Source organism: Abramis brama (assembly GCF_963993115.1).
Source record: "Abramis brama genome assembly, chromosome: 20".
NCBI lineage: Eukaryota > Metazoa > Chordata > Actinopteri > Cypriniformes > Leuciscidae > Abramis > Abramis brama.
Genome location: NC_139982.1, coordinates 1,694,763 through 1,761,613, shown reverse-complemented (window position 1 = coordinate 1,761,613; position 66,851 = coordinate 1,694,763). Strand labels below are relative to the sequence as shown.

At 39.3% G+C, this 66,851-nt stretch overlaps 1 protein-coding gene across 2 annotated transcripts; it reads left to right on the top strand.

Moving 5' to 3' along the window:
* Positions 1–12,276: 12,276 nt before the first annotated feature.
* pamr1b (peptidase domain containing associated with muscle regeneration 1b) lies at positions 12,277–54,578 on the top strand. 2 transcript variants are annotated; one of them, XM_084094767.1, is made up of 14 exons: positions 12,277–12,704; positions 21,013–21,189; positions 22,167–22,292; positions 23,931–24,045; positions 28,754–28,971; positions 41,709–41,816; positions 42,062–42,232; positions 42,421–42,609; positions 43,151–43,972; positions 46,996–47,181; positions 50,009–50,075; positions 50,263–50,495; positions 52,023–52,366; positions 52,619–54,578. In XM_084094767.1, the coding sequence occupies exons 1-14, from the start codon at positions 12,581–12,583 to the stop codon at positions 53,177–53,179; spliced, it is 3,441 nt and encodes a 1,146-aa protein (XP_083950893.1). In that variant the 5' UTR covers positions 12,277–12,580; the 3' UTR covers positions 53,180–54,578. The 2 variants fall into 2 exon arrangements, with proteins under 2 accessions (XP_083950893.1, XP_083950894.1); XM_084094768.1 differs by lacking the exons at positions 12,277–12,704; positions 21,013–21,189; positions 22,167–22,292; positions 23,931–24,045 and adding exons at positions 25,934–26,304; positions 26,409–26,732.
* The last annotated feature ends 12,273 nt before the right edge of the window (positions 54,579–66,851 follow it).

The following is a 66,851-nucleotide window of genomic DNA, read 5'->3' as shown; positions in this document are numbered from 1 at the left end:
TCCCTCCAGTCCCTAGTGGAGCGTCTGGTAGACACTCCTTAAGGAGGGGGTAATGTCACATGCCTGTCCTGTCTCGTGTAGCACATGTGGTGTTTGTGTTCCTGTCTCTGTTTTGACCCCACCCTCCTTGTTATCTCATTATTGGTTTCATTTGTCCCACCTGTTGTTCCCTCATTATCTGCCTGATTTGTCCCTTTTATAAGCTCCTTTGTGTTTGCAGTCTTTGTCGGATCGTTGTATTGTTTACGTCTCCTGTTCTCCTGTGACCCAGTGGTATGTTCATTTCATAGTTGTTGTGTTGTTTATATGGTTTTCCCCCCTCGTGGGTGTTTGTTTTACTTTGTTCTTTTGTTAATAAATCATTCTTTCTGCACTTGAGTCTTCACTTAGTTATCCCGTCACAATAAACTGACCTGTGAGTAGTAATTCTGCGTGTAGTTTGGTAGAATGAAATGTCCTTATTCCTTTTATATCCGCGGGACTCGCGTCACGTGTGGAGCTGATAGCTGTCTTTTAGCAATCCCGAACTGCTTCATATCACAGTCATGATAAAAACATCGATGTATTCAGTCATCCATAAACATTATTAGATCGGTCGGCTTGACGTTGACGACAAGATCCATAATTCTTAGCAAATGTTGCGTCATCAATCTACGCCTTTGTTATTGTAAATAGGTTAGCGACCCCTAGTGGCGAAAAATGCCATACTGTACGTTTAAATATACACAAGACAAATTATATCTCATATAAACCATTATAGAGACATCAGATCCAGCGGCAAATGTCAGAAGGACTAGCCAAGGTAAGGCTGTTCTCAGCAGGAGGGTACAAGAGTGCTGAGTGCTGAAAAACACAGGCAAATACTATGACAAAGAAAACCATGACTACAAACTAAACAGAACAAGATGATGAAACTGAACAAAACCTAGACGTGAGACCATCCTTATAGGTGCAGATTTAGTACTGTATTGTCTATATTAAATTATTCATAATATAGATATTTATAAGTTATTTAAAAAAAATGTTTTAACTCTTTTTCAGACAACTTGTTGATAAGAAAGAACTCAATATTGAATAACATAAAATAGCAAAAACAGGAATTTTCACAATAATAATTCGTTATAATAATTTGTTACATTTATATAGCGCTTTTCTAGGTACTCAAAGTGCTTTACATGGAAGGAGGAATCTCCTCAACCACCATCAATGGGCAGCATCAACCTGGATGATGCGACGGCAGCCATAATGCGCCAGAACGCCCACCACACACCAGCTTACTGGTGGAGAGGAGACAGTGATGAAGCCAATCAGTAAAAATTATCGTAATTTTAACGGTAAAAGACTGTTAAGAAAAGACTGTTGACGGCAGAAAACTGTTAATTGGTTAACAGAAAGTTTCCGTACTATATACGGTAAATAACTGTGATAGATCTCATGGTACATTTAATGTAATTTTACTGTAAAATACCGTTAAATTTACAGTTTTTGAAAGTGAAAAAGAACAACTCATTGTATAATTTACAGTGAAAAACCGTAAATTGACATTCCCACAATTCCCTGTGTGACACTTCACATTTGATGTATTTTTGTTGAAATAACTATGTTTCTTCATAGTTTTCTTCATTTTTTTCTAATCAGTTATGTACATTAGGGTTTTATGTTACATTTAATGTTGTTAAATTAATGTTTATTGCATTTTAAAAATGTCATGTGTGTTACCGTGATGGTGTTTAGTGTATGTGTGAATGACACTGTGCAGCTTCTATATATTAGTATTATCTTTCTTGTGGAAGAGCTACTTGTGATGAGCTTTGATTGATCATGTGACTCTCATCATTGCTGTGATTGGTGGTTATCAGTGTATTTACAATGGTACAAAACAGATATTAATACTTCAATAGGATGGTAAATTCACATTATGTCAGATAATAAAATACGGTTTATTACTGTAAATTTTAAGTTAAGTCTGTAAAACCAATAACATTGCTACCGTATTTGTGACGGTAAAGTACTGGCAACCACAGCTGCCGTTTTTTTACGGTAAAAATCACAGTTTAATTTTTTACAGTGTAGGAGGCCATGATGGACAGAGGACATGGGGCAAATTTGGCCAGGATGCCGGGGTTACACCCCTACTCTTTTTCCAAAGGACATCTGGGATTTTTAATGACCACAGAGAGTCAGGACCTCGGTTTAACGTCTCATCCGAAGGACGGTGCTCTCTGACAGTATAGTGTCCCCATCACTACACTGGGGTGTTAGGACCCACACAGATCACAGGGTGAGCGCCCCCTGCTGGCCTCACTAACACCTCTTCCAGCAGCAACCTGGTTTTCTCAGGAGGTCTCCCATCCAGGTACTAACCAGGCTCAACCCTGCTTAGCTTCAGTGAGCAACCAGTCTTGGGCTACAGGGTGATATGGCTGCTGATAATGATTTGATTATTTGTATACTGTATGTTTCATGATTAGTGTGTTTTACTGTTGTTTTCATGGACTCACATGTTCATATTTGAGTTCATTATTCTTGTGTATTTAAAAGTCCCTCAGTTCATTCAGTTCATTGTCCAGTATTGTTTGTGCCATGAGCACTGTTTCGTTGTGTTTAAACCCTTTTGGAGATCTGCTATTTTACTATGCTGCTATTTTGAACTACTTCGACTATCTTCATCCTCATTTAACTATACAGAAAACTTGACCTAAAATATTTGGATATCGCTTCCTTTAACGTTGCCCCAATGCAGAGCTTTCATGGGCCCAAAGGGGCTGTTATTTTTGTTTCAGGGCGGACGTAACCTGGAGGATTATGTGGAGGAGTTCGTCAGCATTAGCCATCACACCAACTGCGATGACCTGACACTCATGGAGGGGGTCCGGAGCAGACTGGACGATGAGATTCAGATTGTAATGCTAAAAGTGATGTTATTTCAGCCAGCGCACATACCTGTATTTACATCCTGTTTTCGGTCGAAGTCCACAGTAGTCGATTGTCGAGTTCACGCGCATAGGTTTAGTTACCTATGATCACGCGCGTGAACTCGACAATCGACTACTGTGGACTTCGACCGAAAACAGGATGTAAATACAGGTATGTGCGCTGGCTGAAATAACATCACTTTTATTCATATCTTTCACATCTACTGCAGTCAGATTCACCGTGTTCACTCTGAAGGAATCACTCACATTGGCTGTGCACTTGTAATGACACATCAAGGATGTTAAGAGGCTAAAAGCAGGTTTAAAACTTGCCCCATTGAAGTCAACAGGGTGCAAATTTTAAAAAGAGGATAACACGGTTTAGGCAACATCGATTTTTGTCGTTGTTCCCTGTACTGACAGCACTCCAAACCCTGGTGGAATATATCAACTTCGCCCTGTGGGTTGATGGATCCTCTTTTGCAGTGGGCAAAGTTGAAGAGGATTCCGTCCCTAGCGTCCAGCCCCACTTAACCTCAATCAGCACTCCAGATCCAGAGGCTATGGCCACCGCGGATAAGAAACCAGACTGAGAGACCCAGCTTATGCCCACCATGGACATGCAAGAGCCAATGCCTGCAACTGAGCCAGCATTCCTGGCTCTGATTTCCTGGCTCTGCCTCATTCCTCTGTGTCCTCAGCTCCACCTTGGCCCGTCGACCAGTCCGCTCTGCCCTGGATCCTCACCCCCTCGGCTCTACCTAGGACCATCGTCCTTCCGGGTCCAATGGGCTCCCTCGTCCCACTGGCTTCTTCTCGGTCCATCATCACTCTACCGTCGCCACAGATTTCCGGACCTTCGGCTGCGCCTCATTCCTACATGCCTATAGCTCCGTTAGGCTCCTCCTTCCCTCTGGCTCTGCCTCTGTCTTCACACACACCAATGTCGCCTCAGTCCCCCGGCACCACTGGCTCCTCCTCAGCCGCTCGTCACCACGGTTTCACCTTGGTCTCCTGGTTCATTGGTGTCACCTGGTCTCTCGTTCCATCAGATTCCGCCTGGGCCTCCACATCTCCCGGCGTCACCTCTGTCGGTTAGTCCCAAAACTCTACCAGGATTTTTTAGACCGCAAGGCCCAGGTCAGTTGAGAGTTTGTGGTGAGGTAATAAGGCAATATTAAATACATGCAATAGTTTTTACACATATATACACACTACTCCAAAATGAATATAGGACTCACAGATGAAGTCATGTAGCCTTCAGATAATTTGTGTAAGGATTTCCAATTTCAGACCAAAAGGGAAATTCAAAATAGACATCAAGCATGACCCCTCAGTCTCCATGGAGAAGCAAAACAAACTTTAGTGGGTGAAACATCTGTTTATTCCATTTGCCTCTGGCTATGTGTGTTTGAGTGTCTGTTATGAATGGGGAATGTGTGTGTATTTTGTGTACAGCAGGCAGAAAATCTCCTGTTCTCTGGGCTTTTCCTCATCGCAGCGTGTCTGTAGTTTCCATTATTTCACAGACATTTCCAAAACACTTTCTTCTACAGCATGCCATAACACTTAAGAAGGGTAGCAGTCCAACATTTCTTAAAGGCAAAGCACTTGAAGACAAATAAATAAATGGTAACACTTTATAATAAGGTTTCATTAGTTAGTTAACATGAACAAATAATGAACTGCACTTCGACAGCATTTATTACTCTTTGTTAAAGTTAATTTCAACATGTACTAATACATTATTATAATCAAATGTTGTATTTGTTAATATTAGTTAATGCAATGTGAACTAACATGAACAAACAATGAAAAACTGTATTTTTTATTAACTAACGTTAACAAAGATGAACAAATACAATAACAAATGGATTGCTCATGGTTAGTTCATGTTAGTTAAAACATTAACTAATGTTAACAAATTAAACCTTATTGTAAAGTGTTATCAAACAAACAAATAAAAAATATGCAGTGGCTTTTCTATTTTCTGTGACATTTATATTTTATTTTATAAAATAATTATCACTATAAGATATGAAAGATATAACGTTGCTTCAGCTTTCATATTTCTGCAATTATTTTTTCATTTGTTTACTGACATGACATACTTTAGTACATTTAATAAGTACAATACTAAACAATTACTGTGATAATTATGCACTGTGACGTGTATTTCTGGGATCCATGTAAGCTATATGTCTTTTCTATTGTATCAATCATTCTACTGTAATTTTAATCAGGATGCTGCTTCAGTTTTGTTACTTTGTCGGTTCTCGTTGTTGGTAAATGTGATTAGTGTGTCAATATGCTGATTTGAAGTAATGAATACATGTTTGTTAACAAATAATTAGGATATATAGAAAAATGTAGCATTGGTGCATGTTGATTCAGAGTTTGCTTCATCAGAAGTTCTCGCAGGAGTATACGTCGTCCAGGGCCGGAGTGGGGCCACTTTTCAGCCCGGGAGTTTCAGGCCCAAGACCGGCCCACTTTTTCCATGGTGGTATTCCAAATTAGCACTTTTTCCAAATTGGATAAATGAAGCAACAGTTCAGCTCTTACTATTGTGTAGTATGTATTAATACCATGGTTCAACAAATAATGTAAAGGTTAAATAATAATTCACTTAGACTTTATAAGAAGCAATTGCAACTTTATTTCACGCAATTCTGACTTCATAACACGCAATTGCGACTTTATTTCATGCAATTCTGACTTTATATCTCGCAATTCTGACATTATAACACGCAATTGCGACTTTATTTCACGCAATTCTGACATTATATCTCGCAATTCTGAGAAATAAAGTCAGAATTGCGAGATGTAAACTCGCAATTGTGAGATAAAAAGTCGCAATTATCTTTTAAAATGTTTTATTTTGTGGCGGAAAGCAGCTTCCATACCTCCTGTCCTCTTCCTCCTATCCATCCTCCCTGACGCGCACCGTTACGGTAGGGCCGGCCCAGCTATCGGTAGGCGGTGCCGCGGTAGCCTGAGAAAATGTTTTGGAAAAGACGGGCTATGGACCCAACCAACTCTATAGGAGGGGAGGGGAGAACTCCCTCACATTGTACAACCCATGCAGAGGCTGCGCGCTGCGGTGTCAGAATGCGGAACGTGTGTAGCCTAATGTAACTAACGTGACAATTGTAAAAAAAAGAAAAAAAATCCTCGACCGGCCCAAAAGTGAAGCGGCCCACCGGGAATTCTCCCGATTCTCCCGATTACCCACCCCGGGCCTGGCGTCGTCTCTTCATAGGTGTTGGGACATCTCTTCACAGATGTTGGGTTGTCTCTTCACAGATGTTGGGTTGTCTATTCATAGGTGTTGGGCATCTGAAGTCTTCATAAGAGAACTCTTTAGTTACCTCAGGAAGGGCATCCCAAGATAAAATAATCGTGAAAAATAATTAGCGTAGCTTTTGTTCATAACATTAAGCAAAGAAAATCATGTGCTTTGATCTGATATAACTGGAGTATAAGGTTATGAGATGCATTATGTAAATGCTTGGCTAAAGAGAGCCGTATTTAATCTAGATTTAAACTGGGAGAGTGAGTCTAAGCCCCGAACATTATAAGGAAGGCTAATCCAGAGTTTAGCAGCCAAATGTGAAAACGCTCTCCCTCCTTTAGTGGAATTAGATATCCTAGGTACTATCAGAAACCCCAAATTTTGTAATCTTAAAGAACGTAGGGCGATAGAAGATCAGTCAATTACACAGGAGCTAAACCTTATAGGTCAGTAGCAATACTTTGTAATTGATACGGTAACCAGTGTAGAGATAATAAAATTGGTGTTATATTATCAACTCTAGCATCTGCATTTTGGACTAATTGTAGCTTGTTTATTGAGGATGCAGGACAACCAGCTAGTAATGCATTAGAATAATCTAGTCTAGAGGTCATAAATGCATGAACTAACGTTTCTGCTTCAGAAACAGATAGCATGTTCCGGAGCTTAGCAATGTTTCTGAGGTGAATGAAGGTTGTTTTTGTAACATATGAAAAATGATTTTCGAAAGACAAGTTGCTGTCTAATATAACTCCCAGGTCTTTAACTGTAGAGGATGAAGTTACAGTACATCCTTCTAAATTCAAATTATATTCTAAGAGATTCTGTGTACAGGATTTTGGTCCAATAAGTAATACCTCAGTCTTATCTGAATTTAATAGAAGAAAATTACAGGTCATCCAATATTTTATATCTTTAACACACTCTGTCAACTTGGATAACTTAGAGATTTCAACTGGTTGTGATGAAATATATAATTGAGTATCATTGGCATAATATTGGAAACTAATTCCATGTTTTCTTATAATATTACCAAGTGGCAGATTGTATATTGAGAATAACAGAGGGCCTAACACAGATCCTTGCAGCACTCCATAATTTACTGACGTTATCTTAGATTTTTTTTCCTGTTTAAATAGACAAAATGGTAACGGTCTGATAGGTACGATCTGATAGATATCTAAACCACCTTAATGCCTGTCCCTGAATACCAGTGTAATTGTGTAGTCGATCTAAGAGTATTTTATGATTTATAATGTCGAACACAGCTCTAAGATCAAGTAAAACTAGTACTGAAATACAGCCTTGTTCAGAAGCTAGAAGTAAGCCATTTGTAATTTTAACGAGCATGGTTTCTGTGTTATAGTTGTAAAGCACTACAATTGTTCTTGAGGGGCGATAATTAAGGCTGAACCATAAAACGCTGTCAAAGGTTGTACATTTACAATTGTATTTCTGATGCTTTCGATTTTCTTAGTGAAGAAATTCATAAAGTCATCACTACTAAACTGTGATGTAATATTTTGTTCAGGTGATGTCTGTTTATTTTTTAAACTAGCCACTGTACTAAATAAAATTATTTTCTATTAGTTTACAGAGATGCTCGGCCCTGGCTGCTTTTAGAGCCTTTTTTATAATAGGAAGTGCTGTCTTTCCATGTGATTCTAAGACCTCTAAATGAGTTTGTTTCCATTTATGCTCTAGATTATGATTTTATCTCTTGATAGCATGTGTAGCACTGTTGTACCATGGTGCATTACCTTTGTCTCTATCCTTTTTTAATCTGACCCTTGGCTTTTGGGGCCCAAGGCGGTCACCTACCTTTGCCTAATGTTAAGTCCGGGTTTGCTTACTACCACAGTGTTTGTGACAGAACAACTGTCCAAAATTTGTAACACCTCCGGGCAGCTATTTCGAGCATCCAAGACCAAGTCCTATGTATTTCAATAGGGGATCCCTGAAATCTCAAAAGCTGCTTGCCGGACTCACAATTAAATAGCACATTTCAAATCAGCAACAAAATCTGACATGAACTATACCATAAATGTTGTTTCTTATGCTCGAATGGCGTTAAAAGGGCTTATTTTTCAGGCTAAACCAGCCAATGCACATGTGAAGTCCTAAGCATGTGTCTCAGGTTTCTATGGGAACCGAAGCTTCTAACGCAGCTGCAGTGATGCAAGGACTTTACAAATCAGTGATTGGCTCTTTTATTTAGAAGGCGGGACATATTCTACCATATTGCGAGTTAACCCTCTGGGGTCTAAGGTGTTTTTGGGGTCCTTGAGATGTTTTGACATGCCCTGACATTTGTGCTTTTTTCAGTTGCTTATAAACATATTAATGGCAAGGGTGTCATTACACTCTATTTAGCACAAACAGGGCTACCATAATATGTGAACAACATGTATGTACAAACGTACAAATGTACAAATGGTTATTGTAAAAACTAAAAATGAAAGCTTCTGAAATAAGGCCACAAAACACATACTAAATATGTGTCCACAAGACTTTTGACTAATGGATGTTGTCGCCTTGAGTTGTTGCTTCAAAATTATCTGAAAATCATCCTGCCTAATCATTCACATAAAACAATACAATGATTTAGATTTTGTAAGACACTTTTTGTTTGGAAAGGCAATATGCGTGGGGGCGTGAATGATCATGAATAATGCTCTGATTCACACCTGAGAAGACAATGACCCGCATAATGAGCTGCATAATGAGCCTTTCATTCAGGTGTGTCACTGGGTACCACAAGAAAGAATGTGGTAAAATCTATAAAAATGAGGTAAAATCTATAGTGTTTGCCAAAACCGAAACGGAGAAGGACTGTTTTCTCCAAAATGGCTGGATGCTGGAGGAATATATGGAGGGCTTCCTAGAGCTCTACAACGGGGCATGCTGGGATGATGAAACACTCAACCATCTCTTCTGGAGAGGGATATCCTTGGTGCTGTTGTGGGAGGATCACTGTCCTTTCACAGAGTTCACTGACTACACCTTGCAATCCTCCCTCACAATAGTTGTTGAGGACAGTAACAACATCTCCAACTCCACAGCACATGTTCCTTTGATAGAAGTAATCTCTCTGCCTTCTCCAGACAGGACTCCTCATTCCAGCGCGCCAGACCTGACCTCAACGCCTGAGCCCGCCACAGATATTGAGCCCAAGCCAACTCCTGGCATGTACCAAGTGCGAGAGCTGCCTCCCACAATGGAGCCAAAACCTGCCAACGCATCCGTCCAGGAGCTAGAGCTGGAAGGCACCTCTTTGGCCAGAGCAAGTCACCTTCATTCTGCACTCCCTCAGTTCTGTCGTGGTTCGACATTACTCGGGCTCCCCTGGGCTCCCTCGACCCTCCAGCCCCACCTTAGTCACTCTTAATCCTAGTTCCCCAGCGGATATCCCAGCCTCCTGCTGCGCCTCAGCCCTTCACACCTTCAGCTCCACCAGGTTCCTCCTTTCCTTCCAGTCTCACCCCGCTCTGCCAGGCAACTATCTTCGCCTCAGTCGCCCAACCCGGTGGTGTTACCTTCCGGCCTGTGACTTCACGATGGGCAGTCGTCCTCACGCATTTGCAGGGTCTCCACTGTCGTTTGCTCCATCTCCGTTGGTTGGCCCCAGGCTCCAGTCAAGAGACCTATCAGGGCTCCGCCTTGGCCTCCGTCAGTGCTGCTATGGTGTTCCCATTGACTAACTCCTCCTGTTTCGTGTCCCACGCCTGCCCCTCATCCTCCTCCGAAATCCCCTCCCTCCATCATTGTACTGTTAGATTCGATGCCTTATGGGAGGGAGGAGAACTGTTAGGATTCTGTCTTGTTTCATTGTTTTTTGTCCATGTGTCTTGGTTTAATGTAACCCTTTCATTTTAGACTTCATTGTGCCTAAGTTTACTTTCTGATTACATTTACCTGTTTCTCGTTTGGTTCCTTTGTTTACTTGTGTATTCATACCCCCTGTTCTGTTTAGTCCTTTGTCGGTTCTCATTTTTGATAAATGAGGTAAGTGTATGTCTCCTCTGTGTATATTCCTGAGTTCATTAAAGTTTGAGTTTTCCTGCAACATGTATTTGCTCACTGCCACAACTGTACGGACCGTACAGAGAACGCTCTAGAGCTACAATAATATAAAATTATTTGTATATCTACTTTGGCTTTACTTAAACTTCAAAGCAGCACTTTAACTTAGATGCAACACCCTCAAACATGCACTATTTATCTTGCGGAGTGCACTGAATAATATTTTTGCAATCAGGCTTTGTGAGTGTGAGCCTAAATACAATGCCTAGAATACAATAGAGTAGAGTAGACTAGACTAGACTAGAATAGAACAGAATAAAATAAAATGCAATGCAAAATATATATTTCCTTAATCAGTTATTTTTGTTTTATTTTTTATCTTAAATATCTTAACATCCTTAAAACAAGATACATTTACTTAAAGGTGCATTGCGCAACATTTCATGTTAAAAATACCCGTTTTTCTAACCCATACATGCTTAAACAATTGCCTGATGGGCTGAATGAGCCCTTCTCTGATCAATGCGATTGCCTCTATAATCCGGTACAGTAAAATAAATAAGAGGGATTCGGGACGGAATTTGAGACTGGGCGTGACGTCATGCGCGTTCACGCTCACCTGGTAATGTCTGGCAGGTTTGTGTATTCGCCGCCATTCTCCGTATCAGCGAAGACAACTCGAGCGACAAAACTTTAGTCAACTTTCGACAAAAGTAGAAGATGGATTCAAAGAGACCGGCTTGTAGTTCATTCCAAACCCCAACGCAAACTCCACATAAGACAAAGAAAAGAAAACTTTTGTCTAGTACCACAGGCGTCGGAATAAGACGAGAGTCAACATCGGGAAGGCTTTCAACAAATGGAGAGATCTCCGGTCTGCTGCACACACTAGGAAGCGCCCGCGCCCGCGCCCTCAGATCACTTGGACGTGGCTGTGTACAAAAGGTAAAAACGATATAAATACTGTTCGTTGGAATCTCCGGTCTGCTCTAGGGCTCAAACGGGATCCTCAGTTGGCTTTTTTCTTGATAAAACGGTAAGATATAGCCCAGTCTCTAATGTCTGATACGGCAAATCTATGACAACAAATGATGTAATAATCTATGAATATTACCTTGAGACATTTGAGTGTACTTTGTTGACCAACTGTGTATGGTATGATTATTATTTTGAGCTTTTACAAAGTAATAACAAAGTAATAACTTATATTGTTCATGAACGTGTTTCCATAATAATACAATCATAAGTGGATACAGTAAACACATAGAACAGTTCAACATGGAGATAGATGGAAACAAAAACCGAAGTTTTCTACTACCCCCGTTTTCCCCTCACACATAAGTGTGTAATTTACTCAAATGCCTTTCCTTTCACATATTTAAAATGACTTGCAGATTTATAACTTTATTACCTCTGAAGACATTATGACTGTAAACAAAAGATTTGTGCGGCTGATGCTCCTTTGGTTATGAACAGCTCGTGCTCGTGCGAGCGTGCGTGTGCGTGTGGTCCATGAGCGTGCACACCTCTGGTTGCAGTTTCGCTTGTCGCCAGAGGGGGCATAGTTCTGCAAAAACTCAGAGACTTGCGCAATGCACCTTTAATTACAAAATTAGAACTCATTGGCAAATTTATTTTTCTTGTTTTATGCACAAAACAGACTACAAATTGTTCGATTCCTGTTTAAACCAAGAATTGTTTCTTTTTCTTTCTTTTTCTTAAACATTCCTAATTAATTTTTTTTGTAGCATAGAATATAATAGAAATATATGTGTCTGTATGTGTGTGTGTGTGTGTGTGGTTCAGGGGACATGTTACGTTACAAAAATGTTGTTTCCTTATTTTATGAGGAAAACAGTTTATAAATCATACTAACTGATTATGAAAACCCAAAGTCTGTCTGTGTGTGTGGGTGTGTGTACTTTTATTCTGTAACAGTGAGTGTGTTCTAACAGCAGAGCTGATGATTAGTGGAGACTCTTACAAAGCTGGACTCTGAAACCTGAAACCAAGGGAGGGGAGAGAAACAGAGAAGGAAAAATCACAGAAAGAGAGACACAGAGATAGGAACTTTCACTTTTGAGTATAGCAGATTTAAAGAGACAAAGAAGATGTGGTGAATGTGAAAAGAATGCAAGAGGTTTGGGACCGAGAGAAACTGAGGGGAGTATGCAGGGCGAGAGAGAGTGAGAGAGAGAGAGAGAGAGAGAGAGAGAGAGAGAGAGAGAGAGAGAGAGAGAGAGAGAGAGAGAGTGGGAAAATGTGAGTCAAGAGGGAGGGAAGTACAGAGTAGAGGTGATGTCAAAGCAGCTGAGCTCAAAGAGTAAACAGAGCTTCAGACGGCAGCATGTGTTTATCTGTACCGCTGCAGGGCCGCAGCCAGCGGAGCCGTCACAATCTTCTCTCTCTGCCCGGCTTCACCCTACTCATCATCTTCCTCCTGTTGGCCCAGGGGACGGCCTGGCCATATGGTAAGTCTAATTTAATTTTCTTTTTAAAGAGTCACGGAGAGTCACACTCTTTTGTTGTCTGAGAGTCAAGGTCATGAACTGTTCCTCTCTATTTGTGTGAGGTATAGAAACCCTGTTAAATGTTACAGTTATTTGTTGTTTTGCATTACCTTAATGAATTATATTCTCTTTTGTGATGCTTTAAAAAAAATCTCCCATCTGATTTAATGTAATGTGAAATTTGAAAAACTTATTGTCAAATTCCAAAGTGGGCAAAAGGCACATGTTTAAAAGTGATTTGTCTACTCATATTAATGAAACCTTTAGACAGAATAGACAGAATGTAATGGTGTTGCTCTGTATGTGGCTTCAAATCTAGTAATCCAATGAAAATCTGTGTAAGCTGAGGCCATGAACTTCACTATTCCCATTCAAGGGATTTTCCTGGATTGATTTTACAGACCCCAAGATGCTCTTTATGCTGAGACTGTTTCTGGCTCAGATGAAGACACAGATCATTGCCTTTGTATTCCTATGCTCATCACCCTTTGGAACAGATCAGGCAAAATAAATAAATAAATAAATAATTCAATGGAACTCTTCACATTCACATCCTCAACTCACATTTTGAAAACAAGTAGTTCAATTAAAGGTTATGCCTTACTGTACCTCAAGAATACACTGGGAAATTTATAGAGTGCTAGATTTGCACAAAACATTTCCCAGCAGAGGCTAGTTAGGCAACAAAGACATTCAAATTGCACTGTGGTTTCCTCTATGCGTGGGTGAAAGTATATAGAGCTTAGCGGTGGTTATTCGGAGTGAGAGTTTTTTGTTCCATGGCTGCTAATACGTTCAGGCCTGTGGAATATCCAACTGCTAAAATCTGAACACTAACATGTCAAGAAACATTGATAGCAATAGATGCTGCAGTCACACTGTATTAAACTCAATCAGGGATAATTCACTTTGAATTATTACGCTTGCTAAAAGCGCAGTTTGTTTGCGCACATTATCTCTAATTCCTTGAATTATGTAGATCAGGGCATAGATCTTAAGGAAAGGGTTTCTCAGCCCTGTTCCTTGAGCCCCAGCATTGCACAATTTCTATGTTTCCCTAATCAAACACACCTGATTCAGGTCATCAGGTCATTGGTAAAGATCCAATGACAAAAATTAGACATTCAAAATACTTCAAGAACAGGGTTGAGAACCAGTGCTTTAGGAAAACCTTGGGCAACTTCTGGGTCGTATTCAGAAAGTTGCTAGTTCTCTCCAAGTACTACCCCAGAACTGCCAAAAACAATGCAGTTATATATTTTTTTTTTTATCAAGGAAATATGGAGTAATGAAGAAAATGTTTTTTGCAGTGAGGGAACTGAACCTATTATTTTGAAGGTATGCCTAAATGTAGTTTTGTAACTTTATAGCTTTGAATCTTAACTAGAAATTGGACAAGAACCTACTTCGGCTAGACTGTCGGCATTACAATTCAATATATCAATGCTTTGAAATGTATAACTATAATAAGATCATTACATGTAATTCTCTCTATGAGATAAACTGTACATCCTAAGCTCTGAAACTCCTGTGGTCTTCTTGCTAACACACTGAAACAGTTACAGACACCTCCCACACTACTGTTCCCTGTTTTTCTGCAGTATGCAAACACACACAAACATGAGGTCATCGGGCGATTAGATCACAGCGCTGGAATATTTTCTCTCTTCCATGTCTAATGTGTATAAAAGTGTATTTTGCATTTATTCAACCTTGCAGGCTAAACTAATCCTGGACGTTTTGTTGTTGTTTTTCCTCTTGTCTGTGTGGGTGTTACAGTTTGTCATGTAAACCCACAAAAATGTTGTTGTTCAGAACGTTGTTTGGGGGAGTTAGGGGTTGTGAAAGACTATAGTCAGCTGAGGAATGTTTTCATCCAGCTTGAGGGACACAGAACTTGATTTATTGGTAAAGAAATGATTGGAAATCATTTCAACACTCAAGAAACTACATTTAAAGACTAAACAGCAACTGTTAATTTCATTATTTTCTCCAAAAGAATTCCAATTAATTCCTGAGACATTCCCCTGGAAATACCAAAGCAAATCTGGCAAAGTTGTCTCAAAGCAACACTCAGCCTCTTCACTAAAGGCTTCAATTTACTGGTTCTCAAGGGGAGAATGAATCAACCATAACACAACAAACAGCTGTTACCATGGAAAAATACCACAGTGTGTACAAGAGACAAAGCTCACAACTGCACACACAACCTGACATCATACAGTATAACGCAGGAGTGGCCAGCCTGGAGGTTTCTCTCTGTCCCAAATCTTTCTGCAAAAATTCGGTTGCAACCCTGCTCCAACATTACCATCCACATAATCCAGAATGCCTCGATTAACTGATTATAATTGTGTTTTATTAGGCTTGGAGCTGAACTCTGCAGCATGGCGGCCCTCCAGGAGCAGGGTCGATATAAAGAAAGATCCTGATATAAAGCAAAAACTGTAAATACTATAAAGTTATCTAAAATATGGTAAACAACAAGGACATTTAGTCTTCTTGTAAAGTGTTGCCATTTAATTTACCTTACAAACACCTTTTGATGATGCTTCGTGCTTTGCAGAACTAACGTGTGCTTCTGAGTTGTTGGCATCTATATTTTCCACTGACAGAAGTGGCAGCTTTTGCACGTCAGACATTCTGCTACGAATGAAAACCAACTGGGACAGAAAGGGTCGGCACTACTGTAGCAATCGGCAGAGTTGGCAGGGGTTTCAAGCTCAGTTCCTGGAGGGACACAGCCCTGCAGAGTTTACTTCCAACCCTAGTAGGTAGTAGTTTTCGAATAAGCCTGAAGGACTTGATTAGCTGGATCAGGTCAGTTTAATGAGGGGTAGAGCTGAACTCTGCAGGACTGTGGCCCTCCAGTTGGCCTCCACATTAGGGAGGGCCGCCATTAATATTTGGTAACACACCAACTAAGACAGGTGGCAAAAGACTTTGTACATAAGATTGTCACTCACCTGTACAGTATATCAAAGATCAGATTCAATGAGGGTCCCACTCTCTGAATGTATGAAAAAAATATGAACAAGTCCAACTCTACAACTCAGAATGAACAAGTCCAACCCTATCCAAACTATTTACTTTATATGATGTGCAAAGAAAGAGCAGCTGATGATGAATGTGGGCAATGGGCTTAAGGCCCAAAAGAATGTAGTTTAACACACTTTAAATAGTTAAGATTTTTTTAGCATGTTAATGAATATGGCAATTTTAATGTATTTGGTCTTTGCGGACTAGATCTGCTACACTGCTGATGCGGTTGATAATAGATACACAGACACGCTGCAGTCAGCATGCAAGATATGATGATGATGATGCTGCATGATCAACATAGATGAATCCCCGAGCAGATCTAGGCAGGTGGAGCTGGGGAAGTTAGAGGCTTTATTCTGTTCAATCTCACCTGCCCTGAGAAATAAAATATGGAGGACCAAATCTGCAGAAATTAAAAACAAACAATAAACAAATAAATAAATAAATGTAAAAATAGGAAAATAAATAAAGGAATAAATTAAATTAATTAAAATGAATCCTGAATATATTTTTGTATCACATTTTTCTTTCAATTATTATTTTCTGTATTTTTTTTCTGTATTTATTTCTGTATCTTTTTCAGTGTAGCCCACACTTTCCACATGTAACTCGATTTCGACCTGTTTAGTCATCATTTTCGGAGCATTTGCTTGTCAGTGTACGAGGCCAATGGGCAGTGGTATCTTTCCTGACCTCTGGTTGTAGTATGATATTTTCCAAACTGGCATAGGATAATGTTGTCTTCAACAACAATCTATGACGTATGTTCTTCCTCTCTGCCATCACTATCTGCTTCCAGGGCTGTCCCAAGCATGGGGTCTAATGTGGCCCAGTGCGAGGTGGCGGAAGCGTGCAGTAAAAATGACCAAAAACTTTACCATTTGGATGTACAATGATTTTTTTATTATTATTGAATTTATATGTATTTCCTTGTCTAATATGAACTCAAATGGAGCCTTGACAGCATGTAACCTAACATGTGCTAATGTCTCCTTCACTTCTTGTTGCCAAAAATGTCAAGCATGTGATGTAATATGATAATAAAACTTATTTTGGTTGAATATTATTATTCTTTTTTTTTATGCAATTTTCTCTGCGTCATTTATAAATGATGATACACCATAGAGGGTAACATTTATTTATTGCTATGTATATGTATTTATCTCCAGATTGATTTATCTATTCTTTTACTTAATGAGGTTTGCTACAGGATGAGCCAGATCAACTGGATAGTTATTTTTATCGATTCTCATTATTATGTACAATTATTTTGTAGCAACCACAGTTTTCCAGAAAAACAAACACAAAGCTGAATCCAGCATTTTATGTGATCCTTCCTCACAGCATCATCATCAAGCCTGGAACCATCAAGAACGTCGTCAGATTTTAGGTTGATGACACCCAGTGGACGGCTGGTTTCTACTGGAATGCCTGTTTATTTTATAATCACAGAGAAAATCTTGTCTCTGCAATAACTGAAAGTTATTTGGGTTACGTTTACCAACCAACGGCTTCTACAAAGAACAGAACAATCCAGGGTCGCGTTTCCCAAAAGTATCATGAGCCCATGAGACTGTATTGACCTTTGGTGTAATTGGTTTACTATAAACTGAGGCTCACAATACTTATGGGAGTCAAGATTTTCTCAGTGATTAATAAAATAAACAGGCATTAGACTAGAACCTTTGCTACCGTCCACTGGGCGTCTAGGCGTCATCAACCTAGAATCTGACGACGTCGATGGTTCGGGGATTGATGACGATGCTGTGAGGAAGGATCACATAAGTAGCTGGATGCGGACACGTCAAAATAATTTGACAATGTGAATTGGTGAAAATTAGGAACTCTCCAGTTTATCTGACTCAACCCGTAGCAAACTCTGATCTTTATCGCTAAGTAAGATCTGACGATTAACACTTCTATACTTGACCTCTCAATCAATGATGCACTGGAGCTACGCAAGAACCACCTCCCTCATTTTTATCAAATACATTTTTGTCTTTACTTTCCTATTTTTACATTTATTTATTTATCTATCTTTGGGCTCCTTACTAACCTGATTTACCTTTAATTTACATTTATTATGTATATTTGTGAAACTTATTGTAAAGTGTGACATTTCTATATTACTTGATGTGTTAATAATGTTTGTAGTGTAACATAGCTGACGAGGACAATGACGTAGCGAACCCAAGTGCAGTTTATTTACAGTGAAAATCCAAAATCCAAGAACATGACACATAGACTATGTACAAAATCCAATACGTGAAAAAAACCATAAACTGGAACAAAAACTTAACTTGGCAATGGACAAAGACCTGGCACATAGTTACTTCAATAAACGACCAAGTAACAGGGCAAACATGAGGGCTTAATTAAGACAATTACCCAATGACAACATAGGACACATGACAAGGGGAGTACATGGTAAAACCAGGAACATGACAATGGGAAAACTTCTAAGTAAAGGACATGAAACATGAAACAAAACTCAAAACTAGACATGACATGTTGGCTCTATACTAACATTATTTAAAATAAAAGGGCATATTGAGGGGAAACACTGGACTTTTTATTGTAAAGCAAAAACTGCAAAACATTTATTAAAACCATACAAACATGTCAACATTTTCTGAGCCAAATCTTTAATACATAATGGGAAGACTGCCAAGCCATCATTGCAGCCAGTTTTCCACAGACAAACGCCGAAATTGTACATACAAAGTCCTTAATTTGTTCCACGTTGGTCGTCTCTTGAAAAAACGTTCAGTGAGGAAGGAAAAATTCCATTCATTTCTTCCATGATAAATTGATTTTTAGAAATGACATATAAAACATTCAAGGCAAACATTTTCCTAATCTTCAAGGCGGATAGCATACATGTCTGTAGAAGTCATCAGTAAGTGTGATTTTATATTCACAAAAAATTCACAAAAATCAACAGCTGATTTCTGACACAGATTATATTTCCCATGATCCTCCCTGGCAACCGATCACGCACACCTGTCCCTCATCAGCACTCCAATCACCATGCTATAAAAACCCAGCACACACACACCGCCTTGTTGAGAGTAACAGACTCACTTAACTGGATCTGTGCCTTGTGAGATTGATAATGTTTTGTCTTCAGTATCAACTTCAAGTCATCTCCTTGTCTCTTCCTGGTAATCTCCTCTGTGCTTCTCATCTGCTGGGTGTGTGTGTGTGTGTGTGTGTGTGTGTGTGTGTGTGTGTGTGTGTGTGTGTGTGTGTGTGTGTGTGTGTGTGTGTGTGTGTGTGTGTGTGTGTGTGTGTGTGTCACTCTCTGCCTGACAGATAATATTAAAGCTTTCACTCAGTTTGTTCACTCCATGGTCTGTCATCAAAGTCATTACTAACCTGCCATGTGTTAATCCTGCTGTTGGTTTAATAAACTTACTATTGCTGCAGTATTCCTGCTCTCTCTCATTCCTGTGTAAACCCTGACAGAAGGCCATACCCAACCAGAATGAACCCAGCAGGATTGTACATTCACTCCCGCAAAGACATTCTCCTCTCCCTTGCACAATATGGCCATCCATTGAAAGACTACGAGAAGGAGTTCTTTGAGTCAGCCACCTGCTATCCTGGAGCGATAGCACCTTAAAGTGTCATGAACCCTTGCTTGGAAAAATGCAAAAATAACCAATTTCCACTTATTGATAACATATGAGTGCTTTTAGTGTTTTCAGTGATGTGCAAACTGTACAAATCTGTTCACATCTCTAAAAATGTGCTCGATGACCACCTATTCCAAAAGCTGCCAGTGGGAGCTACCACATGCACATTGGAACAATACATGGACTATGTGCTGAGGCTGAGCTATGTGCTCAGCTACAACCTGCCCAGCCCACGTCCACCATCCTGTCATCGTCGATTATCATTCTAGTTACACCAATCGCCTCTGAACTCCTCGCTAGTCCTTCTCCACACCTCCTCACGCCCACTGCGAGTTAAGAGCCAGTCCCTGTGCCTGCCAAGGACCCAAAGCCAGAGCCCACCGCAGACCCAGAGCCAAAGCCTGTTGGCATGTCTCATCAGGTGCGAGAACTGGCACCCATGTTCATCCCTATAGGACTTTCAGTGGAGCCAGATGGCACCGAGAGGTTTCCCATCAATCCTCCTTGATTTCCCCACGGTTGGACTATTGGATTCCCTGGTAACCTCCTGTTCCCAAGCCTTACCTCCTCCATTGGTCAAACTCCTAACTCCTTTGTTGCCGCTGGATTTGCCCAGCCCCAAGTCTCTTTTGTTGCTTCTGGTTCTGCTTAGCCCTAAGTCTCCTTCGTCGCTGCCGGTTCTGCCCAGTCTCCCGCTCCCCCCTCCTCTGACTCCTCTCCTTCAAGCTCCTTGGCCCTGCCTTCGCTGGTCCCATCAAGCACTCCTCATCTGGTTCTGCCCAGCTCTGCCTCCTTGCCTCCAGCTCCACTATTGTCCTCACCCCCACTGACTTCACCCAGATCCCATGAACCAGGGGTTCTGCTTTGGCCCTCCAGTCCAGCGGTGTCATCCTGGGTCTTTGTCTCCTTGGCTCTGCCGGGGTCTCCACCTCTCCCACCTCCACTTCAGTCGGTTGGGCTCCTGACTCCTCTCTCCGTCTGTTCTGCCATGGGTCTTCATCCTAATGACTCTGCTCTGGGTCTCCTCCCTCCCTCCACTCCCTCATGATGAAATCAGGAATCAGAAATCAGAAATCCTTCAAGATGATGAAAAAGGTCCAAACAGGTTTCTACAAACAAAACGTACTTTAATAAAACAAACTCAGGTAATCCAAACGCGAGAAGGTAACGTAACAGTGTGTCTACACACAAAAAATACCAGACACTGAAGTGAGCAAGAAGAGGAACTTAAATACACAGTGATGATGAGACTATGACAAACAGCTGTGATGATTAATGTGTCCATGACAACTAACGATTAGCGGGAATCTAGGAACAATGGAAACATAGGAAACAGGCGACTAACGAATGCAAACTAAAAGTCCATGAAAACAAAACTAAGCACACAGAATGTCACAGAAAGTTAACTTTAACAAAGATTAATTAATGCTGTATACTGATCTTGTTCCTTCTTAGACTTCTTGTTAACTAATGCAACAATTACCATTAACAATTACAACTTTATTGTAAAGTTAAAAGGGTATTTTAATTTTGATTATAATGTGTGTCATCAGTATGTACTGCCTTTGATATTGTGTGTTGCTTGTTAGATTACAGGTTCCTGTACAGCTACTGTCCAGGGCCCGAGTGGAGCGTGATGTGCAGGGGATGCTGTGAATATGACGTCATCCACTGTAAATGCCCTCTTCAGGGGTATCCCGTAGGTTACGCAGTGCCATGCTGCCGTAATGCTGTAAATGAATGTGATCCCTGCATCATACATCCTGGTGAGCAGATAACACACAAACACGTTTGCAGATATTTCTCAATTTTCTCTTCTTGTCATGCATGTCTTGGTTTGTTCATGGTTTTTCACTCTTAATCGCTTCAGTTGATCCTATATTTTTAATAATTCTGCAGCTCAAAAGCAATCAAACACCTGGTAGAAATATAAATGTCATATACTGTATGTCCTTCAGTCCATCCTGGTTTATGATTTGTTGATTTTGCTAACATTTTTCTCTGGAACATTGTAAACAAAGAAAAGAGTCAGTGCATTCCTTCCATTTGGATTTAATGGTTAAAGGATTTTTTTTTTCCTGAGCAATAATGTTTGTCACATTCTTGACTGTGTGATGTCTATAAAGGATTTTACAGCAACAGGAAAATTAAATGGTATGGTCTTAAAAAAATGTCTGTACATGCGAACAGCCAGATGTTTGTAATCTAAAAAAAATTCCTGAATTGCTGTTTACAGTCAGAAATGTGGATTCAGGCTCTGTCTCAGAACGTACCCAGACTGTATCAGTAGGTATCATAGGCACTCCTGTCTCAAAGTGTCAGATTTTGCTGTATTCTGAAATGTCTTTGCCAAAATGTAAGAACGCAGTGCGTGTATCATTCATACAAGAAAATCTCATAATTTAGTATGGCGAGTTCAATAAAAAACTTTGCAATATTGCAGATAATGCTGATTTGAAGAATAATTCCAGTTCATTACAGCCTAATAAGACTAGATATAACGTCAGTACTCTAACCCTGCAATTCCACCATGGAGTGTATTAAAGGTCACACCACATGTAGAACACATTCTGTATGTTCTGGTAATATTACTGGCCATCTCCCAAATGACGAACGGTGGTGGCATCTTTGTGTCATAGAAAACACGCAAGCTCTTTGCATCTTCTTTGCTAGTTCATTAGAACTAAATCCCAATCTTCAATTCCTCTTTCTAAATTTAGGGCTTTTGCTTTTTCCCCTTCAGGCTGCAGCATATTTGAGAACTGCAAGCGCTGTAACAACGGCACATGGGGCCCAAGGGACGATTTCTTTATAAAAGGGCAGTACTGTGCAGAGTGTCGCCCAGGATGGTCCGGTGGGGACTGTTTAAGTAAGTTCCTTACAATCTGCAGTGTTCATGCATTCAGAGTAATGACAGATTTAAAAGTCATCAGGGAATTTCTTTCTCTGGATCATGACTGTGAAATATTCAGTCTTTGCTTGCTTGTTTAAAGATGACTTGTGAAATGCTTGTATTTTAATGCAGTTTTTCCTGTATCAATAATCAACCAGCTTACCCAGATAAGTAAGGGATAATGTACATCCAGCCTGTTGATATCGCAGGGTGATCAGGATCAGGTCTTGCATCAGCCTGAAGGGGGTTTATTCTGAGATAACAACCGCCTAGATGTACATTATCCCGATTATTACACGGATACTTGCCACGTAAGTAAACAATTAGACACGAAATATTGATCTGAGTTGAGATATTTTATTAGGTCTTTAAACTCAAAGCTTCCGCGGAGAGAGCAGTTGCAGTGCTGCAAGATCAAACTAGTGTACAAAACAATAGTCACAAAATGGCCGCCGCTGCATTTGTATAAAACAAGAGAGAGCGAGTCCACGATACTGGAAGGCATAATTAAATAACTGTTTTTATATTTTATTAGCTCACCAAATGCAAAACACCAAAAGAAAAAACATTCCTAGCAAGTGCATAGCGCTGCTAACTTCAGTGACCCGGATGAGCCTGCGTTTCTGTTTTCAGCAGTTGTTATCTGAACATACAGATCTTCCATATGGAGCAGCTTTAAGGCTAATTCACACGCACCGACAGAAGCCGACCAATGCTGCCAATCACCAGATTAGTGTGTCACTTCTCAGACATTCCTCAACCCAATGAACAAAGACTGAACATGTTCAGTTGGTGAAAAACAAGCGTCGAGCAATGCCGACAGGAGCAACACATTGATTTGACAAAACTTGATAAACGTCCCCTCCAAAGGGAGTCAATCTCTCCAACAGAAAACACCTTGTTTGTAGTCCTGCCATTATTTCTGTAACGTTACTCACATTATTCACCACATTTACATAATGTCATCTGCTGGCTACTCTGGCTCGCCATCAAACAAAGGTAGTTACAGTATATGTCTGGGAAGAGTTTATCACTATGTCAGGTAAATGCTGTTTTGTTTTGTTTTTCACTGTCAGGGCAAAACATTATTACACTATTCTTCGGCACTACAACCTTTTGTTGTGTTCTCATCACTTTTCTAACTACTGAGCTGCTTTCTGAACCCTGCAATTCGATGCAGGTCACTGTGTTGATCAACATACAGTTTTTACAGTGATGTAGAGAAATGACACGGTTATAGCATCACTTCTGAAATGTAAGAGAGGTAGAAAATAATAAATTAGCACTGTACTGTGCAAGTCGTGGTTGTGAAGATGGTTCGAGTCGATCAGCTTGTCGTTATCGGACTCAGGCTCAAACTGATACGGCAAAACTGACGTCATAGTTAGCTTAGTTACAGTAGTGTTTACAATGCCTCCGGATACTCGCTGGTAAGGGGTGTTATGTTTCCGACGCACACTCTAAGTGGTAGACCAATCACAACAGACTGGGGGCAGCTGACCAATCAGAGCAGAGTTTTAAACGTGTAATGTTTTTGTACCTGGAAGTTCACAAAGTTGGGTATTTTGCATTTAATGTGGACATCAGTTTGACTGACTATGTCTCCTTTTTGAGCATGTGGAGGGATGATTCATAAGAGGCAGGGTCACCTGGTGCTGGAGAGTTACCCAAACAATGCCCGCTGCGAGTGGACGCTAAAAGTGGACCGGCCTTATACCATTGATCTGAGGTGAGATGAGAACTAATATAATGCACACACGCTGGGTTTCCATGTTTTATGGGACTTTCCATAGACATAATGATTTTTATGTACAAACTATCCCTCTGGTGCTCTTCGGTCATTTTTGAATGAAAGATTTTACATTTTGTTTTGTTTTTGTAGTTTTTTTCTTCATCGGAACGGTACGAAACTTGGTAGAGGTTTTGCCACTTGCTGTGTGAAAAAAATAAATAAAATAAAAATCATAGGCATGATTCAAACAGGTTAAATGGTCCTGAAAAAAATAGTCACACTTGTACTCTTCACGGTCAAAAATGACCACATAGGAAATTAATGGGAGACGAATTTTAGTGGAAACTTTTGGTACTGCGGCCAAATAAAATCTTACTTAAAGCTTATATATATATAATATATATAATATTAGGCTCAAATTTTGAACACAACTTGTTTAGATTTATGGCTTTGATTTTCTCACAGTTTTAGAGTAAAACCATGTTTTTGAAAATATATATTTCATATAATTTTGTTTTTTTTTTCATAACAATAAACGTAACATTCTGTAACTTTTTTTACGTTCATGTTTTAAAACTTTTTTCACTTCAGAAATAATTTGGCAAGTGTCATCTTTGAAAAGAGATCAAACTTAAGTCTGTGCTCTAAAGAATTCAAGATTTACGACAGTTTAAGTTGGAAATTAAATTTTCAGGTCTATGCTCAAAAAGTGAATAAATGGATTATAAATACACCGAACATATAATTTAGTACCATAAAATCCCCCAAAAATACAAAATATGAAATAAAAAACTTTATCGAACTAAAATATAGTAGATTCATTTCATTGGAAATTTTTTTTTTTAAAAACTGTCATTTTTTACTGACATGTGAAGAGGACCAGAGGGCTATATATATGTTAACCCTAAACCTACCCATCATAGAATACTTGTTGGGACATTTTGTCCACAACTTACAGTTTTAGGTTTTAGGTAAGTAGGTACACACACACACATACCAAAAACATGGGGAAACAATTTACTCGATCTTACTCCTATCTTTCTAGTGAGTTAAATATAGAGAAACACTGAGAGAGCTGTTTTGGTTACACTTTTTTTTATGGTGATGTAGTTACATTGTACTTACTCAGATAAGTACTAAGTAATATTAATTAACTACAAGGTTAGTTACTTGTAATTGTGCATAATTTACTGTTATTACTATAATAAGTCATGTAGTAACCTGTAACTACATAACTTTAAATTAAAATGTTATCGCTGTTTTTTTAAATTAAACACAAAACACAAGGTAACAGTAGCTTGTTTGCACTCATTTTTTATGAATAATTTTTGAATGAGGTTTCTTTTTCTTAAAAACTTTCTTTAAGTTCAAAATATTATGCCATAAATGAATTGTCTTTGACAGATTTATGGAACATAGCAGCCTCTGACATGCACAGACAAGACTTCACTGCCAGGAAACCTTATGCAAATGACAGTTTACAATCCTAATGATTATCCCATCTCGGATTCTGCCTGCACTGGGAGCCTATAGCTCTTACTGAACCAAACCAGCATCTGTGTATAATGCAAATGAACAAAGAATTTACTAAAACGTACATATTTGTAAGTTTAGACAGATGTAGAAATGTACAATATGAACTTATTTACAGCATCGAAAACATAAACAGTTAGATGTATTTACAGCTGTAAAAGTGAAAAAAATTACAAAAACTGTCAATACCTTTAAATACAACACACCAGTATATAGATATTTTTGAGCCGCTTATCCCTCTCCCATATTTAAACCCAACCCTAACCATTTTATGTTTTACAATATGAAAGTCTTATCCTGATCCACTCATTTCTCTTTGAGCATATATCACCCGAAATATGATGTGTTGCAGTTTCTTGTAAGTCTCCACTCAGAGGAGTATGGCAAGCTACACAACTTATCGTTCCTTATTCATGGAACCAAAGTTACATACAAAATATCTTCTGAAGACACTCGAGCCAAAGCCTTAGAGCAGGGGTGCCCAATCCTGCTCCTGCCGATCGACTGTCCTGCACAGTTCATCTCCAACCCTAATCAAACACACCTGAAGCAACCAATTAAGGTCTTTAGGATCACTTGAAAAGTAAAGGCAGGTGTGTTTGATTAGGGTTGGAGATGAACTGTGCAGGACAGTCGATCGGCAGGAGCAGGATTGGGCACCCCTGCCTTAGAGGAACTCGACAAGCACCTCATAGACCTTCGAAATAGCATCTCTTACCCAAGGTAACATTCTTTGCTTGGTAGACACAAAACCTTTGCTACAACCACCAAAACAAACAAACAATTAGCAAAACTTGTGCAATCTTTCACTCTTCTGTGACACAAAGGTTTGGAGGAGAAGAACTGCAGTGTGGTTTTTCAACAACTTGAGCAACTTTGACTACATTGGAAGCAAAATCCATACAGGAGGAGCTCCCGGATAAAGCCTGTAAATCTCCAATGTTCTAAACCGGGCTTGGCAACTCTGGCCCTCGAGACCCATATCTGTGGCTCTACTGGAGCCTGACCATCTGGAGCGGAGCCCTGAAATGACACAACAGCAGGGGATATCCGACCCATGGTCTGGTCTAACACAAGCAACAGGAGCACCACCTGTCATAATTACAGTGCCATAAACACCCAAGCTGTGGTCTGACTCTCATACTCTGAAGGTAAAGTTACATGGAATGTGAACTACTCAAGTTAAGACATTTAAGCATCTTGAACATAATAAAATAAAAGAGAGCAAAGGATTGCTGTTGGTCCCATGTTTTACTACATTTCCAACTAACTTTGGATACAATTAACATCAGATATCCAACAGTTACAGTGGTGAAGTTAGAGGCAGCCAGGAGAGATTGGAAGAGAGCGAGATAAATCTGTAGGCTTGCTTATCATAGCTTCATGTTCCAACATCGGATCCCCAAAGTCCTAACCCATGTGGTGTCTCGACAGCTGCAGTGCTGGAGTGACCGGGGAGAACTGAAGCCAAGAACAAAGCCCTTTCATCCTGAAATCCTCAGAGAGTGTGATAGCCTACACTAGTAAGAGTGGCCTGAGTGTGTTGAACACCCAAGCACTTATCACACTTATCATGTGTGTCTTCACTCATAATAAAGCGAGGACAAGAAACCACAAACATACAGAATTGCATCGCGTTCACCCTGAAGAGTAATAATCCACTTGATGTGGGTCGCTGAACATGATGAATCCGGAGAATAAGAAAATAAAAAATAAACATGCAGATAGATCGCCTTCTCGAGAAGATGGATCTGAAGAAAAGCTGAGTGGAGACGAAAGTCATGGGTTGCTTTTGTGGAGAAGCCAATGGAAGATGCGTGATGCAGACTGAATGAATGATATAGACTTAAAAAACACAAAGAGAAAACACAAGCAATACACAAATCTATGTAACGTTAACACAAGACAATGAACAGAAGGGGCAGAGGGCTTCAATCATCATTAGAGCGCCACCCTCAGGATGAATAACGCAAGGACATTAGAATTCTGCCAAAAGTGTGTCTGATGTGTTCAGCGATTAGAATATAAAGCTTACAAAATGTTTATTATAAACTAGTGCTAAGACCCAGAATCTGCCCTACCTAAATGTATGGCCAGGAGCCGCTACTGGCGAATTCCAAACTAGTCGAACTGGTCTTGGCTATTGGACACACAGTCTGCCTGTGCCTATTGATTCCGGACCCGCACCGCAAATGTTAATATTAGTCCACTTGTTAAATCATATATTAGTGGTTCATCCACAGGATTTTGGACTCTGCCTCCCCAGACAGAACCATCTTGTGCCTGGATTGTCCCAAAAGTCCTCTGCTGGTGTTGTCGGGATATCCTCACTTTTGATCTCCAACACAGTTCTTATGGAGTTGTACTGAGTGCAACAATCAGATCAATCTGACACATTCAAGGAGTTTGGCAGGAGTTAATTACTCGCCTGCTGAGAGGAAAGAAGTCATGTCAGTGTTCCAGTGTTTGAGAGCCAGGAAAACATTACCTCTCCATTCTAGAGAAAAACAAGATAGCTTTTGTCTCGAAACCTGAATTTGGATTATTTACAGACAAGAACTGTTTTTTTGTGTGTTTTTTAAATACTGTATATGTTCTCCATTTATATTCTACCAAGAAGTCATACATTTAAATGTTTGTTTAAGAAAATATATATTTTATGGGAAATAACATATTTATGAGAGTTGATAAAATGGTCAGGAAACTAGTGGGACAATTCTATTTGAGGGGGGAATTCTCCAAAAATTAATTGAGCCATAGTTTATTTGCATGTGCTTTCTGTTATTCCCTTAGATTTACCTGCTTCAAATGCACAGGTTCCCTAAAGCCACCGGGATGGGGTGGCGGTGGCGCAGCGGCTTGTCCCGTCATGGCTGCTTGCAGTTATATTTTTATAACACCCAGGACCATCCGCATCCATAATTCCCACTAGGGGAGCTAGGGATATATATGTTTTTGCACCTGATGGAAATTTTCAAAATTTGCAAACCTTCCCACAAAATCTGTGTTACCGAACTTGCAGGTTATTCTGAAAGCTTGGTTGTAGAGAATGCAGCAGACTTCTCCAGTCTGCAACACGTTACTATACCTGTACATCGTCACACTATCACTGCATGTCCAGGCATCTGAATCATGTCCTAATCACCTGAACACTTTATTCTCTGTGTCTCAGGTTCATGATGCTCAGCTTGGAGTTTGAGCACAGCTGTCAGTATGACTATGTTGAAGTGAGGGATGGAGACAGCTTGAACTCGCGTGTGATTGGTCGTTATTGTGGAAATGAACTACCTCCTCCAATCAAAAGCACTGGCAGTTCCCTGCACATTCTTTTCATCTCAGATGGATACAAGAACTTTGATGGGTTTTTTGCCACCTTCCAGGAGAGCTCAGGTAAGACAGATTAAAGACAATGGGCCTCATTCACCAACCGTTCTTACGAAGAAATGTGTTCTTAAACCCCACTTTTACGAAGATTCTGACATTCACGAATGTTTTCTTATGTTGGATTTGTTCTTAGCTAAGAACAAAATCTACACACACTCAAGAGCACTCTTACACACGTTTGAGTGATGACAGTTTGCTCCAAATAATTGGTTACCGCATTTTATTTAATTCTACAGTCGTTTACCCTGATAGTATTTTACTGTAATGTATTTCTGATCATTTGTTGAAAAAACTAATCATAGTATGCAAAGAAACACTAAAACTGCAATTAACATCAGCAATTAAGCTGATTAAATCAAATATTGTGCCTCGTTTGGCATTTAACTGTTGCAGTAGAATTTCTATTTCAGAATTACTGAAGTTCTTTTTTCGTTTGGTGATCGGTGGACCACTGCCGTCTGTGCGTCTTTTGGACATCCTCCAACTTTTCTTGCACACACACGGCCCTGAAGTGTCATGTCCTTATGTGGGAATTTGCGGGGCGTTCTCTTATGTTAATTACCCATACACAAAAGAAATATATTTGAAATATATTTTCAAAATATATTTTTGGAATATATGCAAATATTTGATTATATTTGATTATATTTGATATATGTTTACATATATGTTCATATATGTTTTAACTTTTGCAAATTGTTTCATTTGAAATATAAAAAGTTAACATTTTCACAAACAAACAACACATTTTCAATTTATTTTTTAGATAGACCACTTCAGCTGTGGATATGGGCATGGGAGAGCAGTGCTCTACCACTTCCCCTGCCCACATTTTTCCTACTGGTCGGGGATCGAACCGGCAACCCTTCGGTTACAAGCCCAAAGCCCTAACCAGTAGGCCACAGCTGCCCCTTTACTGACTTTATTGGCCTAAAATGACAATTTTATGTAGGAAATAACACACAGAATGCAGAGTTTTTTTCCCTATTTTTACAGAATTGAATACAGTTATTTAATAGTGTGTGTATGCAGTGTTAGACACTGAGTTCTATCTATTGTTTAAGTGCACTTCACTGCTGGAGTGTCACTGTTATACTTGCATCATAAATATTGTGCATATTTTCAATATTTAAATGACTTTAGGAAAGATGTCAATAAAACACAACAATAAATCTAATAATTGCACTTAGTGTTAGATACGTGCCACCTAATATGGCCTAATAGTCCTAGGAAAGCAACTATCTGTCATTTTACATTGCAGTCATTTAAATGTAAGTAGCCTACAGTATTTATTATAGCTGTGTGTCATAATACAGTAGTGAAATATGGTAGCCTACTGTTGTGTATAGGGGAAAAGGTAGAGGAATTACTGTGATCAAAATACATTTTCGACCCTTGTTTAGCAAGCTAAACATTTTATGACCATATATTTTGTCATATATATATATATATTTTTTTTTATTATTTTATTTATGCAGATTTTTTTACATACATAATACAAACAAAACAAAAACAAACAAACAAAAACAGCCAGCAATCGCACATTATATAAAAAGGAAAAAGTATACATATACGTGTCCATTCACTGAGCAGATGCCCTAAAACGTCCACAGATTAAGTCAAGGAAGCCTGGACCTGAGGGGAGTGAGGGTCTCAGTAAGGATAAAAATAAATAAATAAATAAATAAATAAATATATATATATATATATATATATATATATATATATATATATATATATATATATATATAAATGAAAAAATTAGGTCCCAGTTTGTGGGCTCTTCTTCCTGATGTAATCTATGAAAGAGCCCCAGATCTTCTTGAATTTATCTCGAGAGTTAGACATAGAAAACCGTATTTCTTCAAGGTATAAACAGGAAACCATATCATTAAGCCACCACTTGAAACAAGGAGGGGAAGCTGGCTTCCACTCCTTTAGGATAACCCGTTTTGCGATGGTCATACCAAACATGAGGGCTTGTTGTAAAGCAGAAGGAAGAGCCAAAGAATCGTTGGAGCAGCCCAATATCACTAAGAGACAATCAGGAGCTAGTTGTCTATTATAAACAGCACTGTACAGACTGAAAATGTCAACCCAGAATCTTGTGAGCTTAGAGCAGGACCAGAAAAGATGCCCAAGAGTTCCCTCAGCTGATTTGCATTTATCACAAGTTGGGGAAACAGCAGGAAAAAATGTATTCAGTCTAGTCTTGGAATAGTGCAACCTATGAACTACTTTAAACTGGATAAGCTGAAGTCGAGCATTAATAGAGCATGATTTTATCCTGTTTAAACCTATCGCCCATAACTCATCAGATATAACTTCGCCAGTGTCCTTGATCCACGCCTCTTTAATATGGAGAGATGGGGTTGCCACAACGAAGAGATTAACAAACCGAGAGACCAAATGTTTGGAGGTGGGAGGGGTGGTCATTATATCAAAAAAGTCATGTTGCATGGGGGTCGCGTTTAGAAGAGAAGAAGTATGCTTGACAAAATTCCTAATTTGTAGATAACGAAAAAATTGATTAGTAGGGAGTTTAAATTTAGCCTGGAGTTGGGCAAAAGAAGCAAAGTAATTATCAATGTAGAGATCTCTGATAGTAGTTATACCTTTATTTGACCATTGCATAAAAACAGCATCCATCATACCAGGCTTGAAACAGGGGTTCTGACATATGGGGGCATGAATTGACTTTTCTGGAAGGTTCAGAATTACCTTGATTTGCTTTAAAAAATTTATCGAGTTGCTGAGTAAGAAATTATTCTGTAGCGATTTAATTTTAATGTCAGGTTTTGAGAATAAAATGGCTGACAAGGAGGCACCAGTAAGTGACACAGCATTACTAAGCTCAATCTCAGGCCATCTAGGGCCAGGACCGCACACCTCTGACCCCCCAGCCGTGGACTGATTCCAGAAAACCCATGCTCTGGCGTTACAGGCCCAGTAGTAATGCCGAAAGACAGGCAGGCCTAAACCACCCTCCTCCGTGGACTTCTGTAAGTGGGCCTTTGAAAGAAGGTATAGGGGACGATACGAAGAGACATTTGTTTCATCTCTGTCCTTTTTTAATAGGACACAGATATGGGCGTCGTAGAGAGTATGGGGGAAAGTACCCTTTTTCACTGAGCAATTGACCATCCGCAGTAGGAGGGGGGCAATAACGTCTATGTGCGTCTTATAAAATTCTATCCCGAACCCATCTGGACCGCATGCTTTGCCACCGGGAAAAGAACGAATAGCGTTTTTGATCTCCTCCAGTGTAAATTCAGATTCCAATTCTAGTCTTGCAAACTCAGAAAGAACTGGAATGTCTAAAGTATGAAGAAAATTGGCAATATCAGTATCCGTGGCAATAGATCTGGAAATATATAGCTGGCTATAAAAACTAAAAAATCTGTCGTTAATCTGCTTGTGGTCAGTTAATAGCTGACCGGTGGAGGAGGAAATTTTATGTATTGCCCTATCAGAAATGACGCCCTTCAGTTGCCTAGCGAGCAATTTATCAGCCTTCTCACCCAACTCAAAGTGCTTCTGCTTTAGTTTGCGAATATAGTTCCCAACCTGCTCACCCAGAATATGGTTGTATTCGTATTTCACTTTCAAAATAGAGCTAAGAGTATCTTCAGAGCCTGAGTTTTGATATTCCTTCTCCAGTTTAGCTAGTTCATCCTCAATATCAGTGCGATGCCTGATCCTGGCCCTTTTGCGAGAAGACTGATACGAGATAATGTGCCCTCTTATCACGGCTTTAAACGACTCCCACAAAGTAGAATCAGAGACAGCGCCGTTGTCATTAGTGAGCATAAAATCAACAATTTTGGTTGATATATAGCCACTGAACATATCATCTAGATATAGAGAAGGGTTGAATTTCCAGCTATATTGAGGGGCATAAAGTTTAAAGTCAATCACCAATGAAAGGGGCACATGGTCGGAAATTAAGATACTGTGGTAAGTTGAGCTTATTACATTTGAAATAAGTCTGGAGTCAACCAGCATATAATCAATTCTAGTGAAACTGCCATGCACAGGGGAGAAAAAAGAAAATTTCTTTTCTAGGGGGTGCTGGTGCCTCCATATGTCAACCAAATCTAAAGAATTGGCAAGGTTATTGAGAACAGAGACCGATTTCAATAATGGAGCCACGGATGAGGAGGACCTATCCAATAGCAGATCAAAATAGCAATTAAAGTCGCCGCCGATAATTATGCTGAAATCATTGTATTCTGTGACAAGGTTGAATATTTTACAGAAAAAATCGGGGTTATCAAAATTTGGGGCATAAATGTTTAAGAGGACTAAAGGGACTAAGTTAACCGTACCCGTAACAAGTATGAACCTCCCACCTGGATCGGTAGTCTGGGATTTGAATACAAAATGGGATGGTTCTGCGAACAAGAATGGCAACCCCCCTCGCCTTGATGTGACTCATCCCTGATCTAAGTGAATAAATGACATATATCTATGCGGAGGGACATAGGGTGAAGTTGGACACGTGACATACAAAGGGCTGGCAAAACAAAGCATAATAAAAAAAAGACAGATAAAGAAAAACAAATAAAAACCCCAAAAGACCCAAACCCGCTAAAAGAACTAAGCGCTACATCCCACTAGCTAACAAGGAGGCAGCCGGGTAACAGAGCCCACCAAATTACACACAAAAAAAGGCCCACTTACCACGGGGCCCCGTGCGCATCTCCAACACATTAACAAGTGGTTAAATTGCACCCACAAATAGTACTCAGTAAGCGATATTCAGAACACACGCTTGGTGAGATGTAAATAACAAGAGGAAGGGTATAAACGGTGCAGCATAGAACATCAAACTTAAGAAAATAAGGAGAAAATACCACAGAGAAGTGTGTGTATATAAGAAAAGATAAGCGCATAAATTAATGAACATAGCTGGGAGTGTCTATCAGTAAAATCGAAGGTAAAAAAAAAAAAAAAAAAAATTATAGTAACAATTAAAAAAAATATATATCATAATAAAATAATAAAAAATAAAAAATGAATGAAATTGTCCCAGACTCCCAGATATAGATTTGTGTACCCGAAAAGGACACTGTGTGAAACGCTATTTAAATATATGATGTTACTATGCTGCATCAACGACCAACTGAAAAAAAAAGTTAAACCTGAACCTTTATCAAATACGTGGAATAGGAAAATATCCAGAGCGAGAAAAAAATATATATGTGTATATAACCTATGTATAACGATAGATATACATATATACATACACAATAATAATAACCTATGATATATAGGATTTAAGAGTCATTCGCTGGGTCTAAAGAGTTGGCAAACCGTTCAGCATCAGCTGGAGACGCAAACATCTTCATTGTGTTATTGTAGTCGACGTGGAGCTTGGCTGGAAAACGCAGGGAACATTTAGCACCAGCTTCGGTTAGCCGCTTCCTCACGCTTGTATAGGCTTGCCGCTGTGCCGAGACCTCCGCCGTGTAGTCAGGGAAGATAGAGACACAAAGTCAGTAGGGCTACCTTTCTCTTCCCCTTCTTTAATGCCCACAATCCTGACATTGAGTCTGCAAGAGCGGCCCTCCAAGTCGTTCACTTTCGCCCTGAGGAGACCGTTAGCCACCTGTAGCTCGCTGCAAGTAACTTCCAGAGCTGTTATGCGGCTGTCACTGGCTGACAAGGCTTCGTCGAAATCATCAAAGCGGCGCTCGGTTTCCTGTTTTTTTTTCTGAAGCGATGATAGCGTTACTTCAATTGCGTCGAGACGGCCCTCCAGAGATTTCTTTAGGGCATCCATGAGAGAGGTGTTTTTCGCGAGCTCAGCCCCATGGCTAGCAATACCAGCTAGTATCGCATCGTTGCTAGTGGCCGACGAGCTCGTCTTGGATGTATCCCTCTGACTATCGTCTTTCTTAGGCATGTTGGCATAAAACCACTCCCGACAGGTTACAGCACAGTTTAAGGGCAAATCAGCGTAAAATAGAGTTAAAGTGCAATAATATGAAAGTAAAATTAAGGAGATGTCACGGAGCACTCCGAAAACACGTCTACTCCATTACTGCGCACGAGCGCCCCCATATATTTTACATTACATGTTATAAATGTAAATATATTTCACACTTAACATCATATATTTTTGTTATATTTCAGAATATATTTCAAAATGATAAATATAAGTGAACAACAATGCAAATATATTTCAATGTATTTGGAATATATGCCACATATATTTTTGACACTTTAAAATATATTTCAATATTTTTTTTTCTGTATGGGTAGGAACAACTCATCAATCCTAAGAACACATGTGCGAACAATTCTGTTGTTTAAGAACATGTCATGAATCCGATGTAGACTTTTCTTAGGAAGATTATTAAGTACAAAGTTAAGAAAATATTGGTGGATATTGGTGAATGAAGAAGATATTGGTGAATGAGGCCCATTATTATCAGTACACTCTTTAAAAATATAGTTCATTATATTTGCATTCAATCATTTAGCAGATGTTCTTATCTGAAGTGATTTACAATTGAGGAATACGATAAGCGATGCATCTGAAAGAGGAAATAAACACAAGAAATACTATACTGAACGATGTCTGAAACTTTGTGTGCTAGTTTAAGCTGGAACAGGGAGGGATTAAGGAATAGTGAGACTATATAAATTTTTCAGCAGGATGCAGTCAAGTGTTTGCGGAAGGGATGAGTTTTGAGTTTTCAGCTGTTTCTTGTATATTGCCAGGGATTCTGTCCGGATAGGGTTGAATAGATTATTCCACCAGCAAAGAACGTTCCTGACAGTGATTTTGATTGTATAATGGTGAGCAGAGGCAGGAGGGTGTGGAGCTCGTGGCTGTCCTGTAGCCGAGCACTAATGCGGGCCACTGTGTGTGACATGCTCTCTAGGGCCCGTTGAAACCAGGCGTGCTGCTGCCGTCCTGATATGCATGGATGGAGTCATCTCATAGTTTTTTTTTTTTTTTTTTTTTTGTCATATTGGTATTCTCTAGTATTCCCTCACATTCTATTGAATTAATAGGAAATCATCTGATTTTAATGAGAAAACATAACCTAACGAGTCAGCGTTTTTATATCTGAATTCTCCCTGCACATTCTTACAATGCGTCCTAAACATTTACATGGTTATTTATTTAAAGGCTGGAATTTCCCCTGCTTATTAAAAGTTACATTAATCTTCATCACAGTAGCAATTATCAGATCAGCTGATGGACGAAACACCTCAATATTTATTTTACAAATGTCAAAATGATTCTTCTGAAATCTGAATACAGAATTGTGCGAAATTCACCATGTATAGTTATTCACTGTAGTTATGTAATTATGTTGTTACATAATATTGTATTATTTGGACAGTAACTGTAAATGATTCAGCAGTGTTTTCATTAACATCATGTATTTCGAAGCAGTAAAGAATTAGATTTGGTTACATTTTGGCCAGTAAAATGCTGGTCAACAAAAAGACATCAAGAAATAATATTCACGCTTCACAACTTACTCAGAGAAATGATGCTGAATGTGTATGGATTTAAAGACATGAAGCTTTATATCCAAGCATTTATACTGTCGCACCGAGATGATGAATGGTAAACATGGATCAGTAAGTATTGTGTAATAGTGCAATATAGTAATAGGGGCTGGTATGTACTGTAATACATTTATTGTATATTCAAATCAATTTCTGCTAATAATCCCAGATATATGCATAATGATGTACATCAAAATTATATTTTGTGTTGGTTCAGATACCCGTGTTGGCAGTGTGCTGTTGACACACCCTTAACAATTTCTATATATTGCTTATCCTGCCCTGAATAGACCATAAACAATTAATTTACATAAATATATCCTAAAAACTAATCCCGTCCCACTGATGCTGCAAATCAGGTGATTTTAGGTTAATGTTTTGGCTGTAAGTCAATGGTGCCATACTTTCTTTTCTAAAATAGAAATACAAAATTAAAATTGTGCACACTGAAGATGAGGATGAAAAGGATGATCACAAGATCAAAAATCCACATTTCCATGATATATTCCTGGGGGGAAAAAGAATGAAAAAAAAGTTAAGCTTTGCTTGTCTTAAACTTTAAGACATTAAAGGGGTAATTCCATGCTTTAACCACTAGATGGAAGTACGTTTTAAGTCTACATTTTAAACAGGTACAAATCTTAAATTGTTTTTAAAGTTTCTTTGAATTGCATCAGTAGACATTCAAAACATCACTGTTTTGAAGCAACTCATTTTATTTTAGATTGTTTTGTTTATTAATTATTGTTATTATTTTCTTCTGCTCAACCTTATCTAACCTTCACCAGTGTAAATGCTCTTGTCCCCTCTTGCATTTAGGAAACTGGTATTCTGAACGACATGCCAATAATACTACTCCACTGTCTAGATCTGTTAAGCTGTTTAGGCTAAACACTTTTGCTGGGGCTGTTAAGAGGGGAAAGGAGAAATGAACAGAGGATTTAGGGCTGCCTTTATCCAAAGTGCAGAATTTAAAAAAGGATTGGGAGAAACTGCAAGACAATTTGTTGAATTCTGTAATTTTACCGTATGATAGAAGCAAGTGTTTATAGAAGTGGAACCTACCAATCCGAATTTGCTCCCCATGGTCGTTTGAGAGAATCTTGGGAATTAAAAAAATCACTATGAAATACAACAATATAATGTGTCCAGATAATGATATGATTACTTTTGTCCTCTTGTCTTAAGTGTCAGGTCCCGTAGAGGTGGAGGAGCATATCCCTAACACACCCCAAACATCAGGGAGGGGTAGGGTGACCAGATCTCTCAGAGTGGTATACGGGACGGACAGGCACCTTTACCCCCACCTTACATATGCTCATGACAATAACGTTACCTATTTAGGAAATGTATGTAGTCTTACCTAAAAATGCAGAGAACAAGAGGGTGCATCAGCGTCAGTTTTGTACTTTTCGCTGAAAGCAATTTTTGCCAGTGCGCTATTGTCTTTCATGAGTTTATCGTAAAATGCAGAGTAGTCCAGTCCAAAATTAATCTCCACGGCCAGAGATAAGACTCCAAAGGAGCACAAAGGAAATCATCATCTCGCATGCCACCAGCTTCAGCGAGGGCGTCCATCGGCTTTTTAATGTCAGAGGGAATAAATGATTCATCCAGCCTGGCCTGCGAGATTTCTTTCAGGTCATGAATGTGCGAAGCCTCTTCTGTGCAGGGTTCGTACAGGTGCTTGAAATCCTTGAAAGTGCTTGAATTTTGATGTTGTGTTTTCAAGGTTTGAAAAGTGCTTGAATTTTGGATAAAATGCTTGAAAATGCTTGAATTTGTAACTGTATTTCTTTCACAAGATATATCTTTCTGACGAAATAGTTCTTTATTAAATGGAGAAAAAAATGTAGCCCTTCAGAATCAGATACAGATTGATTTGCGTTAACGCTGGCCAGAACAAAAGTAGGCGGAGTTTTCATTTTGATATCCGCGGTTGTTTGGATGCACCGTTTTTATTGGCCACGCAGCGGCAACAGTTGAACTATTTTAAACTTTGACCGCGGCGTGCGCGCGAGCTCGCTGAGCTCCGCTTTGGTCCGAGTCGCGCGGCGCAAGCCATTGAAATATATCGGTTTCATTTCATAGCGCAGCGCGGTCCGCGTCCTAAAGGGCCATTAGTGACTGAGAGTACTTGGTGTGATAATGTAATGTATTGCATGTCCGTTATGTCACGTTCATTTGTGGAATATGCAGGGAACATTGCCAAAATTACAGAACTGTAACGTGCAAATTAACCTGCAAACGTTAGCCCAGTGCATAACAACAGTCGCTGATTGCTGAACTGAAATCAGTCAGTGTCATAAGTATTATACTGTTACTGTAAGGTTTAGGATGGCCCTATGCAATATTTACACTGCTCTATTCCAGTAAATGTATTAGCTAACGTTATGTCTTGGCCCAAGACATCTTGGCAATGAAATACATTTATCAGGCAGGTGCCTGTGCACTCAGATATTGTTCAAACCTTGTCTATATCAAGAATGTGTCCCAAAATGGGAAGGCCTGTCAAATATTTCTGTTCAAATCTTCAAGTCTTCATATTTGAAATTAATTCAGTTTTTACAGCCTATAAATCACATTATCTGGTAAGCAATATTTGGACATTAATATATTGAAAAGTATATTATTCATATACTTAGTGATACATTTTGAAGAATAAAACTTGTGATTGGCTTAAATATTAGGGCTGCACAATATATCGAAATATTGCAAATGTATATATTACAATATGCATAATTGCTTGCATATCGCAACGGCTTGCAATAACTGGGGTCATGAACAAAAGACAAAGAAAATCACTCACTGCTTTTGGCTGAATAGGCTAACTTTTGTAGCTTTAATAAGAATCAGTATATTTAATTCATGCAGTGAAAACTAAGCAGTGTTTATTTTTACATTTGATTAATCAGTTTCTGTTGTTAAATAAACCTAATGTAGGATAACCTGAACCCCTAAACCCCAGTGATGTTAAAATAACACTTCTTACGCTACAGAACACTGATGTTCACTGTCTTGAAGTTGTAGGGATATTTTCTTATCACAAAAAGAATGTGAAACACGTATGTGTAGGTTATATCATTTTAAAGATATTTTAAAGTTAATTTAAGTTAATTTGACACACTTTAAGCATTATCGTATCGCATATTGAATATTGCATTATTTAATGAGTTATCGCATATCTAATTTTTCTTCAATATCGTGCAGCCCTCTGCTATTATGAAACATTTGGCTGTTTATCTCTTTTGATGTGATAAAAACACTAAATAATAATTTTAACTATGTATTGGTATGTAATTTACGGTAGTGTAAGGTGCTGGAAAAAGCTTTAAAATGGACCTGGAAAGTGCTTGAAAAGTGCTTGAATTTGACCTTGGAAAAAGTGTACGAACCCTGTCTGTGGCAGATATTGTCTTGCTGTACTGTCTCCAGTGTGAAGTGAAAAGTTCCTGTTTGCTTAAGTGCAAATCCAAGCCAAAGTTTTGTTCAAGGGTTGCTGAACGTGTCTCTTAGAAACTTTGGGCAGTTTTTTGAAGAATGCACGCAGTCGCAGACCATCGGAAAGGTGCAGAATTCGTCCGAGAGAGGAAACGCATGTTACCGTACTGCAGTGATAGTCCAGCTGTACCAAGTCACAAAAGCCTTTGAGCTCCTCTACACGCACTGTGTAGATATGCAAGTATTGGGTATTGTGGATGATGTGTGCCCAAAATCTCCCTTCCTAGCTTCAGCTGCAGATTTCTCCAGGTCTAGCCTTTACAAGCTCTCCTAACACCGCCAACGGTTTTGTTATCAGCACAGAGAGCAACTACTTTTTGATCAAGGCCATATTTTTCAATGACGTGGGAAATATATTTTTATGTTTCCAAATCCGGTCTCACCTGGCAGCGATGAGAATTAAATTATCTTGACTTTTACACCCTCTAGTGGATTGAAGTATCGCACAAGCACGAGGAACAATTTAAGGTCTTCCTGGTTGGACACATCCACAGTTACTGTGAGAAAGGAGCATTGTCCAAATCACGCTGAACTTCAGATTCGCAAGTTTGCTTCACAAAAAATTAAAAAATAATCACTGACACTTAGATTAGAACATAATGTCGCCGCGGCCTCGGTGAGCAATAGAAAAACGAGTCCAAAAAAGTATTTTTGAATTGAGTCCAAATCTGAGTGACCTCGGAGTCTACAAGGGGTCTCGGGTCCATCCATTCGCTGGGAACCGACCAGACATAGGAGAACAAATAGGAGAATCCTTGATTGGGAAATTACTGTCAGCCAAATGTTAGCTATAATGGGAGACTCCAATCTGGCACTACTTTACACATGCAGATGTGCAAATCAATAGTTTTCTGAGAGCCACATTTATCATAAAAGGGTGCTAGAATTAAAAAAACTCCAATCCTTCCACAGAGATTGTAGTTTTATCAGTGAAGTTAAACAACTGGAAGCGGCTGCAACAGCTTCTGGAAACCTTCCAAGTTCATTTTCCCAATACACACATTTTTTGTCACCTAATCACCTTTTTGAATGGAGTAGATAAAAATATACTACAGTTGCTAAAAAAACACTAAAGAAAATCATAAAAAAAAGTCAATATTGCAAAATAAATTGTTGTCGTACAGAACCACATGGCCCGGTTTGTCAGAAATTTGGGTTGAATGAAGAACGAGGACTCAAGGATGCGGAGAAATGGGCTTTATTAAATAGCAAGATAAACTAAATGAACATAAACCACCCTATAGGGATTCAATAGGGAGCATGTAAACAGAAAATAGGGAAGGATGGGGCAAATAAAGCAATAGTAGCAAGAAGGGTGTTTAAGATAATAAACAGTGGAGCACATGGCTTTGTGTTGTTTGTTTCTTAGTGCCACACAAAACCACACGAACACGCAGCCAATGAGAGCTCTCACCGACTGCAAGTCCACACTAAACATGACAACATGTAAGCAAACGTCCCGATGAAGAACCTGACCTGTGTGCTACACAGCCGGTTCGAATATTTTGGACGACTATATTTCAACTGTGCTTCTGAATAGCAGTTTTCTTGCTAATGATCATTGCAATTTTGTCTTTCAAGAAAACTTATTTTGATATCCTGTACACATTAATGTATATACTGTTGTGTATGTTTTTGTGTGTCTACAGTATACAATGTATTAATGATGGAACAGAATGACTGACGTGTAACTGTATCTATTTGTGTAGAATGCTCTTCCTCTCCATGTATGCATGATGGCACCTGCATCTTACACTCCTCTCACTCCTTCCACTGCGCCTGTCTGGCTGGATATACCGGAAAGAGATGTGAACATGGTGAGAACAGTCTTTCCAAAAGAGAAATGTAACATTTAAGAGGATGCTTATCCATATGTAACAGGGTTTAGGTATAGACTCGGATTGCAGCTGATTTGTTGTTGATGTTTTGTTTAAAATGTATTAACTCTCTATGGTAATTTCTTCGATCACTACCCTTACAGGACAAATGCATGGCATGTATTTTGTAAGGTGGCACATTTTATACCTTAACATGTAACGATTGTATGTGCATGATCTCTCAGTGCTTGAATGCAGAAGGCCTTTGATTCCGGCCCACGGGACTGCAGTGCATCTGGATGTAAGGGTTGGAGGACATGTTCTGTTCCAGTGTGACCCTGGATACACATTAAATGGTTTCCAGATGGCCGCCTGTCTGCTGGATGGGTCATGGAGTGCACCAACTCCACAGTGTGGTGAGCAATTGAAAACTCATTATAAGGTATAGATCGGGCTGCAAGGCAATAATAATAATGATGATAATTCAATTCAAATTTGTTTTAATCAGTTTCTCTTTAAAAGTGTCATCATATGCAGCCTCTAATCAATATGTTTAAAAAATGTGTTTGCTAATAGTTGAAGCATGACTGTATCTTTTCACCAGTGCCTTACCACAACTGCGGCATTCCTCCAAAGCCAGAGCATGGTGATCACTTCCTTGTTTATGGACCAAATGATGTACTTATTGCTATACAGTATTTTTGCTATAATCAATACAAACTGAATGGAGCCCCTCAGAGAACATGCCTGGGCAACAACACTTGGAGTGGGACGGCACCAACCTGTGTTAAAGGTACCTGGACTCAGAATTTAGCTAGAAATGTATTCATTGTATGATAATTAATATTGTCAATTAAGTTGTTATTGTTGTTGTTTCTTCAGTAGCTCTAGGTCCTGAGATGTTTAAAGACAAAAAGAAGTTCTTTAAAGTCTTCTTCTGGCGGCACTGAACTACTAAATCATGCTTTCATTTATCTTTTTGACTGAAATTAAAACTATTGATTGGTTACGGCAGATCCAGAGTGGCTCTGGGCAGATCCAATAGTTTTAAACTTCAACAGAGTACCCGCCTTCAAGGAAGTTAATGCTTGTCAATGGAGAGTGGCCAGACTCTCTGTACAAATGAAATGTATGAGAGTCTGGTAGGACCAGGCTATTCTCCTACTGCAGCAAATTAAAATTTTCTTAGTGATATTTGGCGCCAGTTAATCAGAAAGTGGCGATTTTCTTCCTTTCATCTCGCTGGATGGAAATAAATATGCAAATTTCCATATGGAAACATATGTAGCTAGTGCAGTGCTTTAATTAAACCTTTGAATTTCTTCTACTTACAGAGCTAGACATCATTTCTGGAGCAGATCATGAACAGAACAAAGGCAAACACAAACATACTGGACAAGATGAAGTGGGCCATACCAAGAACAAAACTTCAGAAGAAGAAGAAAATGAGTCAAAACCAGACAAAGATAGACCAAAAAAAACTACCGCTGGAAAGGATGATGGAGGACTAGATTTAGAGCTTGGAAAAGATATAGGCAAAGATATTGGGAGTAATTTTGTACAAGAAAAGCCTAAAGTTGAAAATAAGGATACTGACATCAGCATTAACACAATTGGAAAGAAAGAAACTGGAGGGGATAAGGATAATCTTAAACTCCTTGACAAAGATGGACATCTAGATATTAGAGAAAAAGATGGAAGTCCAACAAAAGATTTGGGCATGGATATCTTAGATATTGTGTTGATAGACAGTAATCAGACAGCAAAGGACAAAACCAAATATGGCGGCATGGACAAAGGACAAAAAATAACCGATGGACCCCAATACACGATATTAACCGAAGATGAGAATGAAAACATTCTTTATGAAATTGATATCATACACAGGGGGAATAACACTGAATTTTTAAATAGCAATGACATAGAAGAGAATTTGGGGACACTGCCTCAAAAAGAAACTGAAGAACTCCCAACAGCTTCTACTGGCAATAACAGCACAGCATTCATACCAACAGCGAGCACAACAACCGAAAGAGTGACAACGAGGGTTAAACCTATGGAAAAGGTCAAAGTGGATACAGTAAATGAAAAGACAGCAGAGCAAGTTTTGCAACAAGAAACAAATAGAGAATCTCAATCAAACCTAAAGAATGAAGGTAAATATCCACATGCATCTTATTGAAACTCTATGAACATTTCTACAATGATACACATTCATTAGACTGTCTCTTTGGGTTAGAATGAAAACAAACACTATTTATACAGAGAAATGTATGCAACTAATAATCTTTTATAGTGAAGTAGGTGCTGGTTGAACATGTTTGAGAATCTAGCTGCATTCTCCTCAAGTGTTGTTCAGAACTTCACTCTTCCTTTAGAGTCTTCAGCTTGTCAAAGGATAGTCTATAATGGCGCTGTCCTAAATTTGACAATTGATGTGGACTTGGATGCCCTGTTTTATGATTCAGAACTCTTTTGGCTACTGTTCACCTTTTTAAGAAGCTGTACTGATGCAGACTTCACAACTACCCAACATTAAATGGCGTATTATGTCACCAAAGTATAATCTTCAGAGGACGACCATAGGAGCTGTGGGTGGCATTGAGGACAGGGCTAATGTGACATTTGATACAGATATTTAAATTAAGCACCTAGATTCAGCAGTCAACTTTAAAGGTGCAAAAGATGATCAGGGAAATGCTAACTTTAGCCTGCTAGCATTGATCCCACCCTCCCTTCAAATCGCCGTCCAAAGCCACGTCTCTTCCAAAACACATGAATGCACACAGACCAGAAGCGAGACGACCAGAGACAACGTTATTGGATTACATTGCGTGTCATTTGCCGATGAGAAAACCTGAGTGAGTAACAGTACTACAACAACCAACGTAAACAACTGTTTGCCTGCCATTCTCGTTCTGTCTGCACAGCGTACATGAACACACAGATGACGTATGATCAGTGGTGTAGTCTACGTGATACGCAGGTATACGCCGTATACCCACTAGAAAAGGCCAAGGATTTGCGTATACCCACTTAAAAAAAGCGTGAGGATACTTCGTTTTGTGTCAGAACGTTCACACTTTCATTCATAAATTCACCCCGTCTGTGTTTGCGAAGCGACGGATCGAATCGCGGAATCCAGTCACAAATGGAACGTGCTATATAAAGCAGAACGTCACGGAATTTGGCTATTTTTGAATGAATAAATCAAAAGTAGCTGCTGTACAATGAATAAAATCTCGATATGGACTAGTGTCTATGAATATTAAAGCTAAAAGAGACTTTGTTCTACGCGTCTCTGGGAATGAGCGCTCAGTGTGTGCTCCACTACACACACACACACACACACAGAAGCACGTGTTTAGAGATATTAGAGTATACTCACTACAAAAAACTAGACTACACCACTGCGTATGATGTCTGCGTGAACAGGCTGCGCAGTGGTATGCAAACACGCGCTGACTGACAGGGAACACATTATCATTTCATTCGGACTGAATGCAATGATTGAACGAACATTTTTTGGTCCTACACCTTCCATAGACGATATATATTTGATAGGGATGTGACGCTATACTAAAATGTGATGAGTGAAAAGCTGTCTCGCGATATCGCCATGATGGAGCGTGAGGGTGAAATTAGCATAGAAAATATGTCACCGCTACATTCACATTACATGACCGCCTCCACTGTCGTTTTGCTGTTTTAATAAAAATAAAAACCATTGTAAACTATTGTAAACGTCTGCTCATCCAGCACGAGTTACAGTCGCACACAGTGCAGCAGGAATCACAGTTCACTGATCGCGTGACGATGGCGGAGGATTCGTTTTGCAACAGAGCCTAAACGTCTGATAAATGTCTTATCTTGTAGAATGCGCGCTCAGCACGGCTGCTCCCAGACACACGGAGGACGTGCGATCGCAAATCCGAGCTCCCTGATGTGCGCAAATTAGGCTGCATACAATAGCCTGTCTCCCAATTTCAAACCTATCTCTGGAATGTGTAGTTGTGGCTCGGGTCTCTGTTTTGGTCTCTGTTTGCTCTTTGAATATTGAGAGAGTACTTTGATTATGGTTTGCACTTAATAAGACTAGGAAAAAACTGTTATTTATTTTTGTTATTTACACTGTTTTTATTTTCTTTGTTCAATTTGTGGAAAGGAGTTCAATAAGGAGGTTCAACACAGCCTCAATCAGAAGTTCTGGAAGCTCATAATTCATGAACAGTAAGATCTGAAGAGACTCATGTGAAATCATGCAGGAGAGAAGCCAGTCAGTTGAGTTTGTGGCAAAACCTTTTACAGTGCTTGTATATTGTTGTCTTTCAAAAAGAAAAGTAGAACTAAAATTACATTCATTACAAGATTATTAGTTAAAACATTTCAAAATGCACCTGCAGACTATTTTCCAGTCGTGAATTTTGTCATTGAGGATTTCTATTAAATATTGTGCAAAAATCTCGTCTTGTGAACCCAATCTCATGTCTCGTCTTGTCTCGTCTCGTCACACCTCTAAATTTTAAAATATATATATTTTTATACAAAAATACATTTAGACTGCTCAACATAGTGATTGCTATCAGGATATGAGGAGACTTTCAACCAGCATAACAAAAAAGGTTTCTGTAGAGAATCACCTATTGCACCTTTAATTAGCAATAAATCAAAATAACAAACACTCAGCATATCAGGAGAATATAAAATGCAGGAACGAAATAACCACTAACCAAAGACGTAGTAATAGACGAAAGAATAGACTAAACGGGGAGGATATACAGTATACACTGACTAAATGAGTGAGGGACAGGTGGACACAATAGGTTGCTATGCTAACTAACAGGCACACACTAGGAAACTAGGTCGACTAAGGAAGACAGGAAATAAACACAGGAACTGGGAACACATAAAACTAAACCAAAACTGAACATAAACCTGACATTGGTTCTTTTTAGTCTATCAAAAACATACAACACAACCAGTGTTGTCTGATTCCCAAATTAAATGAAATGATCCCAAAAGCATCGTAAGCCTAAGTTGATCGTAGAGACCATTGGTGGCAATCTTTCTACAATCAACTTAGGCTTACGATGCTTTTGAGAATTGCAGCCCTGATAATTTAGTATTGGAATTGCATTTTTTTCTTTCACTCTCTCACACTTTCTCTTCTCTGTCTCAGAGGGTGAAGGGAGGCCGTGTCCTCCACTGGCACCATTGTATCATGGTTACTATGAGTCGGTACCTGGCCTCATTCCTGAAACAGTGGAGTTCTTCTGTAACCAGTCGTATGGTCTGAGTGGCAGCTATCGCAGGACGTGTCAGACTAACGGCACCTGGTCTGGCACCCAGCCCATCTGCATTAGAGGTCAGTGCAGTCTTAGAATTTCTCTCTTTAAATTTGTATAAGGGTGAAATTCACTAAGAATGAATTAGAATAATTGAGAATAGCTTAATTTTAAAACACATGATGTAAGACCCATTATGTTGTATTGAATGTTTGTTGTGATTCCATTGTTTGACACTGTGGGTCTACTTAGTATATACTGTAAATGAATAAGTATGCTAAACTTAGTCTAAATGAAGTCACAATAGCCCTGTTGAAACCCCACCAGCAGATGGACATTCTCAAAACATTCCTAGTCCTGAAACTGACACACAAGCTGGTGTTGGGATGTGCCCATCGAAACACTCTCGGCCTAAGGACACGCCACTGGGCTTTCTGTATGCACCAATAAAAACTGGTGGCTTGGGAATTCCCAATTTGGGGACCTCAATTCCATTACTACAGAAAACTTGATTTGGCAAACTCCTCTCAGGTAATAATTGCATCGAAAGAGCCCTGACTGAACAACCATCTTTTAAGACAATTCTGCGCAAGATTAATCTGCAAAGCAGAACTGGTAAATAAACTGCAGAGGAAGCAAAGACAGAGTGGACGAAACAGCTCCAAGTCTCTGTGGACGGGAAAGACTGTGAATGAAGATGTGGATAGAAAAAGTTATCACTGGCTCGAAAAACTTAGCAATGTCTTCTACTATCTTCATTTACGGAGCATTTAACTTGAATTTATTTGAACTGTGAATTTAATTTCCTGAATATAAAAGCAAGGGTTGCCAGAGGGAGGAATAAGACGTTGGAAGATACAAGATGTCGAGGGGCCTGTCACACAAAGCAGACATTAAATCACATTCTCCAGGTGTGTGAAGTAACCCACGATGCAAGATGTACCCGATATAAATGGGTAGCAAATCAAACAGAGAAAATGCTGAGAAAAAGTGCATTCCTGATGTGGGTACGTAAACGTGCTTCCTAAAACCTGACCTAATGGTAGATGATGGCTGTAAGATTACCACCCTTGATGTATCCATAGTAGCGGGTTGTCGGATTGAAAAGGGTTATAAGTTGAGGATTGGAAAATACGGCTCCCCAGACAATGTCCTGCAATCTCGCTGCAGGAGTCCCTGCTCCTTCACTTGATATGCTCAGAGGTTAGACAGATATGATCATAGGTACAGAGGTCAGACAGATCTCGCTTGGAAATGCTATGATCTATATACATGAGGAACTTGAATACTTACAGAAAGTACCTTGCCATTCTAGATGACCTGCAATAGCAGCGACGACCTCGCCACAGCTCACTATTAGCGCCTCTTTAGGCGCCTCAAGCTCAAGTGGAATTCCATTTCCACCACTAATGATGATGACTTGATAACTTGATGTCAATTGCCAGAGAGTAAGAGAAGTCATGTGTATAATTGAGAGAAGCACAACAATTTTGACCGTGTCAGGACATGTGCTTGTGGGATTACTATGTGTTTGTGTATCGGAACTGTGAGTTTAAAATGACATCTTCAAGCTTTGTCACTTGTGTACTGGACTGGAGGTGTGTCTTGTTCGATCCCACACATCAGAAACAGCCCTACAACACCTCTAATGCCTGCTATAGACTGTGCAATTTCGGCAATCCAATAAGATCAAATATCAAAGATACAAATATCACTGCAAGACATGGATCTAATAAACTTGGGTACGACGTATGTAGACTGTACGATGATGACACCTATTGAATTGTAGGCTACGACGCAAGTTGTTATAGAAGAATGAATGAAGATGAATTGCACTCCGGCAATTGTGGTTTTTATGTGCACTGAAAAAAAGAGGAGGAAGCGAAAAATGAGAATATGGACGTCAATTGCGCACATGGCTAGGGAAAAGAGGCCATCTTAGCATGCCAATTTTGCAAATGGAGCCTGAGGTAAGTAGTTTTTAGCGCCATATCGCGCTGATTAATACGCCATTTCATGTTGCATTTTTATTGGCTGGTCAGTAAACGTAGCTCGTAACAGCAAACACCCTGTGAGATGATCATGTTGAATTTCTGACACTGTCAGAAAATTATTGCAGGCTATCTTTGGTCGCAAGACCGTGACAATGGCCGTCTTTGAACCTAACACACTGTACGACGTAGCACACCGTTTAGGAGCCACAGATACAGAAATCACAACGATTGCTCATCTTTCATCTGGGACAGCCCAAAATCACACAATGTATACTGGGCATCATGGTCCATTGAAATGTCACTTCACATGGTGCTGCTCTGTACCAATCACTTTAGTGTCTGGTTAAGTTTGACTTTTACATGAAACTTGCAATCTGCACCCAAGTGTGATAACAGACTAAAATACTAAGTTTCACATTAAAACAACTGCTAAAGTGGTGTAGATATGGGGGTGATTAGGAGGTTATTATAGACAGAGACATGTGGGCAAATGTGGCAAAGATTTCAAGGTTACTACACTTTTCAAAAGTATTCCTGATATTTTTTTTATGACCACAGACCAATCAGGACCTCATTTAAACTTCTCACCTGAAAGATGATGCTTTTTTGCAGTATAGTGCACAGTGTTACTCTACTGAGGCATGAGGACATACAGGGTCACTAGCACCTTAGTTTTCCCAGGCAGTTTCCAATCCAGACACTGACCAGGCTCAACCATGCTTAGCTGCGATGGGAAACAAGGCGAGGGTTACAGAGCAATCGCTGCTGGCAAATGTTTCCGCATTAACAACACACATTTTTGAGAAACCCAAGATATTTAGAATATTAAAACTCAAAGTGTTTTCATAAATACTGTGCTGACATCTGTATTTATGAAAACTAAGCTGTGTTTTGTTTGTGTTCTTATTCGCAGCCTGTCGAGAGCCCAAAGTATCTGTGCTGGTCAAACAGAGAGTTCTTCCTCCCCACATCCCTTCCAGGTACTGTTTCACTCCTGACGGCAAAACCTGTTACATCAACACATATGCAAATTTAGTTTTACTGGTTTTCCATTTAATATTGTGATATAATTCTCCCATTCCTTCCAAAGCAAAATGTTCAAGTAACACAGTTTATGTAATATGTGAACTGTAAACTATTTCATTTATTCTGTATGTTTTTCTTCAGGAAAACACCTGTGCATAAGTTTTATTCTTCTTCTGGGGCAACCAATTTCTTAAGCGAAGTGTGGCCCACCCAGACCCCTTTCAGCCTCCCCCCGCTCCCACAGGGGTTTCACCATCTCTACACACACATTGAGTACGAGTGTATGTCACCGTACTACCAGCACTCTGGAAGTGCACGCAGAACCTGTCTGAAGATGGGAAAGTGGAGTGGACGTCATGTCTCTTGTTCACCAGGTGAGGGCACACATGACCCACAACAAACAGCACTGCAAGAGGTGTAGCGGGCTTTGTTAAAAGAATAACTCATTCAAAAAATCTTTCTTCATTTAATCACCCTCACGTCCTTCCAATCCTGTATGACATAGAGCAGCCTAAAAGCACCATAAAAGTAGTCCAGATATAACTTGTGCATTATATTCCAAATCTTGCTTCATGATTGCACATATTCAAAGTCTTGATGCACAAGGTCTCCTACAACAGGTTTACATGCATTTTCAATGATTCTCAAACGACTCATCAGATGAATCAGTCCCTCTAAATCCCTTCTTTCAGCGAGCTTCTCTGCTCTGATTGGCCAGACAGCTCAGTCTGTTGTGATTGGTCTACTCTGCTCTGATTGGCCAGACAGCTCAGTCTGTTGTGATTGGTCTACTCTGCTCTGATTGGCCAGACAGCTCAGTCTGTTGTGATTGGTCTACTGCTCACAGCGCACGTCGGAAACAAAATGTCCATTACCATAAACTTCAGCTCCAGAGGCTTCCTAAAGCTCAGCGATTGTACACACTGTAAAGACAGTAATGATGGCGTTGATTTTACCATATCAGTCTGAGCACGAGTCCAATGATGAAACATTGGAAGAAATAGTTATTCAACCCGAACGCCCAGACAGTAATAACATGAGTGAGCCAGTTAGCAGGAGACCTAAACAATATAAAACACAAAACTACATATTTTGAACACCTGGTAGAAAATATATACATCAATTATTAGTCATACTTACAGGTTGTGATTATGAGGAGCAAGCTGGTCCAAATACACTGAGTACTTTACCCATCTTTCAAGAGCAAGCACTTTGAAAATCCCGCTTTGAACTCTGAGATTTGAGAAGCAGTTGTCAGGAAAATGACGTTTGAGGGCAGGTCAAGTTGTTCGTGGGCGGACAACATACAACATAGGCGAGCATTATGCAAATATCTTTTCTAGTGATGCAGAACTCATTCGAAATACAAAATACTTGTTAAGGCGGTTTAGAGTTGATTCATTCTTTTGGGAGACAATAACTTAACTTCTTCAGCCATATTACACACTCCATGAAAGGGAATATTCGGGGGAAAAAAATAAAAATAGTGGCACTTAAAATAGGTGTTGTATGATTTATAAGCTGTTTTCCACGTGGGGGCCGAAATTTTGTTTGAAATTTTGACATTTTTCCCACAACATTGAACATTACTAGTATTACTATCCTTGTGGGAACATCTGGTCCATAATGTAGGGAATGCATGGACCAAACACACTCTCTCTCTCTCTCTCTCTCTCTCTCTCTCTCACAAACACACACACACACACACACACACCTATCAGAGTGTCAACACAGGAAAATGCATGAGGTAGTGAAGTAATAAAAGACTAAATTGAGCTCTCCATGTTATCCATAACAATCCAAATCCTCAAAGTGCTCTTTTATTGTTATATTCCATAATCTGTCAAGTATTCCTTGCTTTTGTTTCTTCTCTTAGTTTCTTTTCTCTCTTTCTATGCTAGTGTGTGGGAAGCTGACGAACTTTGACCCTCAGAACCCTGCAGAAACTAAATGGCCCTGGCTGGCTGCCATCTATCGTTTGCCTGTTGCAAGCAAACTAGGGAAGTTAAGTGTGACGAGGACAATGGGGAAAAACACTGAACCGATGGAAGAAGAGAGTGACATGGATGGTTGGCAGCTTGTTTGCAGCGGAGCCCTGGTGAACCAGCGCAGTGTGGTCGTAGCGGCCCACTGTGTCACAGAACTGGGGAAATTATATCCACTTGACACGGCCAAAATCAGAGTAGTGCTTGGCAAACAGTATCGCAGCGATCTGAGAGTGACCAAGGGACTGCAGCGATTACGGGTCAGTTTGTAGGAACACCAATAGCTAGAAGTTTAGACACACCTACTCATTCTTTATTATTACATTCCACATTTTATAAAAAAAAATAAAATAAAAAAAACTTAAAATAATATCCAAAACACTGCTGGGGGCCTCCAGGATACCCGGCTTAGAATACAGCTCTCTGGACACTCTGTGTAATAATCATAAGCTGCTAAATATTTTTTTTGTATATTCTGTTATTCACTTCACATCTCATCTCTGATTGGCCAGGTTTCCTCCATCACTCTTCATCCAAACTATGATCCCCTGGTGCTGGACTCAGATGTGGCCGTGCTGAAGCTCTTGGACAAGGCTCGTATTGGAGAACACGTGAAACCGATCTGCCTTCCAAGCGCTCAGGATACAGAAGAAGACTCCAGACAGGGGATGGTGACGGGCTGGTCCCTCTTACCTGACCAAGAGGCTGGAAATGTTGAGAAAGCACGCGTGGGCCGTGTGATTCTGGGGGATATTGTTCACTGTGAGCAGCAATATGCCAATTATGGTGTTCCTATTAGTGTGTCTGAAAACATGCTGTGTGGGCGACAGGGTGCGGGCGCGGGCGCGGATCAGTCGAACATTTGCCCTGCCGACACTGGAGGTGTTCTCATCTTCCCAGCGGACTCTTCGGTCTCCAGTCTCACTCCTCCACATGGACAGGGTTCACAAGAATGGAAACTTTTGGGGTTGGTCAGTTTCGGACATGATTCTTCAAACTGCAACCCAGAGCTTTACACCGTGTACACTAATGTTGCTAATTTTGTCAACTTTATAGAGGGAAATATGACATAGGCTGACATGCAATATTACATTTTGTCTCTGTCTCATTTATATTATGTCATGCATTTCCTTCTATCCCTTATAATACTGCAGTATGGGGTAATGTATACACTGGACGATGCAGTGCACAGATGTATAGGACATGGACTTATACTTTAAACATTAAGTCCGAACACAACATGAACATCTACCAGCACTTCCTACAGACAGTATGTGCTGGCCCTCGGCTTCTCAGGTGATGTAAAATAAGTCACATCTAGTGATAGTTGGTTTGCCTATAAATCTTTAAATTGTACATAAATTGCAATGTTGTATTTACCATTGTAAGCATTATTGAAAGGTGTACATATTTACATATAATAACATATATTGTCATTGGTCAGACCATAACTCATAGTAATATGGACTGCAGTGACATTTTCTCTGAGGAGGCAAGTGAAAAATAAAAGGGAAAATAATTAACAGAACAAAATGAAAACTAATAAAATATTACAACATAACACATTTTTCTAAAATGGCAGTCTATCAGCTACACCGATGAATACAATTTTAGAGCTTATTGTCTTCTCAGAAGTCGTTAAAGTGTGATTTGAATATGAGAAAAATGGCAAGATACAAGAGAGCAGTCACTGGAGAAGAAGCAACGCCTCTATTGAGCTATGAAATCAAAATAAACTGGAAACACAAAATGTGTGAACACGTTTAGCAACCATTCATCTCAGTTCAATGAATTGATGTACTTCATTGCCTGGGATTAATTCAGATGTTTATAGAGGATTTATTGTCTAATGGTTCAAAAAGAAGATTGTCAAATAACAGTGCATTAGTTCACACTCTCATATAATACTTTACTGAGGTCCGTGATGGAGGGCTTGAGACTCGAGTCGATTTCTAAATTCCTACGTGAACTATCAAATCAAATTGGGACTCTTTTTTTTTGTGCCAATTTTTCTTTTCAAAGCTAAAGAAATATTTAGAAGGTGCAGCCATCTGTTCAGTACATACATGTAATGCATATTTGAAGTGAATAAAAACTGAGGTAGGATTAAGGTGATGGAGGCATGCTGAGATAAGCAGCTGTTGAAAATCCCTTGTGATGTGATGAGATGCGATGCTACTCCTGAACATTTAAATCTTCAGTTAATAGAAAATAGATATACAAATATTGTTACTGTATTACTATAGTTATTACTTTTAAATAAATGTAAAAACTTTATAATACTAAGCAATATAGAATTGGTTGCTTGTTGGTAGTGTAAGGTAAGCGTTGCTTCATTTACCCAGAAACTGTGTAACATCAACATGTTCTTTATAGACAGGTTACAGTCAAATTAAAGACAGATCTCTGCATATGCATTAGAGCAGATCCATGCAAATGTCAACCTTAGCATGAAAAAATAAAGTTTTTACCAAACAAAACCCTTTTTAAACCCTTGTGTCTTCCTCTCTATGACATTTTTGGTGTTAACCACTTACATTTTTTTAAGCCTACCTTTCACTTTTTCAGCGACTCCTTCCCAATTTTTCTGTATGTTCATTTCATATTTCAAATACACTCCTAAATACTTAACTAATCATTTACAAAACATGAATATGCGTTTCATAAATGTTTAATAAATGATGTTATTTATTTATTTATTTTTGTATGTATGTAGCAAGTAGAGTGTGCAGAAAGTGTTGTAAATGCCTTGAATACACGTACAGGTCATTTGTAACAGGTCAGTAACAGTGTTCAACACAATGATGTGTAAATGCATGAATAAATCATTTACAACACTTTCTGCATCCCCTAATCTAAAGTGTACACTATTCATCACTTGTAAATGTGTTACACATCATTCGTAGATTACAACTTCAAGAATCAGTAAGGCATAAGATCTACGAATGATGTGTAACACATTTACAAGTGATGAATAGTTTACACTTTAGATTATGGGATGCAGAAAGTGTTGTAAATGATTTATTCATGCGTTTACACATCATCTATAACAGGTGTTGAACACTGTAGTGTGTAGTGTAGTGTGTAGTGTAGTGTAGTGTGTAGTGTAGTGTGTACTGCAGTGTAAGTGCTGACTGGTGAGGGTATAGACAGCTGTCTTCTGTAGTGTGTAGTGTGTAGTGTAGTGTAGTGTAGTGTAGTATGTAGTGTAGTGTAGTGTAGTGTAGTGTGTAGTGTAGTGTAGTGTGTAGTGTAGTGTAGTGTAGTGTAGTGTGTAGTGTAGTGTGTACTGCAGTGTAAGTGCTGACTGGTGAGGGTATAGACAGCTGTCTTCTGTAGTGTGTAGTGTAGTGTAGTGTAGTGTGGTGTGTAGTGTAGTGTGTAGTGTAGTGTAGTGTAGTGTGTAGTGTGTAGTGTAGTGTAGTGTAGTGTGTAGTGTAGTGTGTACTGCAGTGTAAGTGCTGACTGGTGAGGGTATAGACAGCTGTCTTCTGTAGTGTGTAGTGTAGTGTGTAGTGTGTAGTGTAGTGTGTAGTGTAGTGTGTAGTGCAGTGTAAGTGCTGACTGGTGAGGGTATAGACAGCTGTCTTCTGTAGTGTGTAGTGTAGTGTGTGGTGTAGGGTGTAGTGTAGTGTGTAGTGTAGTGTGTAGTGTGCACTGCAGTGTAAGTGCTGACTGGTGAGGGTATAGACAGCTGTCTTCTGTAGTGTGTAGTGTAGTGTGTAGTGTGCACTGCAGTGTAAGTGCTGACTGGTGAGGGTATAGACAGCTGTCTTCTGTAGTGTGTAGTGTAGTGTGTGGTGTAGTGTGTAGTGTAGTGTGCACTGCAGTGTAAGTGCTGACTGGTGAGGGTATAGACAGCTGTCTTCTGTAGTGTGTAGTGTAGTGTAGTGTGTAGTGTAGTGTGTAGTGTAGTGTGTAGTGTGCACTGCAGTGTAAGTGCTGACTGGTGAGGGTATAGACAGCTGTCTTCTGTAGTGTGTAGTGTAGTGTGTAGTGTAGTGTGTAGTGTAGTGTAGTGTGTAGTGTAGTGTAGTGTGCACTGCAGTGTAAGTGCTGACTGGTGAGGGTATAGACAGCTGTCTTCTGTAGTGTGTAGTGTAGTGTAGTGTGTAGTGTAGTGTGTAGTGTAGTGTGTAGTGTGCACTGCAGTGTAAGTGCTGACTGGTGAGGGTATAGACAGCTGTCTTCTGTAGTGTGTAGTGTAGTGTGTAGTGTAGTGTGTAGTGTAGTGTAGTGTGTAGTGTAGTGTAGTGTAGTGTGTAGTGTAGTGTAGTGTGCACTGCAGTGTAAGTGCTGACTGGTGAGGGTATAGACAGCTGCCTTCTGTAGTGTGTAGTGTAGTGTAGTGTGTAGTGTAGTGTGTAGTGTAGTGTGTAGTGTGCACTGCAGTGTAAGTGCTGACTGGTGAGGGTATAGACAGCTGTCTTCTGTAGTGTGTAGTGTAGTGTGTAGTGTAGTGTGTAGTTTAGTGTAGTGTGTAGTGTAGTGTAGTGTGTAGTGTAGTGTAGTGTGCACTGCAGTGTAAGTGCTGACTGGTGAGGGTATAGACAGCTGTCTTCTGTAGTGTGTAGTGTAGTGTAGTGTGTAGTGTAGTGTGTAGTGTAGTGTGTAGTGTGCACTGCAGTGTAAGTGCTGACTGGTGAGGGTATAGACAGCTGTCTTCTGTAGTGTGTAGTGTAGTGTGTAGTGTAGTGTGTAGTGTAGTGTAGTGTGTAGTGTAGTGTAGTGTGTAGTGTAGTGTAGTGTGTACTGCAGTGTAAGTGCTGACTGGTGAGGGTATAGACAGCTGTCTTCTCTGAAACACATGGAGTCTTTAACCACTGTGCTCCTGATGTGAGCAAAACATACCAAAAAATGTAACATCATTTATTAAACATTTATGAATGCATAGTCATGTTTTGTAAATGATTAGTTAATCATTTACTAATCACTTGTAAATTACTTGTAACGGAATTTACAAAACATACATAAATGTTAGTATATCACTTGCTAATCATTTATGAATGTTTTGTAAATGATTAGTTCATCATTAACTAACCACTTATAAATGACTTACAACTGAACGTTATTATAAAGTGTTACCAAAAAACAAAAACAAAAACATTCTTAATTGTTCCAAATGACTGGTTCTAAGCAACCCTCTCCATCACAAGCAAGTCGATGCTTCTGGAATTATTAAAATACATCTGGATGAGGTCATTTACTCACAACACATCTAATAGTTTCTGACATCATGTTTGACATCACTGTCATAGAGCAACGGCTCTTTTAAAGTATGTCGAGGGTGGGCAGTTGATATCACTTTATACTTCTAAAATGTACTATAAAATATTATATTTTTAACAAACATTATTTTTAAATGATTTTAAACGTTTTATTAAAGAAGATTTTCAAAGAATTGTTTTGGCGCCAGTGCATATACTACATACCCCATTTCTGCACCCCTGGGTGTATGCCACTTGCTTGATCAGCAGCAGAAGTCCAAAGCAACAAAGGGCAGATGTGATTGCTCTGACATGATCAATCGTTGGACACCACCGGTAAACCTGTAACACACCTGTTCCTGGCTGATCCGCTTTGCTTGGCTGATACACCCATCTCAGGAAGTCGTCAATCTCTTCAGGGTAAAAGTCCTCCATACATATAGAGCAACGTCACAATTGGGAGTTTGCAGAATTTACTTTTTTTAATCTACAGAATGGTATTTATATATAGTGGAATTTACCTATTTCCAATACACCGATCTGATAGCATCAAGCATTCAGTTTTAAATGACGTACACAAAGAAGGCAGCGGTTTTATCTCTCTTAGCAAGAGATGTACAACTTGGAAGGGGTCAAAGATTGGAAAATCAGTGTTTTTGTCACAGAAACAAAAAAAAAATATGATATCAGATGCTTTCTGGCAACAAAGACACTAAATTATATTTGTATAGTGGCTATAAGGACTCAATTCACTTTTGGAATTGTCAATGTATGTGTATTTAATTGGAATTCAACTGTAATTCTCATAGTATGTCCCCCGCCAGTCACCGTGATTTTGCCAAGTAAGAAATGTTCCTGGATCAACATATTTTGTTGATCCTGGAACAAAGTTCCTGTCCAAAAATGAAATCCTATCCCATAACTTATCCCTGAAATCTGAGGGAAATGATAGGTGAATAAGGCAAGGCAAGGCAAGGCAAGTTTATTTATATAGCACATTTCATACACAGTGGCAATTCAAAGTGCTTTACATAGAAGAAATTAAAATAATAAAAAGAAAGAAGAATAATTAAAATAATAAAAAGAAATAAGAATAATTAAAACATTTAAAAAAATAAAATACAGTACAGTACAAACATTCGGACGAACAGTGGCACAGTGCTCATTCATTAAATGCATAGTTAAACAGAAGTGTTTTGAGTCTGGATTTGAATGTGACTACTGTAGGAGCACATCTGATCTCCTCTGGAAGCTGGTTCCAGCTGCGGCTGGCATAATAGCTAAAAGCGGACTCACCATGCTTAGAGTGAACCCTTGGTAATTCTAGCTGATATGATCCTAATGATCTGAGTGATCTGTTGGGTTTATATTCTGTGAGCATGTCTGCAATGTATTGAGGTCCTAGGCCATTAAATGATTTATATACCAGTAATAATACTTTAAAATCAATCCTAAATTTAACTGGGAGCCAGTGTAAAGACCTGAGGACTGGTGTGATATGTTCATATTTTCTGGTTCTGCTCAGAATCCTGGCGGCAGCGTTCTGTATGAGCTGCAACTGTCTTATGGTCTTTTTGGGAAGGCCAGTGAGGAGTCCATTACAATAATCCACCCTGCTGGTGATGAAAGCATGAACAAGTTTCTCTAAGTCTTGTCTGGAAACAAAGCATCTAATTCTTGCAATATTTTTTAGATGATAGTATGCTGATTTAGTTATTGCTTTGACATAACTACTGAAACTAAGGTCTGACTCTAAAGACACACCAAGATTCCTGACTTGATGTTTAGTTGTTAGACCCCTAGAGTGCAGGTATGCGTTCACCTTGAGAACTTCATCTTTGTTTCCAAATGCAATGACTTCAGTTTTGTCTTTGTTTAACTGAAGAAAGTTTTGACACATCCAACTGTTGACTTCATCAATGCATTGGCACAGGGAGTCAATGGGGCTGTAATCGTTAGGCGATAGGGCTAAGTAGAGCTGTGTGTCGTCTGCATAGCTGTGGTAAGCAATTTGGTTCTTTCTCATTATTTGGCTCATTGGGAGCATATACAGGTTGAACAGGAGTGGCGCAAGAATTGAGCCTTGAGGGACTCCGCATGTCATAGATGTCCACTCAGACTTATGATCTCCTATACTCACATAATAACCTCTCCCATCTAAGTATGACCTGAACCATTTTAGGACTATCCCAGAAAGCCCCACCCAGTTTTCCAGCCTGTCAAGAAGTATGTTATGATCGACAGTGTCAAATGCAGCACTGAGGTCGAGTAGTACCAGCACTGATAATTTGCCTGAATCAGTATTTAAGCGAATATCGTTTATTATCTTTATGAGCGCTGTCTCTGTGCTGTGGTGCGGTCGGAAACCAGATTGAAAATTGTCAAAGTATCCATTCGAGCATAAGAATTTGTTCAGCTGATTGAAAACAACTTTTTCAATGATCTTGCCTATGAAAGGAAGATTTGAGTGAATAACACTGATGTGGAAGCACCTAACCCTGGTTGTAAGCCTAAACTTGACATAAACTGTGAACTTTTTATTAAAATATGTGATTTTAAATATTAAATGTAATATTATGTAATAATATGTGATGTAATATTAAAAAATTATATAAATAATAATAAATAAATAAAAATATTAAAATGTTTTAACAAAGATGTTGATCCATCCAGGAACATGCTGTACTTGGTGAAATCACGCTTGCATTATGTGTACTAAGATGTATCATAATTGTATTACGATGAATGACAGCATTACATATTGAATGTGCTTAAAAGCAGAAGTTAAAGCTAGGGATGTGCAGATGACACCATATGAAGCTTTGAGGCTTTCATTCATGATGCCAGGCAAACAAATCAAACCTTAAATACATTGCAATTTGTCACCTTAACGCCATCTTGTGGTGGACCACAGTTATTTCAGACACTGAAATTGGTGACTGCAGAAGCACTAGTAGAACAGTGCAACAAATAATCAAACGAAATATGTTGTTTGTTTATAGTTTTTTCTATTTCTGATATTTATGCTTCCATTTTTAAAAACCTGTATTGGTTATAGGCTGGGATAGGCTCCAGCATCCTGATGACCCTCTGATGGATATTAATTTGTTTATTACTCCACAATGTTACCTGAAACATCACCCTTTAAAAATGATTCCCCATGTTTTGACCAAAAACACAATATTAACCCTTTCATGCGTAAATTATGACAACCTCAGTCAAGATTTTTTTTAATGTATTTATTGCTCTTTGGGCATGAACATTTTTAACACTTTTTTTTTTTAAGAGATTTTCAGATGTCTACTTGAGTGGACAATATGAGTTTTTGTTTTTAACTGAAGAGATACTGAATTAAACATAATACAGTAATAAAACAGTAATATTGTGTGTAACAAACCAATAAATAAAATGATATAAAATCATGTGAAAACTATAAATATATACAAAAAATATAATACAGCTTGAATTATTGAAAATGCAATTGAATTTGTTCCTGTTCGACCAGCAGACAGAGAACTTCATGCAAGTTTGCATGTATTTGATATCAGAGCATGTTTCTTTATATCTCTGCCACTCGTAACATAGATAACATAGGGCCATAGCCCAGGCTCTTATTAGGAAACTACATGATTTATTATAGGGAAAGATCATTAATATGAATAAAATAATGAATACAAAATAATTTCCACAACAATTCCCCCCTTTTGATTATTATCTTAATCACCCACAAGTATAATACATTCTTCCATACATATTACATCAGACATGTTAATCCTTTCGGTTTCGAAACATATCTTCACTCTGTAGGAAGAAGAAGAAATGCATTTTGCTTTTTTCAAGACATATGCATCTCTGGTTGATTCAGCAAGCTATAAAAATACAAATAGTTAAAAGTAAAATAAAAGTAAAATAAAATCCCTCATATCATCATCCTTAGAAAAGCTACTGGCATAATTGTTCATTTCATTGTCATGGATAGTCCCTGTAGTATAATCAAACAAGTAAAGATTTATCTGAAGTCGAGCTGAATGAATAAACACTGTTATTGCACTCCTGACACTAGGTCAGGCCCTCAGTCACCACAGTATACACAAGAAATAGTATAGATATTCAGAATAGGAAAAAACAAATCTCTTAACTCAATTAATACATTTCACTGGAACTTCCACTGGTCGTGTCGTCATCGAATTTCTGTGGTTTTGGGTTTACATCTTTCTATTGATCCTCATAATCAGACATTTGAATCATTTGGTATGAGACTGTGTTTTTCACCAGCCTCTCCACTATAGATGAAATACATTGAATTACACATTACAGCAACATCAAAACTCCTATCACTATTACTGGCAAGAGGGTGTGACATATCCAGTAACCCCATCCTCCCCACAAATTAGTGAACCATTCAAACCATGAATTATCAGCACACTGAGGCTCTTTTATGGCCATCCACATATGGGCGATGATATTGGTCACATTATTACTGTAATCAGGAATGTAAAAACAACACGAAGTTCCCAACATCTTGTGTACCCCGCCCTTTTCGGCTGTAAGCATGTCTAGGACCAATCCTGAATGACAGCATCCCTTATTTGTTTCACTTCGTCATTAATCACGGTCAAAGCATTTTCAGTGCTATTAGCTACTGCTAAAACAGTCCAAGCTAACCCACTGATTTTGTTAAGTGCTGCAGTCGTACCTCCACCTAAGAAACTTGACCACCCCACATTTGCCCCAGGCGTTGTCCAAGGATCAGATAAAACATACCCATCATATTTGTCTGGCTTTCGTTTTACTCTACCTCTGGAATGTTCAGTGTCTCTTGGCAAATACACAGAGGTGTCCACATTTATTAGTGCTGGGTAACAGCACCCTGCCCACCCCTGTTGTGGGAGATAATGGTGTGCTCTGTCACCGCACACCCATACCGCTGCTGGGAAAGTGTAATTTGATCTGTTGAATGGGCATTCAAAATACACAGGTTTGTTACCGTATGTTGAAGAACAGGTCATCATTGTGACATTCCCAAGTGTCCGTTTGCGGCCCTCTATCAGAGGGTTCATCCAGCCCGCTGTGTTTGTTGAATATCTCATGCAGTCGAACATAATAGTCCTGGACTGACTCTTCCCTTTCTGACAGCAATTGGCCATCTTTGCCGTGTCCACTCGTGGTGGGAATGCAATTTTCTTGGCTGTGGCCAGGTCTGTGACCGCCTGGCGATATGGGGCGTTGGAACCATCCTCCCAGTTTTTGTGTGCTCTCCATCGATCTTCCTGTGCCAGTTAGCTGCCCCCAGCTTCACCGCCAGCAGTCTACGTAGTTCTGACACAGTGAGGCTGAATTCTTGGCAGAACTCGATCAGTTCAGAGGAGAACTTGTCTCCTGAGTCCTCAGGGCTCGGCAGATGAGCCATCGCTTCCTTCATGTCGTTCACTGTCCATGGCCTGTAAAACATAGTTGGGCCCTCCGGTCCCGAAACTTCGATCATTGGAGCCAGAAGTTCTTCATCTTCTTTGCTTTGTTGCTGCCCTTGGTCTTGCTTCTGACCTTGAGATCTTGTCTGCACAGGGGTATGTCTGATGGAAGACTTGTATTTGGTTTCCCCCTGGGAGCTCTGGCCTCCCCCTGAAGATAAGGGAGAGCCCCCTCCTGAAGCTCCATCTTTGGCGACTTGTGGTAGTTGGTGTGGTCTTCTTGGTGGAGAGCAGTCAAGGTCAGGGTCCACTTTTAGGGCTTGCAGCTCAGCCGTGGCATAGTGATGATATGGGGGTGGTGATGCATGTGAACAGACAGAAACATCAGAGGTGTTAATAGGTGCACATGGGGCAGATGCCTCTTTTTCTTTGATTTGTGTGTCTCCCTCATCCCTAAACGGCAAATTTTTCTGCATTGACCTTCTTTCTCTTTCCTCTCCCTCTTCCACCTAACAATCAATAGTCCTCTTACAGGACACTCACACATGTCTGAAACAACAACCTCTTCGCTCATCATTCCACTCTTCTACAGACTCCCTAACGACCTTCAGTCTTGTAGCACTCAGCGTTCGCTCCCTAGGGAAATCATGATGTTTCATTAGCTTATATATGTCTCTCATACACTTGTTGCCATACAACTTTCTCATCTGACGGAAAACCGGTGTATCATATCATATTTTTCACAGCTGCTAGTTTTACTCTGAGATTTTCCCATGGTGATTTACTCTGTGTCTGTGGTATTCTTTTTGTGCGCCTAAGTAGTCTATTGGACGTCTCCAATAGACCAGATTTTTCCCTAAAATCGGAGCTCTAGGACTGACTCCCGGGGTAACCTCGGGTTCACTGCCCCATCAGTACACACCCCAAAAACCCATTTGTGCGGAAGATCTAGGAATGGAATCGATCCAGTCCGCACCCCACAGAACCTCGAGTTTAATTACACATCAAACTCACTACTCCACCACAGACTCAGGTCATCAGCATGGTTTAATCTCTCAATTTCCACAATTAATAATTTTTCTAAGACCAATTTATGTTTGTCTCTTACCCAGTTCTCTCAATGCCACTTGAGCTCTTTTACAATTCCAGTGGTGTCCCTCCCGGTCCCTGGCGGTCGGCCCCTCTCTCTCAAGTTTACGACGTAGGGCTGGAACTGCTCAGTCCAAGTGGCCAAACACCTTCCGCTCTCGGGTCCAAAAGGCACATCCAAGGAATTCCACTTCTGACACCAAATTGTTGTGGCAAATAAACAATAAACAATTTTGAATAAGAGACAAATGTTCAATCAATGATTATAATGGTTTATTTCTTGCAAGAAAGGCTCACAGTCACACAGTCAGGAGAATGAGAATGCGTGCCCAGAGAGGAGGCTCTCTCCATCTTTATATCTCTGCTACTCATAACATAGATAACATAGGGCCATAGCCCAGGCTCTTAGCCAAATGAACCTTTCTCTGCCTTATTAGGAAACTACATGATTTATTATAGGGAAAGATCATTAATATGAATAAAATAATGAATAAAAAACAATTTCCATAACATAACGCATAATGCATTACAAGTAACGTGCATTATGTTATGAGATTACTTTTTGATGTAATGCATAAAGTAACGCATTAAAAGTAATGTGCATTATTATATGAGATTACTTTTTGATGTAACAGGTAAAGTAACGCATTACAAGTAAGTAACATGCATTATGTTATCAGATTACATTTTGATGTAACGCGTAAAGTAACACACTGTCAGGAAATACCAGAGACTACGACAGCAAGATGGTGAGTATAACACAGGTTTATTTTTGCAGCGTGGCAGAAACGGAACAGGCAGGTAAACAAACCAGATATGTCAGATGAGTCTTTTTCTGTGTTGAAGCTCGTGGATACGTGATGTGATGGTGAAGAGTACTCACTTCCAGGGATCATCCAAAACAGGTAAGGATACAGGAAAGGGAAGTGGCTTCCTGGCAGAGAAATGAAGCCTTGGAGAAACACATAATTGCATAATCAGATTACTTTATGATGTAACTGCAAGTTACATTCTAATAACTCAAATAGATTTATTTACTGCCAAAAACTTTCAGAGAGAAGTATTTTCAAGAACAACAGTCACAGTAATATTATGAATTGTAGCTGAAATAAAGCTAGTGATGCATGATAATCAGAATTTCCTCCAAATCTAAAATCAATACTTGGAAGATTTAACAATGATATGACTCTTTAGATGTTACTTAATGCAACAACATTTTTTTTTTTTTTACCTGCAAAAGTCTCTTTGGATAGAAGGAATGAATGGATATTCTGAAGCAACTAGGCATTTCTGTTTCTTGGTTTGGAGAAGCAAAAGTCCACATACAAAGGCTTGCCACTGGGTGGCAGTGAACAGGATGATCCACTAAGGTCCTCTGTAGGGGTTGATGTACAACTATGCCATCAAAACCCATGCATTCACAAGAAAATGGCTTTTTGAATAGCTGTCCACTGTAGTGACCTCTATACGTGAAAGGGTTAAATTATTCAAGTGCAAAGGATTATGGGTATTCCCACCAGCCACAATGCTTCTCCAATGAGCGTGCTTAGTAATTGTTGTGGTTCAATTCTTTTCAGGGAAATGACTTCAGAGATTTTCGATACCAGAAATATTAGACTTAATTAACAAACAAAGCCGAGTGCCCTTCTGCAGAAAGACGCCTGCAGAAAGACCCTCCAGAAAGATTGTCCAGCAAACGTATATACCTTCTCCTTGTCCCAAAGATGGTAATACATTCTATAGGTATTTTGAGAAATAGTTTGTACCATGTGACTTTACTGAAATAGAATTCTCTGCTGTAACAACACAGCTCTCAGGTTCCAAAGTCAATTCAAAAGTCACCCCCAGACAGAAAGGAAATAATAGTGTACAAAAAATAGAATTATGACCAGTGTTTTTGTTTTGCAAGCAAAAATAATAATTCTTTTTCTTTGCCAGAGAATAATTCTATCATGCTTTTAGCCCTATAGTTGTCTAATATAATAGCCCTCACTATTCCAAATCCAGCCTCAGTTTTAACTATTTGGTGAGTTGAGCACCCATTTCTCTGTATTTTCTTTTTCTTATAGAGCTGAACTTGTACCTATTGAAAAAGCAGAGAGGGTTAGTTTAGCAGAGAATATAAAGAATTGCTCTGAGACCAGTGAATAATCAGAATAAATGAAGTTAATATAATAATTAACCAAATTTGATGCAGTCTCTAGAGTGATCATAAGGTTTGTCACACCTGTGGTGCCGTAAGGGTCACACTGTTAGACTTTGCCGCAATTTTACAGTTACTTACCGCAAAAAAGCCCAGTAAAATACCACTTATATTATTTACGGTTAACTACTGTAATATGCACTGCATTATGGGTATTTCTTATTTTTACTGAAATTTACAGTAACTTACTGTATATGGAATTTACAGTACTTTACTGTTTACGCAAAAGCAGTAGTGCTACTGTAAATGATTTTTTGAAGTTTGTATATGCATATTGTATTTATGTTTTAGGCATTAAAATATCATATAATAATGTTTTATATTGATCTCATGTTTATTAAAAGATTTAAACTGACTGTTATAATATTGCTGGATCTCATGCTGCAGTAACACAGGGTTTGTGATGTGAAAATATTAATGGAACAACACAATTGTTAGATTATAAAAATCTCAGTGAATCAGGCTGTTTCATGATGATTATAAAACCATCAACAGGTAACCATCATCACCTGATCTCATTTCACTTTAGCTTTCTTTGCTGCTGCAAATGTGTTTGACAAACACACTGTCACAGTGGCCAAAAAAAACAAAAGATATAATAAGAGTTAAGAGCCCAACTTATGAAAACACTGATCACTGTTATGGTGACTTCAAATGAAACACATTAGAGTTAAACCTCTGTTAATTCTCAATAAGAACTTCTGTAGACGTCTGACAGAAATAAAGTCAGTCTGGTTAGTAATAAGTGAAGCTGGTAATGCTGTTTGTGGAGTTGTTTAATCCTCCTCTGCTGAGATCTTCACAGATTTAATGTCTTCTTTTCTCTTCAGTTGAT

Coding starts and splice junctions, on each gene's coding strand:
- pamr1b (XM_084094767.1), top strand. CDS start 12,581: ATGTGTTTATCTGTACCGCTGCAGGGCCGCAGCCAGCGGAGCCGTCAC. Junction 28,972..41,708: donor CACCTTCCAGGAGAGCTCAG/GTAAGACAGATT, acceptor CTATTTGTGTAG/AATGCTCTTCCTCTCCATGT. Junction 50,076..50,262: donor CCTCCCCACATCCCTTCCAG/GTACTGTTTCAC, acceptor GTTTTTCTTCAG/GAAAACACCTGTGCATAAGT.